The sequence below is a fragment of the Cydia amplana genome, chromosome 27 (assembly GCF_948474715.1).
Source record: "Cydia amplana chromosome 27, ilCydAmpl1.1, whole genome shotgun sequence".
Classification (NCBI taxonomy): domain Eukaryota; kingdom Metazoa; phylum Arthropoda; class Insecta; order Lepidoptera; family Tortricidae; genus Cydia; species Cydia amplana.
In genome coordinates this window covers 295,951-368,039 of record NC_086095.1, presented here as the reverse complement: position 1 = coordinate 368,039, position 72,089 = coordinate 295,951, and the positions used below count along the sequence as shown (strand labels likewise).

The 72,089-nt window shown below is 38.1% G+C and overlaps 2 protein-coding genes across 2 annotated transcripts; both read left to right on the top strand.

The window, feature by feature from the left end:
• Positions 1-13,530: 13,530 nt before the first annotated feature.
• Positions 13,531-15,474, top strand: LOC134660455 (uncharacterized). The gene is made up of 2 exons (XM_063516204.1): positions 13,531-14,155; positions 14,844-15,474. The coding sequence occupies exons 1-2, from the start codon at positions 13,712-13,714 to the stop codon at positions 14,865-14,867; spliced, it is 468 nt and encodes a 155-aa protein (XP_063372274.1). The 5' UTR covers positions 13,531-13,711; the 3' UTR covers positions 14,868-15,474.
• Positions 15,475-26,422: 10,948 nt separating this feature from the next.
• Positions 26,423-64,894, top strand: LOC134660551 (ubiquitin carboxyl-terminal hydrolase 37-like). Its single transcript, XM_063516326.1, has 13 exons — positions 26,423-26,805; positions 29,867-30,520; positions 31,740-32,744; positions 47,297-47,396; positions 48,486-48,644; positions 49,455-49,585; positions 53,087-53,184; positions 55,983-56,135; positions 58,677-58,770; positions 59,698-59,786; positions 60,885-61,024; positions 63,157-63,235; positions 64,746-64,894. Exons 2-13 carry the CDS (start codon positions 29,942-29,944, stop codon positions 64,819-64,821), a joined length of 2,703 nt encoding a protein of 900 aa, XP_063372396.1. The 5' UTR covers positions 26,423-26,805; positions 29,867-29,941; the 3' UTR covers positions 64,822-64,894.
• Positions 64,895-72,089: the final 7,195 nt, after the last annotated feature.

Genomic DNA, 72,089 nt, shown 5'->3' with positions numbered 1-72,089 from the left:
ATTAGTTAGCACTGTTAGCAGTTGTTTTTAGACACAATTTATATTTTAAAACCCGTATAAAACTACAAAGAGGAGGTGATTTGATCGTGACGTCACATGCTAGTGTTTCATAGAAATTCCATAGTAGCAAAATCGTTTTGACAGTTCGAAAAAAGAAACTGATTTGACTAGTAGTCAAATACCCTATTCTAGCCTATAGCACAATCTATTCGAATATTCAACATTACAACCCCGTGGAAAAGCAGCTTTTAAACGCGTGGGCACTTTTTTCACCAACTGTGTAAATACATGTGGTATTACAGGTATTGCAATATAATTCTGCTGTGACGTCACTAAGTCATTGAGAAATTTTTTAGCATGCGTAATTACTAGCCTAACTTCAAGACTTCAACCCCCATTCTAACCCACTAAACTAGGGGATGAATTTTGGGATGAAATTGTATGCCTTATTATATGTACATATAGGATTAATTTCGTCAAAATGTAGGCCAAACAAACATGTCGAATTAGGAATTAATTTTCTGCTCTAGTGTACAGGAGTGGTCAAAAAAGGACAGTACAGAATAACACCTCTAAAGTTGCAGGCGTCCGTGGGCTACGGTGACCGTTTACAATCAGGCGGGCCGTATGCTTGTTTGCTACCGAATAGGTATAAAATAAATGGGGTCCCTTGGATTCCCATAAAGTTTTAAGTCATATTGTATTGTTTGTCATATTATCATTAGTCATAAAACTGAAATCGTTAACTTTTCAGGATTTTCGTAAGGTTATCCTGTAGATAGGTTAGGTTAGGTTAGGTTTGTTTTATGGCAATCCTGAAAAGTGACGCGTTTCTGAACCAAATGAATTATGACATTTATGACTAACGAAAATGTAGGCAAACAATACCTACATTAATTATGACTTAAAACTTTTTGGGAAACAATAGAGGCCCAAAATAAATATACAAGTATAAAAGAAAAAAAAAACGTGACGAACACAATACATGAGCACCTTGGCCGCTCCGATATATCTGATGGCGACTGTAAGTGTACGGCTTCGGCTCTGTTTTAGGATTCTAGCTCTCTTGTTTTAGGTCATTACTCGCCGCGTGGGCGAGCGTGACGTCACACCTGACATCAGACACACACACACATACACATACGCACGTATCTCCTGATGCTAGGCTACACTATCTTATTCCTAATGTACACTCTAGAGCTAAGAAAACGGGTCACTGCATAGACATGTGACCCGTTATGTGTACAGGGTGGCCCAAAAAAAACATACATACTATCGCGGTAACCGAAGACAATATTAACATACATATTGTTCATAATTTTTAACAAATGTTTGCGTATGATTACTTACATATTAGTATTACTTACACTAAATCTAGCTCGCATAGTCGTCAAAAACTTTTAACCCCATTTGTAATTAATTAATTAATTTATAATTTACTTTCGGTATTTATTCAATGAATGTGGATCAGTATGAATATGATGAGTTACATTTTAGTTTTAATATCGACTCTATAGTTGTCTTTCATCTTACCATGCGATGAAAAATCCGAGGTTTGTATATTATTATTCTAGCTTTAGCCCGCGTAGTCGTCATAAACTTTCAACCATATTTGTAACCCCTTAAGGGATGAATTTCAAATAATCCTTTCTTAGTAGAACTTTAAAATATTTGATTTTTTTCGTGGAATATTTGTGGTTTCACATGAAGCAGATATAAGGACCTTCTCTGATGGAAAGCCACATATAATTAAAACTTCAAGGTCATACCTTAAATGGTTTAGGCTGTTCGTTGTCTGTCATCAAAGTGGGAAGTGTGACTGAAAATAATTATTAATTTATTATATGTTAAGTACGAGTAGTATGAAATCAGAAATTATTTATTTGCATACAGGTACATGTATTATAATTTATAAAATTACTTTTGTTCATATAATAACAATATTATTTATAAACTAAATATACCTATGAATAAAACTAAATATGTAAATGAATCTTACTTCTGTTTTTTTACATTTAAATTTTATTCTAGAAACTTTGTATGTATAATATGTTTTCAGTGTTTAACGATCTTTGTATATACATTATAATATAACACTTTAAACTCGGTTTTGGAATTTTAAGGTAAAAACAACGAAAATATATCGCGGTAGACGCGTTTGTGTAATTAAATATGTGATCTTTGTAAGATATGTTATTTGTATCAGATGATTTAAAAGTGCTTGAATGTTGCTAGGCCAACTTGAATAATAAATATTTTCACTTTTATATTTGGGTAAATGACGTCACTATAACCTACAAATACCAACTAGCCTCCACCCATTTCATTCCCTTTGGGTTTAATTTCAAAATTAGTAAGTAAACTTTAAGATAATAAAGGTCATACATTCAGTTTTTCAATTTACAAATATGTATAAATTTTATGTTTTATGTTGCTTTTATGTAGGTTGTATACTTTTTACATCGTATAATATATCATTTTAATGTGACATATGTATATACGTATAAATGTAACAAGTGTAACTGGTGTATAACCGTGAGTATATAAATAAATACCTACATAGTACCTATTTCCGTGATTGTACAAATAGCCTATAAGTTACAGTTTTTACAGTACATATCATACTTTTCCGCACTAGTGCGTAAAATAGCACTTTTCGTGCGTATGTCGAAACTTTAAAGTGCCATATGTACTGTAAAACGTTGTTCGATACACGTGCGAATAGGTAATTCGCAACTCGTGTCGATTTAAAACACTCCCTTCGGTCGTGTTTTAATTTATCGCCACTCGTTTTGAATTTCCTCTTTTTCGCACTTGTATCGAAAATAACTATTAGTTACTGTTGCAAATACTTTTTTATTCTTTATTCAAACAAACACAAGCATAAGTTTATGTTTATTTATTAAGCTTAGCTCCATTAATTATCCGAGTATGTAAGTAGGACGTAGAAATAATTCTTGTAACTTTTATCAGAAATTTGTTAGAACTTTCCCAACTTAGAAAACTTGCCATAACACAATACATATTATAAATTATACGAAAGTAACTCCGTCTATCAGTATTCAGTATTTTACCTTTTAAGTTTTAATGACTGAACAAATATACCAATTTTGATAAATATTTGGCAATTTATTTGCATAATTTACCCCCTGTAAATATATACCTATACCCTATAAAAAAGGGGTTCTCATACATTCTTTTTATCTATATTTATTTTGTAAATTTTCATATTTTTTTTGTGTAACGATGTTGAGAAATTAAAGGCTTTTTTTTATAATCATTTGTACAAAAACTCTAGAAGGCCCTGTCAAAATTACAAAAAAAAATGTTAAAAAAAAATTGTGTCAATATATGATCTGATGATGGTTCTTATTATAATAATTGTATTTTCTCAGGTACGAATGTGACTGAGAGTATGTGCTAATTGGGAAGATTTCATGAAATTCAATAGAGCAATTAGAGTACTTATTAAAAAAAAAAACAGGACAATAGAAAATAAAAACTTGCATATGTTAAAACATTTTTTTATAAAAAATACCCGGCCTGATATTTGTAATTATTACGAGCAAGTAAAATAATGAATCTTCTTCTTCTAAGTAAAATAATGAATAATGATATTAAACAGATAGGTACTTACTTTACTATTTTTAATACTAGGCGTCCCTGATGAAAATAAATATATAATTGTTTTTACTAAATAAAATTAAATAATATAAGTCATTGATTAAAAAAAATGCAGTTCTGTGCCTATGTTTTTTTTTTTCACTTTATATCAAAAAACTAATTTAAATGAAGGTACAAATAATTCCCGTAAATGTAAACTACCTAAATGCGACTTTATAGTTTATAATGTCCAATTTCCATGGCAGTTGTGCTTAATGGGAGAAATATACCTACATTAATTTTTGAAGAAAAAAATCCAGACAGATATTTGGCCTAAGTCGTAGTCGTATTTTTGAAGTGATTTTTATCTATCAGGATATTTAGACCTATTAAATGTAGCTAAACTATTAAAAATTATATTAATAAATCAGGTTAATAGATAAAAACTTAATTATCAATTTTACTTCAAAATTTATATCATATAAAATTAATTAAATTCATGTTTTTATATAGTTCTATTTAAGCCAATGACTAAGGTTTGAATGCCACGTTTTATTATTTACTTTATTGTATTTTGATGCATAATCACAATGTTCTTTGTATTTTAAAAGATCATTTCATATGTTTAAAAAATTGGACGTCATATAAAATACCTATACATATAACTTTTGATTTTAATTTAATTTTAAAACTTACTTATTGCGATGTTACCTACGTTATATTTGATTAATGAATGTCAGTCCTGTTTATTTCAGTAGTATTATGTTTTTTTCTTCGCTGTAACTTTAAATTTAAAATAGAAACTTTTTCTTTCTTAGGGTTTTGTAGAATGACAAAACTCGATAAAAATTATTTATTTATTTTGAAATTCCCAATAATTCAAAATATAAAAAGTGCAAATTATTTATTTTGCACTGTTTCAATATTGTAACTTAAATAATTTTTTTATACGTGTGTGTGCAATACGAGTACATCTTATAAATATGTGGCATAATTCACATTTACCTAATCATTTACGTCCACTAATTAAAGCCCTTGCTACACGGTCGCCAACAAGCCTTCTAACCGTCTGACCTTGGTCTGCCCTTGGTCAGTTTTGGTCTAATTTTGTTGGAAACAACTGTCTACACGGTCCGGGACGGACCAAGGCCACACGGTCTGGGGGCTTGTCGGCGACCGTGTAGCAAGGGCTTAATACTTATTACCTAACCTATAATATACTAGTTTACGGTGAATAAAAAATAGGTAACTAATAATTTATGCTAGCTACTATTTTATTACTTACCTATAATAATTCAGGTAAAATGATATTAGTCATTGGTTTAAATGATATCACCTAATTTCTAGATGAAAATTTCTGCTATTAACTTGTTTAGAAGGTAGTGGTAGTTGTTAGGGTAAAAAATATATATTACAGGTTCCCAAATTTTTTTTATAATAAATTTAACAATTCCCTTTAATATAGGTAAGTAATTAAATTTAATATTTAACATATTTTTTGAACCGTTTAATTTCCTACCATACCTAACCATGCCAGATACGTCTTATATACCTAACGAAAAATTGTAGGTATATTGACGAAAGTAGGCAGACTTCAGGATTTTGTATAAAACATGTTTTTTTAAAATAATATCGTGTAATATGGCAATTTATAGGAATTCTAAGCATTATAGGAAATCTAGAAAGAAGATAGCTTAAAAAGGGAGTTTTTAGATGTCTTAAACACGCAATTATAATTTTAACTATAAATGTATATAAATTCAATTTTTGTATAGTTTTTGTTTTATTTCCAGCTTTTTATTGTAGATAGAATAACATTTTGGCTTTCATTTCGGTCAAAATTGTCTGATAGAGCTGTTAATATACCCACAGTTTTGAGGTCATTTTAAACTCATTTAACATATTATTTTGGACAAAAACTGATTTAAACCTGGTAGAAGAAGCTATTTATTTCTTAAAATAAAATACAAAACAATATTTGTATGAAGATTTTTATACTTTTTGTGTGTTGGTCTGATAGAGAAATGACTCGACAGAGTTCCTTTAAATATGGTCGTAAAACATAATTATATCGCCAAATTTCTTTAAAATAGCTAAAGATAAAGATATATACTTACATATATTTTTGGTATTTTCCGGAAAAATCCATTAAAATCCATCAGCAAGCCACTTTGCTCACGTCATTACAGGTCCTCACAGGCACTTCACAAATTACCAAAAAATACCATATTTCTACCAATGTCCATCCAAAAATCAACTTTAATCGCAAACTGTATTAGAATCCGGTCATTTTGACATACAATACAAAATAGGCCTATAAGAATCTTATTAAGTATTTTCGCGTGGAAGTTTGCGAATTTTTGGCGCGGGTCGCCGCGCGCCGCGTATTTAGGCCTAGCGCGCGCGCCGCTCGCCGCCAGCACTGACTCGTCACGGATAAACGTGTCCCGATAAGGATAAACGCACCATTTACTACACGTGTCCATTTTTTCTGTTTTTTCAGGCACTGTGATTTTTTTCCGTATTTTTTCGCACTCCGGGTGAACTTGGGGGTCGGACTAGGGTGCTCGTACGCGCGAAGTCTGGTCGCGAAATGACGCCGCGCGCGGCTGCCTGCTATGCTCGACCCGCGGCTACGCCTGACATCAATCTAGTCTTGAGTCTTGACTAACAGATTTAAATTGACTAAAAAAATTGGCTTTGTGTGAAGTTTCTATTTACAGTTCACTAATTGTGGTTTATAGGAAACCAATATTAATTACGCTTGAAAAACGTTTTGATAGTGGTTCTTTAAAATCGTATAAGAATCTTATTTGATTTGATAATGGATCTTAAAAGAATCTGATTGATTTGTCCAGCTAAAAATATTATCAGCTTTAATTATATTAAGGTTATATGATTATATTATATTAAAAAGATAGGTATTATAAAAATAAATTATATTTACGAATAGGCATATACCTAATGTCATTCAGTACCTACTCTACATTAGTTATATACAAGTAATTAAAGCCCTAATTCTAGGAAACCGGATCCGGTATTAAAAAATAATTGTTACAGTATAAATAAATAAAATATATTGTAATAAAAAACCTATTACTTAGGAATGTTAAATTAAAAGTGAAAACAGGGTATAAAAAGTTCCTGATATGCTTCTATTTATAGCATTGTGTTTTTTATTTTTATTTTATTGTGTCCCACTGCCAGACAAAGGCCTATGATATCATTTTGAAATGAAATACTTACGGTAAAATTATCTGAAAAGTACCTACAGTCAGCAGCAGAAGTTGCTAAGCGGGCGAGGTGTTCAAAATTACCTTGATACGCTCTTATTCTCTTAACAATAAAGTCGCGTCAATATCATTTTGAACACCTCGCTCGCTTAGCAACTTCTGCTGCTGACTGTACTAAATGATGTAAGCTATTCGGAAGTTTTTTATTTTGAATATTCGAAACGCACACGTGATTCTATACTATAGGTACATTTTAACTATAATAATTATGAAGGTATCATTTCTACATACATTGCAAGGTCCTGATAATTAAATGTATTAAAGTATTTATAATATATTTTTACTAAGTATAAATTAATGTTTTTGTATTAATTATATTTCATTTACAGTTTTTGCAAGCCGATAAAATAAAAATTAATTATAATATCTAAAATTCTGATAGAGCTTTTACAGTATTTTTTTTACAATTTATTATTTGGTTACTTTATTCAGAAATATGGCAAAACTAATCTAATGAAATGACTTTTCACCACACCAGCTGGTAAAGGCTCTTTTTATTCTTCAGGAACGTATGTGAAAGTTTCGTTTTGGTCACAAGAGTGGCAAAGTAATTTTCACCACACCAGCTGGTAAAGGCTCTCTGTATTTTTTAAAAACGTATGAGAAAGTTGCGTTTTGGCCACAAGAGTGGTAAAGTAATTGCAATTTTGGTTGCCTCATGTCATGTTGGCTAGTGCTTTTGACTTTAAAGTGATGATTTTGAATGATAAACATTTAATAAAGTTCTTTTGGTTTGGATTTCTAATGCTTTACATTTATTATTTTCTTCGCGTTGGTGTGGTGAAAAATGTTGTGTTTCACTCGGTAGAAAACTTAGTTTAATCTTCGTGGCTTAAAACTCTCCCAACGCTCAAGACTCCACTTTCAGGGCCACTCGTTATACCTACTCAAGGTTCAATTTTGGACTCTTTCGTTTGCTCGGGTACTTATCAAAATTAGCACGAAGTGTTAAACAATAACTTTGCCCCTGTATAAAACAAATAACAGCTTAGTCTTAGGTTACCTTGAAAATATCGCTTCCTAAAAGTATGCCTTACTACTTACCTCAATATTTTTTATAAATTTACATGATCCTGTTTTTGTACGATAATAAAGTGATTTGTTTTTTGTAACTATTGTTTTGAAGACAAGTATGAAATTCACACATAACCTACACATACCATATTTTAAATAATCGCTAGGTTATATAAAGGTAGGGCGTAATACCTATTGCACTATAAAATAATTAACTAGATTTTGCCCTGTGCGCGGGGCCCGAGGGCCCCGCGGTGTGCGTGTTGTTTGTTGTTGTTATTGTTGTGTAGTTGGTGCTGTTGTTGGTGCTGTAGTAATTTGTTTTCCAAAGGGAAAAAGAAATAAAGTTGTACTTTTGCTAGAAAGAAAAGATCCGCATGCGAGCACTTCATTCCCGCAGCTCGGCCTTCGGCCTCGCGTGCTTGGAAAACCGTAAGGGACGCTCCGGGCCTTCGGCCCTACGCGGATCTCGGCCTTCGGCCTTCGCTGGGTTTCGAAGCTCAGCGTCGGGCCTTCGGCCCGCCGCTTCGCTTATTAAAACACTTGGGGAGGGTTGGTTTTGCTTGGGAGCGTAAGCGGGAAGTTGAAGCTTAAACACGACCCAATAGTAAAAGTGTCTTGACAAGCTCACGTCGGGCCTACGGCCTACGGCCTTCGGCCCGCCGTTTCGCTTGTCTAAGCCACTTTTACTATTGGGTCGTGTTTAAGCTCCAACTTCCCCCTCTCGTGTGACGCTTCGGGCCTTCGGCCCTACGCGGAGCTCGGCCTTCGGCCTTCGCGAGCCTCGACGCTTCGCCGCCGGGCCTTCGGCCCGACGGCTCGCTTATCAAGACAGTTGACTTGGTAGAACGCTTGGAAGCACTGCATTCACGCAGCTCGGCCTTCGGCCTCGCTTTAAATTACTGAGGGTTGCACGCTTGGGAGTCGGGGTGAAGGCTCCGGGCCTTCGGCCCTCCGCCGGGGTCGGCCTTCGGCCTCCCGGCCTGAAGCTCGCCCTTCGGGCTCGCTTAACACACTTTTTTTGTAGGATTTTGCTTTGTTCGTCATTCCCGCGGCGAGGCCTTCGGCCTCGCCTAAAATTACTGGGGGTAGGACACGCTTGGACGACCGGGGTGAAGCTCCGGGCCTGACGGCCCGTCGCGGGGTCGGCCTTCGGCCTCCCAGCCTGATGCTCGCCCTTCGGGCTCGCTTAACCTACTTGGAAATTTGACTTTTGCCCCTGCCCGCGCCGTTTTGGACTTTTCCAAAAAAATTTTTTTACATAGTAATCTTGGGCCCCCAGCCTCGCCGCGTGCCAAATCTCAGCGCGCTCCGACCAACTTGAAAAAAAAAAAAAAAAAAAGTCGGCCATTTTAAATTTTTTTAAATGCAGTTTGTTTTGTCTCGGGGCCCTCTATGACATTTGGTCGAGCACCCCCCACCCATCTCGCACCGTTTTAGAGCTGCCATACAAAAATAAAATTGCTATTTTCTCCGCCATCTTGGGACTTTTCCAAAAATTTTTTTTTTCAAACGAATCTTTAGGCCTCTATCTCCCGCCATGCCAAATCTCAGCGCGCTCGGACCAACTTGAAAAAATTAAAAAAAAAAAGTCGGCCATTTTCAATTTTTTTTAATGCAGTTTGTTTTGTCTCGGGGTCCTCTATGACATTTGGTCGAGCACCCCCCACCTATCTGGCACCGTTTAAAAGTTGCCATACAAAATAAAAGTGACCAGATTTTCCGCAATTGAAACATTTTTCAAAAAAAATTTTCTTCATAGGAATCTAGGGGACCCCGAGTTTCCGGGAGCAAAATTTCAGCGCGCTAGGACAAACTTGAAAAAATTAAAAAAAAAAAGTCGGCCCGTTTGAAAAAAAAATGGCGGCTTGAAAAACTGCCAGGGTCCCTCTATGACATTTGGTCGAGCACCCCCCACCTAGGTCTCACCGTTGGGCCGGGCCGTCAAACATTTTTCTGACCGAGAGCGGTAGACCAAATGTCAGATTTTTCTGGAGGTCACCGAGCCGCCCTCTATACGACCGTACCATAGTCAAATACCCCCCGAACCCCCTTCCGGGAGATCAATTGATCATCAGTCAGTCGTGTTGCAGCTTTATATATATATCAATCATATTATCTCAACTTCTTTATTGATTGATTATCAATCAAAGCGAATCGAGTTATTATCTTATTTGATTTTTACACTTTTAATAAAACATATTTTTACAAGCAATTAAATATACAGAACTATACAGGGTGCTTCCTGTAACAGGAGCAATAAATTAAACTGTAGGCTGTACTCCTCAAACTGACCAACATTTGTTCAGCAACTTTTGAAAATAACTCATGTTTTGAATTTTATTACACTTTAAAGTTTATTCTAAGACGCAATGTCCTTATTGCAAATTTTGTTATGTTTAAAACGTGACAAACAACGTCAAACACACTGATGTCAGCGTACCTACATTGAAGGCAATATTTATTTTGTATGAAAAAGAGGAAGTCTAAAGAATTCATAATTTTTCAAAGTTGCTGAACTAATGTTGGTCAGTTTCAGGAGTACAGCCTTTAGTTTAATTTATTGCTCCTGTTACAGGAAGCATCCTGTATATATAATTTTTTTTTATTTTTTTTTTTTAGTAATTAAAACTTAAATCTATCATTACAGGTAGGTCTATCATTACCTAAAATACATAATGCGATAGATAAGCGACACACCAATAATCCGAGTTATTGACAATACAAACATAACATAGTGGCCTTTGAGAAGTCATTCAGGGAGCACGTAAATATGTCTAACCCCAACGCAACTTTATTATAAATAGAACTAGCATCAATAATTTAGTTTAGGGATCATCCATTAATTACGTCACACGAATTTCTAGGTTTTTTTACCCCTCCCCCTCCTTGTCACACTTGGTCACATTTTGCAAACCCCTACCCCCCTGGTGTGACGTCACATTTTAGGCAATTTTGTTTTCAACGAAATCGACAATATTAACTCAATCAAAAATATTTTTGATATATAAATATTAGTAATTTTATAACACAACGAAAGTTACATCCAAAATCTCATTATTTAACTGTACAGCGAATAAAAAAATATAAATTAATTTTCGGTTACTGATGAAGTTAAAGTGACATCACAATGTTTGTGACTCCCCCCTCCCCCATGTCACAACATGTCACATTTTCTTGACCCCCCTCCCTCCCCCTAAACGTGTGATGTAAAATATTAATGGATGACCCCTTATAGAGACATATAGGAAATCCCTACCTGTCAAGAAAATTTGCCCCACGGATTCCTATCACGGATTCGGTCTGCTTATAATAGTTAAAACCAAGAAAATTCTGCAACGATTTTGATAGCATACGCGAGCAAGATAGTGATTATAGTAACGGCACCAGTCATGGGACATTTAAGAGGAAATTTGGAGTTTTGTGATATTTCCCTGATACATGTAAAAGTCCGCGCTTAGCTTGTTAAAAGATGAATATCCTATTCTTCTTTCATGTTTCAGACGTGTTGTATCAAAGATACTGCAATTAGTTTCCTCATAATTAATAAATTAAAAGTATGTTTTTTTCTCCAGTCATGGACACTAAAGCTCCAGTAATGGAACCCCGGTAATGGACGTGGATCCAGTAATGGGCCCCCTATAATGGACATACCCTATCAGTACCTATAAGATATTGGAATAGGGAACAAGTTTTTGGCAAAAAACTAGTTATTAGTCATTTTTGGTATAAGCTTTTATGTAAGAATGTGTTTTTCTTTCGACAGCCAAATAATACTCATCGAGACAATTCTAACAAACCCAAACGCAATTAGGTTGCGTTTATCACAGAGGTCCTATGGCCACCTCCTGTCTCCATCCTCCATCATGAGATCAGGTCGATGTTATCATAATATTGCATTGTCATCCTATTTGCATACGTATCCAAAATTACAACTCAATCGGAAATTCGAAAGTGGCTTTAATGCCATTTCCATGATTTGAACCACACTTATAACTAGCATACAAATTAACAGGGTAAGTTAAATAAAATTTTGTAAAAACGATATTAATTTATCCGAAGTCCGAGGAGACCTCCTGACATAGTTTATAACTACATTATACTTCTGTATTGTGTAAACAAGAAATTACGCCATGGCAAGCATCATTATGTAAATTGTCCCATCATATGAGGTATGCAGTTTTACAGCTCCTATAATGGGATTGGGAAAAATACCACTATTTTTCAGGGTTCATGTTTATACATCTCTAGAGTCACAACATAGTGTGTTGTATACCTTATCTCATGGTAAATGCAATTAACAAAACACATTCTAGTTTACACCAAGGTCACCAAGTAATAATTAATTACAATTTAATATACCTATGAACTCACCTCTCTTAGCGAAGTTGTTAAGAATTCTTACTGGTTATTTTTTCCAGTAACACGAACGACACGAACTTTTGGGTTGGCGCCAATTTCTTAAAAAGTAACCGAAATTAATTAATTTGTGATTTGTGTTTTGTACAATAAAAATTTTATACATACATACATACATTAATAAAAAGTCGAACTTAAACAGCTCTATGACTGTTATTTATGGTAAAATATAGCCAGTGTTTATAAACTACTTTTGCATACTTATTTTAGAGGATTTGTGGTTTTATGTCCCATTGCCGGTTCCACGTCCATTATAGGGTCCATTACTATACATGAAATTATAACGTATTAAAATCGTTGCAGACTTTTCTTGATCTAATTCTACTGGAAGGTGACGTCATCATAGCTTTTACTTCCATAAATTCTTCAATTCGAAATGTTTATAATAATAATGATAGGGGATTGCATAGGGGTAGAAAACTAATTTTCTAATAGGATCAAATATTCATTTCAGAGTAAAATAAAAGTGACGTCATTATGTATAGTAGTTCTTTACCTACAGATGACAGGAAAACCTATTATAAATGTGCAGTCAAGCGTGAGTCGGACTTAATGTACGGAACCTTTGGAACGCGAGTCCGACTCGCACTTGTCCGGTTTTTTTTAAATGGTCCCTGTTTTTTGAAGGCAGGTATTACAGAACGATTTCAATTTCAAGGACACGAATCTGAGGGGCTACCGCGAAAACCGAATTTCGCAAATTAGTCCCAAAGTAGCCCCTCTGGAAGAGTCAAGAAAACTGTTAAAATATAGGTAGTAAATGTGGCTAATTCCGTCACAGGGTCTGTGACATATGTGTCATAAGTTGATTATCTGTGGCACTACGCAGTTAGAACATGGCGTCAAAGAATACATATTGTTATCATCTTAAACAATCTTTTATTTAATATACACAAAGTCCTGATCATTGTTAAAGCATGTAGTACCTACATGGTGACAGGTGAAAAAAGTGAGAGAAAACCTAAGTGGATCGTAGAATAAAAATGGAGAATGACACGCCCATGACCCTGGGGTTGCACTTGCAGCCTCCTAAAGGCCATAAAATTGAAGACGCGGAAGCTTGGAAAAAGTACAAACAGTTATTCAGTTTGTACATACAGGCCACAGACTTAGAACAGGTTTCAGACGAAAAAAAAATTGCCATTTTCTTAACCTGCGCAGGAGAAGATATTTTAGATATATACAATGGTATGACCACTTCTACATTAGAATGAGCCGAGTTGCTTAAAAAGTTTGATGAGCATTTTAACAACAAAACTAATACCGTCGTGAACAGCTACAGATTTTATAATTTACGACAAGAGCCAGATGAACCGGTGGAACGATTTGTTTTGAGGTTAAAAAATGCTGCCAAAACATGCAACTTTAAAGAGGAAGATAGAATGGTAAGAGACATGCTGGTGATAGGTGTAGGGGAAGCAAGTATTAAAGAGAGATTGCTGCGAGAAAAAGAACTGAGTTTAGACACTGCAATGGAATTGTGCAAGGCTGCTGAATACAGCAAGAAAAATGTAAAAGAGCTAGAAGAAAAAGTAAAGTCGGTAAATATGGTAAAAGAAAGTTCTCGTCATAGAAAAGATGTAAAGAAACCGATTCATTACAATTGCAATTATTGTGGTGGGAAACATGAGCCAAGAAAATGTCCTGCGTATGGGAGAAGATGTGCTGTGTGCAACATTTATAACCATTATGCAGAAATGTGTAGATATAAGAAGAAGGAAGAAAAACCGCAGCAACAACGAAGATACACAAAAAACAAAGTTGATGGCATCAGGGAATCTACCAATGACAGCGACTGCAGTTCAGAAGACTTTGTGGTAGACTCTGTAAGTAGCTCAGATAGGTTACAATGGTATGAGGTAATAAATGTTGAAGGAGTAGATATAAAATTCAAACTGGACTCTGGTGCTGACTGTAGTACTTTATCACTGGAACTGTTTGAAAGCTTAAAATTAGACAAATGTAAACTTGGGGAACCCACAGTGTTAGTTGTTTATAATGAGGAAAAAATGAAAACTGTGGGATGTGTTAATTTACCATGCACTGTTAGGGGAAAAAAGGGCAGTGTAAGATTTACTGTTGTGGATATGCCTGTTAAACCGATCTTAGGCTTGCCTGATTGTGTTAATTTCAATTTGATAAAAAGAGTAGATGCTGTAGTCTCAGGAGACAAGAATAAATTTGTAAAATTAAATAATGATGTGTTTACTGGATTAGGCAACATAGGTACATATTCAATAAAGCTGAAAGAGAATTCAGAGCCAGTAGTTAAGCCCATTAGAAGAGTTCCGCAGACTATAAAGGAAAGACTTAAAGATACTTTAAATAATTATGAAAGTAGAGGAATCATTGAAAAAGTAGAAGGACCTACGGCATGGTGCAACAATCTTGTCATAGTAGAAAAACCAGATAAGTCACTTAGGTTGTGCTTAGACCCCAAAGAGTTGAATAAAGCCATTCTTCGAGAAAATTATCAAATTCCATCACCTGAAGAAATATATAATTCACTTGCAGGTAAAAGTGTCTTCACAGTACTAGACATGAAGGATGGGTTTCTTCAAGTGAGTTTGGAGGACGAACAAAAACTCTGCACCTTCGGTACTCCGTTCGGAAGGTATTTTTTCAAGAGAATGCCATTTGGCATTTCTTCGGCTCCAGAGGTAATGCAAAGAATAAATACAGCCATATTTAGTGATATACAAGGGGTAAATGTGTATTATGATGACATAATTGTTGCGGGGGACAGCTTAGCAGACCATGATAAAATTTTAAGCGAAGTAATAGATAGGGCAAGGAAGTTCAATGTAAAATTTAATCCAAACAAAGTCCAGTATAGAAGTGATTTTGTTAAATATGTAGGGTTGTTAGTGTCACAATCAGGAATTAAACCTGATCCGGAACATGTAAAAGCTATTGTGGACTTGAATGAACCAAAAAATGTTAAAGAACTACAAAAGTTTTTAGGTATGTGTAATTATTTAAGTAAGTTTATACCACAATACTCCAAAACAACTGAAAAACTTAGGGATCTATTAAAAAAAGATGTATTGTGGGATTGGGGTACAGCTCAAAGTCAAGCTTTTGAAGAAATAAAAATGAAAATTAGTAAAGCACCTACCTTGGATATTTTAAAGAAAGACGGGTTGGTGACTCTACAAACTGACAGCTCAAAAAGTGGCATGGGAGCTTGTCTTCTTCAAAATGGTAAACCAATATCGTTTTATTCTAGGTGCTATACAGATTGTCAACAAAGATGGGCTCCCATTGAAAAAGAACTCTTTGCAGTTTGTCTTGCAATGGAAAAATATCACCAATTTGTCTACGGACGCAAAATAGTTGTTGAAACAGACCATAAGCCTTTAGTGGCGATTGTGAATAAAGACATCAATAAAATTTCAGCCAGACTGCAAAGAATGGTTCTTAAACTTTTAAAATATGAATTTGACATTAAGTACATACCAGGTTCTCAAATGTATGTTGCTGACTATTTGTCTAGGCATTATAATTCAACAAATGGGCAAGTAGAGCCAACACTTAAAGAGTTAGTGCATAGTGTGGAAACAGAAAAAGTATATGGACTAGACAAAGACTTACAAATATCAGAAAGTAAATTAAAAGAATTTCAAAATGAAACAAATAAAGATAGTAATTTGCAACAAATAAAGATGTGGTATAGTACAGAATGGCCAAAAAACGATAGAAATATTTATGGTGTGGAATTAAAAAAGTTGTACAAATTAAGACGTGAGTTGATAGTTACAGATAATATTGTATACTTTGGAAATATGGTCCTAGTTCCTAAAGCATTAAGAAACGAAATGTTAAATATAATACACTCAGGGCATGCAGGTGTAGTAAAATGTAAAAAGAGAGCTAGGAAAGTACTGTACTGGCCAGGAATGTCAAGAGATATAGAGGATTATGTGTTAGCATGTAGAGCATGTGAAAAGTACAGGATGTCAAGCTGCAAACAGCCAATTATATCACATGAGATTCCTGATCTTCCTTTTAGTAAAGTAGGTATGGACATTGGCCACTATGCGGGTGAAGATTTTTTAGTGGTTGTAGATTACTTTTCAAAATGGATAGAGGTTGCAAAATTGAAATACAAATCGACCACTAATGTTATAGTTGAGTTAATTAAGATATTTAGTACACTAGGCATCCCTAGGCAAATAGTCAGTGACAATATGCCATTTGGTAGTTTTGAATTCACACAATTTGCAAAGCAACATGGCATAGAATTAGTTAAGTCCAGTCCACATTATGCGCAATCAAATGGGCTGGCAGAGAAAGCTGTGGGGATTGTTAAAAATCTGATGAAAAAGTGTAATGAAAGCGGTTCTAACTTTGATTTAGCAATGTTACATTATAGAACCACTCCAGTAGCAAAGTTGGATTACAGCCCGTCAGAGTTGTTAATGAGCAGATTATTAAGAACAAATTTGCCCTGTTCCAAAGAAGTGTTAAAACCTAAGTTATGTGTAAATGTGAAAGAACAAATGATAATTAATAATGAAAAATCTAGGAACAATTATAATAAAACTTCAAAAGCTAAGAAACCATTTCAAAGAGGGGAAGATGTAATTGTTCAAGATGTAAATAGAAGTAAGTGTTGGTATTCTGGTAAAATAATAGATAAAGCCAGTGGACCTAGATCATTCATTGTTAAAAATGACAAGGGTAATTTAGTTAGGCGCAATGAAAAACATATTAGACATAGTAGAAATAAGTTTATTGTGACAAATCAGTATATGCTGGACTCTTCAGATGTGAGCCAGGCAGTGCGTGAGAGGGGTAGTCAGGAGAAACAGGATGCAACGTTGCTGCCTGCACCGCAGCCTCGTGCACATGTACCTGTTCCACTGGTGCCACATGTACCGGCACCTAACCCAGAGCCATTAGAATTGCCAGTAGTTACAAGAACGGGAAGGTTGGTAAGGAAACCTGCCTACTTGGGTGAATTTGATTTAAGTTAGCTTCTAGTGGCTCCGGAGCTTTTGTAATTAGTATAAGCAATCAATTAACATAAGGGGGGGATGTGACATATGTGTCATAAGTTGATTATCTGTGGCACTACGCAGTTAGAACATGGCGTCAAAGAATACATATTGTTATCATCTTAAACAATCTTTTATTTAATATACACAAAGTCCTGATCATTGTTAAAGCATATAGTACAGGGTCTATTCCGTCCACGAGCGTATATTTCTTTGATTTTCAATCGTAGGAAAAAAACATTTGCTTAATTTTGATTGCTAAAACTAAAAGCAATCGCTGCTTTGTCGATGAATTTATTAATTTTGTTCGTTGTTCGAGAAAAACGCTAGTAGACGGAATAGACCCTATGACGGAATTAACCACATTGATATTTTAGTCATTTTAGCGGTTTAGGTATTTTATATATAGGTATATACATAGTTTGAGACTGCGGCTCACGGCATTTAATGATGGCATTTTAAATAAATATTAGTGACATCTTACTAAGTTAATACATAGTCTGTACCTAAGGTAATACAATCTACGAAGTTATAATATTTTTCTCACCTCAGCAGCTCGAACAAGGGTACTTTGCTACTTAAAAACAGTGAGCAAAATCGCATTTTGCTCACTGAGTGAGACAAAATGCGATTTTGCTCACTGTTTTTAAGTAGCAAAGTACCCTTGTTCTAGCTGCTGAGGTGAAAATTTAATTGTTGGTATATCTTAAGAAAACATGAGTGAATAGGTAAGTGATGAAGAAGGAATACATTTTTCGGGTTCTCTAATATGTTCTCACTGCTGAGGTAAAAAGTTTTGTGAACTACACGAGATCAAAGTTATTTACATCTCGTGCGCTTTTGAGTCCCTTACTACGCTCAAGATTCTAAATTATAAGATAGTATAGAATCTTTCGCTTGCACGGGACTCAAAATAAGCACTCGAAGAAATATCAAACTTTGATCTCTTGTTGTACAAATAACTATATTAAAGATTATATTTTTCTGAGTTATGTATTTCTAATTCTACCATCACGGTACCAGTCACCTGCAATAATATGTTACACAACGAAGGTCGCAAAAATATCTGACACGGTCTTATTTGTAGAGCCATAAGAGGTGTGTTACCTATTTTTGCGGCCTTCGAAAAGTCATATAATTGCAGGTGACTGTATCTATTCACGAGTTACCACATAACTCAATCTACACAGTAAAATTAAGCTAATATTCATTCTTTTCATTGAAAAACAAAATTAATATTGATTACCTATAAGGAATCACTGTTTTTCATTACTCAATTTTTTAAAGTAAAGTCAAAATTTGTTTAACCTTCGTGCCTTGAAACACTCGCATCGCTCAAGATTTCACTTGTCGAACCACTCGCTACGCTCGTGTTACAATTTATGAATCTTTCGCTTGCTCGGGTATATACATACTTGCATATTGGCACGATGAGTTACCTAAACAACAATTTTGCCCCCCTTTTAGAGCATATTACTGTTTTTTATGGGCCAAATAAATCACTAGTACCTATTATTAAATATTTCTTCATTTAGGCGGACTGTAAGTATAGTCGCTAACAGATATATCGGAGCGGCCAAAGTGTTCACAATATCCGAATACGCACTCTAACGCCCTGACAATAGAGGCGTGTTCAGATATTTGTGAGCGCCTCAGCCGCTCGGATGTATCTGATGGCGACTGTACATAGGTACAATAGTATTTTAGCGTAGACAAACTATAATAATTACATAGTTATTTAACAATAGGTTATTCATAATTTTTATTTCATAGGGCGTCACAATAAGGAGTAGGGTGTCACAAAGTTACCCCATTTTATTGTATACAATGTAATAATATAGTACTTTTTATGAATTCGTATGCAAGTCTTCTCAAAAATCAAAAGCAAAATTATTTATTTGGCATGTATAGTTCGTTTTTCTTAGCATTAAAAATAAGGTAAACAATCTTGATGTGTCTTTTAATTGAAAAACACATTTTAAAAATAAGTTACGGTAAATATGTAACAATTATGAATCTAATACGATCTTTTTTTATAGTCTTCTGCTTTCATAAGTAATAGTTATTGATTTTTAAAAAGTGTTTTTCAATTAAAAGACATGTCAAAATCGCATACCTTCTTTCAAGTTCTTTCTAATGCTAAAAAAACGAACTATAGGTGGATTTATACAATAATTTGTGGTGGATACCTCCTGTTAAGTATAGGAATACTTGTGTTAGGAGGTACCGCTCCTTCCAAACGGAGTGTTTCAGGTTTAATCTCAGATACATATTATTTTGTTTGGTACATAGTTGTTATTTTTACAATAACTATAACTATACCTATAGCTAATTCATGTAAGTATTTTTTTTTCTATATCATTATGTGAAGTATTTTGACCAATTTGTAGGTTTTTGTATGTTTTCCCTGTGTAATGCCGGGTAGGTGAATAACCTAACTATGTACGTACTTATATGTGACGTTATCTATGAAAAGGGACCTTATTGTCGATGGCGCTTACGCCATTATTAACGATGCTCCGATATAAATACAATGCCGCGCGACGCTGTGCGGCGTAAGCGCCATCGACAATAAGGTCCCTTTTCATAGATAATGCCCCATATATCTATGTGTGTTATTTGGTAAATTACCATGAATGTGTGTTATTAGGGCATGTACCTACAGCTTAATTTTCATAAATTATATACTCATGGACAAATTAAGAGGAACGCAAAAAAAAGTTAAAGTACCTGTACAGTCACCTGCAATAATATGTTACACAACGAAGGCCGCAAAAATATCTGACACGATCTTATTTGTAGAGCCATAAGAGCGTGTCACATATTTTTGCGGCCTTCGAAGAGTAACATATTATTACAGGTGACTGTACCTACCTACTGATTTTGGAATTACTTTAGGTGCTGTAATCCAGTAATAAAACCTTTTGTTTTGAGTTACGCTGAATTTGTTTATTTTATACATACTAGCACTTACAGATAAACCTTACGTGCTGATAGTGTTGTTAGTATTAAAGTCCGTCAACCAAATCTTGTCAGTAGCAATGTAAAGCAAACTAAAGTAGGGCAACACTCAAAGAGCAGTATTGCGCTAAGAAAAGCAGCAATGTACATCGAACCAACAGTTTTTTTTTCCGCTGAGCGCGCCCTGCGTACGTCAATAGGGATGTTGACAATTTTTTGGAACTGATTTCATTTTGTAGATAGACACGTAATAATTACAGAAACAAATATTAAAAAAATATATTCATTAATTTTTAATAAAAAACATGTATAATAACTTTCGTGTTTAAATTTCGCGCCTAAACGCTCCAAACTGTCACGTGACCTTGATGACGTAACGGCGTTTTAAACAAACTGCTGTCAGTCATTTTTTTAATTTCTTTATATGGCAACTGACAATTTTTTTTAAAGCCTTAATACACTACCGCATCGGACAGCGACTATCTTTCTCGCTCTAACTGCGTCCTTAACGCACCACCTTACACACTATGATCGCGTTTCGATAGTTCGTTCGGTACGATAGTCTGTAGACACTTAGGCAGGTTTTATAACTTGTCTTTGGTGATTCCACTGTGATTACGTCACGCGCTCCGATTGGCGTTTGCAGTCACGTGATACTGGGCATTATTTTAAATACTTTTGATTATTTTTAATTAATTTATTACGCATATTTACACTTGCAAAATATGATTTTCCGCATTCTAATATTCCCTGCTATGGTAAAAACATAACATGTTATATATTCGCGATTCATGTCAACATCCCTATTCAAATTGTCACTCGCGGTTTATTGAAAAAAATTGAAACATGGACGGACAATTTAAAAGCGATGTTAAAACAATGTTAATCAAAATGATGAACAAATTTGAAGATATCAAAAACAACTCCCTATCGTAGTGCTTATATTCTCTTTGTTCCCTATCTATGTCTTCTAAGTTTACTAAAATAAAATCATATCAAAATGCAGATAATTAGATAGTGCATATATTTGTTATTTACAATATAATATGCCACTTGTTAATGTAAATTAGTGTACTGTTCTGGATGAATATGACATACCTGTGTAATTTTTTCGATTGGTATATATTGTACAATACCTATACATATTAAAAATAAAACAACTGATATTTGGGTGTTTATTTAATTTAAAGGTAAATAAGATAAGGGTCACTTTTCGACTTGGTTGCGTTGTACACGTACATAAACCGCCATAGGTAAGTATTGTCTGAAAAGATACTACCTACTACGAACGCCTTATATTGGGCAAGATTTTGTCCTGCAACAAACATGTATGGATTAGGTAGATATTGCGAAAGAACGGCGATATAATCAAGGCTCTTAATACTGTTTAAAAGGTTGACCTTTGTAAATAGTCACAACTGATTGCTGAAAATATTAGACATGTGGGCCTATGGACGGTTTCCAGGACACAATTTATGGTCTTGTTGGATAGATTTAGGCATACGTTTTAATTTTATTTATGCCTTTTAACCCTAAAACAAAAAAACTGAACATAATTTTAAAAGTTCGAAAGAGTTCTTCCAATACTTGTTATAACCTCAATTTTTAGTAATGTTTACCATCAAAGAGCATGATTGTACATTGTAGGCCCCTTAGCTTTGCTTATTCTTATTTAATGTATTGGTATTTAATGGTGACAGCAGAAATATCTCTTGAAACAGAAACGATTCAGAATGAAAACCAAATGAAAACAAATAAGGTGACGGCTTTCATTCACGATCCACATTCCACAGATAAAACACAGATGACACGCGTTTTGGAATTATTTGAACACAGTGTTGCTAACCCGCGATTTTTCAAATTTGCCGCCTTTTACTACTGACAAGATTTGGTTGACGGACTTTATTTATTATAATTATTATATTATTGTATACATTCTAATATTATACAATTCAACATATTAATCTCTGTGATTAAGTACATATCTACTGTTTCATGTCGAACTATATCATAAAATAGGTACATACTCATTTTTAACCCCTCGTCTGCGGCCTGTCATATTTGATCATTTGCAAAAGTGACCTTGACATGTAAAACAATAGATTTAAATTCTCAAAATTCTCACGCACGGATCCGTGTCTTAAACATACGAAGGGTTAACCGACTTCAAAAAAGGAGGTGGTTATATATTATTATGTAATAATGAAATTACACTAAATTATTCTTATTATGGATGTATGTATGTCACAGTATTAACTACCTACTTTTTTATTACCAAATTTGTCCATGAGTATATTTAAAGGGCGGGTCAACATCGCGCCCCAAGAGACTTCACACATTTTTAAGTTTCTTTTCTCAAATCCGACTTCCTCTTGAATGCAGACTTTTTATAGGTTTTCCTGTATCTATAGGTAAGTAAAGATTTTTTTTTAATTTTAGGTTTAGTAGTTTCAGAGATAATGGGCGGGATTGGTCAATTGGCCTTTTTCTCAAATTAGTTCAAAAGTATTTCATTAAAACTATGAAAAACTAAATTCCAGCTTCTCACAAGCCATTTCATAATACCTTTAAACGAGCAATTCTTGTTTATTTATATATATATATATTTCGGGGATCTAGGAAACGGCTCTAACGATTTCGATGAAATTTGCTATATGGGGGTTTTCGGGGGCGAAAAATCTATCTAGCTAGGTCTTATCTCTGGGAAAACGCGCATTTTCGAGTTTTTATATGTTTTCCGAGCGAAGCTCGGTCACCCAGATATTGTAAGTAATACAGCCAAGTGTAAAATATGGGTGCACTCAATATACTCAAAAATATATTATACTTTTTTTTTGTAAGTCAAATTATACTTTCCCATAGTTCTTATGTACCTATGTACATTAAGAACTATGGGAAAGTATAATTTGACTTTGACTTTGGACATAATTTCTGAGTAAGTTGTTTGCATCCATATATTAACACTTGACTGTACATATACATTTATTTATATATCTTACACGTCCTTCACAGGACATAACATACTAAACAAACACCTAGCTAGACAATATGGGGCATTATCTATGAAAAGGGACCTTATTGTCGATGGCGCTTACGCCGCACAGCGTCGCGCGGCCTTGCATTTATATCGGAGCATCGTTAAAATGGCGTAAGCGCCATCTACAATAAGGTCCCTTTTCATAGATAACGTCACATATGGGTAAAACAGACAGCCCCATGTGCAGAGCGTGCATGGAAGAAGAGGAAACAGCAAAACACATTCTCCTAGACTGCAAACAGGAAGAAGTATACTGTATACTGGAGTAAATACCTTATACTCCGTGCACACCGAAAGAGGCATTTAGCAACCTGAAAACAGTGCTAGGCTTCATGGAGGAGCTGGGGGCCGATTTTTGAAATTCGACCGCTCGATTTCGCGTATTTCGTTCAGTAATATCTCCACTACTAGTCATATAAATACTACTAATAGAATTGAAAACGAGTGGTCAATACCACTAGATTCCCAATTTCTATCATTCGTATTTCAAAAATCAGCATTTTTCGCCGTTTTCCACCGATTTTCAGGTGACGAAATCGAGTGATCGAAATTCAAAAATCGGCTCCCTGGGGTGGTTAGAGTAGCGCTACCTCGTTTCACGCAAAATAGGCACAATGGTTGTCGATTTGCGGAAAATGCCCAGAAGCACTAACTAACACGTCCTTCTTTGGGTTCAAAACTTGGACAAAACTTTAAGGTAGTTTTGGAGAAAATGGACTATGAAAGATGGACAGACAGACCGACAGACACACGAGTGATCCTATTAAAGGGTTCCGCTTTTTCCTTTTGATGTAGGTACGGAAACCCAAATCAACTGATGAAGCCAGCCTAACTAAATGTGCATTATTTAACAAATAACCAACTACTTAACTGTAAGTTACTTTGTTGGTACTTCGGAAATTTTGAGTAGGTGTGCTAAATAGGAATCCTATAGGCATAAATCCTGGCTTCTGGCCGAAGGGTGTGGTATTTCGGCGGTTCCGTGGGAATCTGCCAAATCCTACACCTGAACATGCGACACAGCAGAAAACCTCAGTGTCGCCGAAATGATTTTTAGCTTGTAAGGTTATTATTATTGTATGTATGTTAGTTTGTAAGGTATGTATCTATGGGCCTTAGTTGCCTGACAATAAATGATATATTATTATTATATTATTATTATTATTTCCTTTATTCATTTAATTTCTCAGATTAGGTTATTTATAATATGGATATAAAAATAAAATACAAAAACACTTACAAAAACAATACAAAATACTTATAAACAGGCATCGGAGTTTTTATCGCATGGTAAGACTAATAGCAAGCTATGGAGTCGACATTTGCCATAAATGTAAACTCTTATTCATACTCATACTCATGATTAATTTTATTTAATATGTAGTAACTATTTAGTAATCTGTTCTCGATTACTAAATAGTTACTACGTATATGAGTTTAATGATGATATGACACAGATATGTTTTAAAATAAATGTATGTTTTAATTGGGTGAGTTGTACTTCACAACTCAAGCACACTATAGCAGATTTTTCATAGTCATATTGTAAATCGTTGTATGGCTCTATCCATGCCAAAATTGCAGCTATTTCTGGGTTAGGCATATAATAATTAATTATGGAATATTCCACAACGTATTTACCACTTACAGATATAAATAACTACTACGTTTGCAATCACCAGTGATTGACACATGACAAATACTAATCAATTTTATCAGCGGTCAGTACCTACATGACATTAGGTCTTTCGCAGCGATGTAGTTTGTATAAGTAGTTGTATGTTAAAATAATTGAAGTTATGAATTCATAATGTCATAGAAAAATATTTTTATATATAATTCGACTAAGATAATATACACGACCGACCGCTCTAAAGGCATTTTAAGATAAATGAAATATGTAAATGAGTATGAGTATGAATAAGAGTTTACATTTATGGCAAATGTCGACTCCATAGCTTGCTATTAGTCTTACCATGCGATAAAAACTCCGATGCCTGCTTATAAACATATTATAAAAAACCTAACCTAGGGTGCCGCCAGCAGCGGGGCAAGGCGCGCCGTGTCCAAGATCACCGCCTTCTGCATCTGGCCCTTGATCCAACCACCTAGCGAGAGTCTCTCAAGATGTTGGTCGAGACTCTTCGCTATTAGACCGTTCGCTGAAACAACTATCGGGACAATGATCGTCGAATCAACATCCCACATGGCGGTTATCTCGTGAGCCAAGTCTAGGTACTTACTGGACTTGTCCTTCTCGGCTTTCACGAGATTCTCATCATGGGGGATGGTGATGTCAACGAGCACGGCCCGGCGTTGCGATCGATCTATTATCACAATGTCATAATAATTATTATTATTATAAATAATACAGTTTACCTACTTCCTTTTTGAAAGTTACAGCTTTTATCTTACATACTTAACAAAACATTATTAATTATAGAAAAAAGTGTAAAGAACCTATATATACAAAAATCGTGTATAAATGTTAAAAGTTTTAATAGTTGCGTCTTGCACGACAGGTAGGTAGGTAGCAGTAGCAGTAAGAATGAAACTAAATAAACTTTAAAATATGAGACAACTCTACATTATAGTAAACTCTACCGATACATTTACCAGATCCAAATCGTTAGTCTGTCGAGGCGACATCTGTTGACACATAGAAAAGATAACTAACGCGACCTCTAGTGTTGAGTAGCTGTACTACTTGTAGTTGCACGTAGCTCATGTTCTCTTGCTACTATATTTAAAAACATAATTGTGCATGAAATGAATATCGTTAATTGATCGGATTTTTTCTTCAATAAATACTGACAATTACTTTAAAATATTTAATTGATTGGGGTCATTATAAACAGCTGACAGCCGATGAGTCATCTTTCTGACTATAAAAAAAATTGACGCGTGTAATTTTCCTACTTGTCACTTTAGAAATGCAAGATATGTGTACAGAATATGAACTGTAATACAAGTTACGTAGATGCATTTTCGTATGATTAAATCTATAAGTAAACATGATCATTCGTTTCGTTTACTTCAATGCAAATCCGCTGGAAGGGGGACAGCTGTAATATTTGAGGCTTACAACACTGTCGAAAAAACTTGAATTTAATTACCACCAATCACAGCTCTTAATATCGGCTTTATCACAGTCTAATAAAGAATATAATCGCTTAAATTTTCCTATCCTAATAAGACATTTTATCGTTCGAGACGGAAGTGGCATAAAAATAGGATTGCCAACAAAATTCAGTGACGTCACAGGCATGGATGAGGTCTTCTAAAATTACATGAGATCAAAAAAAAAAACAATTTCACGACGTACGAACTGGATTTTGGCGAGAAATTAAATATTTTAGTGTTTGTTTCGGTGAACGGCGCGTGTGAAGTATAAAACGAACGTTAATAGAAGGTTTAACAGTGAATCTCAAGACAGTTGTTCGTTTTGGTTGCTTTGGATACAAAAATTGATATTTATGTGAGTATTACTTAGATTTTCCATACGTTATGCAGTTAATATAATCGATATTAATATAATACGACGTTCCTCACGTGTCACGAAATTAAATTAGTGTTTATTAGACCAGTACTTGTCAAAATCGTGTGTCATGCTTTTACGGTTTCACTAGACCTAAAAATAAATCGGTGAGTATTTTAGGATATATATTTGGCGAATTTGAACGCGCGAGGGCCGGGTGAGTCGCGTGAAAGTGATTTTTATCGATATGCGCGCTAATAACGAAGGAATAACACTTGGCCTTGACTGGCTGAAACCCGCTTTCCATGGTATCATGTTACATGAATGCATTATTAAAAAAAATAAACATGATTTTTTTTCTATTACTACTGAGCGCCAAAACTCGCGTTTTCCTTCGTTTCTTTTGTTAGATTATATTATTCAACTGATCATATTGACCTTGGAATTTGGAATGGAATTCACGAAATTATTTATCACGCGTGTGACTGACGTAATGCCTACATTCCAAGGATGCCATTTAAATACCTAATATGGGTAAATTAATTTGTATGCGGCGTCAAACCCATTGCGAATTTATTTAATTTAATTTTCCTTTCAACTCATGTGGGCTGATAATGTTAAAGAGTATACCTAAGTGACTAAGTGACCCAGTTTTATAGTTATTTGTGTATAAACTGAAATATTTTGAGCAGAGAAAAGTTAGAACTTTGTAGATAATATTTTAATATAGAACTGTTGTCTGATGTTTCACCTTGATAAAAATGTAAACAGCTGACTTGTTTGTATTATTACTTAATTAATTATTTACTATAATTTACAAAAAAGATTTTTTTTTAAACTTTGAACCTTGTAAACTAAAATGGATGTCATAATATGAACCGGTGAAGGCCAGATTTGATTTGTTCCAAAAGTTGTGTTTGAAATGAAATGAAATGAAATTAAATGATATGAGGCTGCTTAGACCAGCTATGCGTAAATAAGTATTAAGGATTAAGGTAACTAAACTATCAAAACCGTAACTCGGGGAGTTAAAGTGGTGGATAAAATTTGTACTCTAACGGAATTAGTACAACTTTTATACTATTTGACAAATCAACTGGCAAAAAGTGTAACCTGTAACTACCAGAAAGTGTAGGAAAAAAATTGATTTGTTAGATATAGGTACTTGTTTGTTTGTATGTAATATGTTGCTACATTATCGCATTGGGTTCAACCTGTAATGATAATTGTATATGTGGAAATAAAATAAATAAATATATAGACTTTGACACCCTATTGAATTTAATTGTTTTGTTAATATTATTATTTCCGGACACGTCCGGGTTTTTTAAAGTCTTTGTCCAGGCGAATTCTTCTCTCTCCATCTCTAAATTTGCCATTTGGCGAATTTAGAGATGGCAATGGCAGCCCTAAATTGAAGTAATAATATATTTACCTTATAATAATAACATATTGTTGTAAGAAAATTCCCTTTTTTAACCCAATATGGTTTTATGGCTGACTTTAAATGTGAATAATTTTTATTCAGCAAATAACATAGTTGGTATATGGTATATACAATCATAAAAAAATAACTTAACAGTATGTTCTAAATCTAAATTAATCTATTGATAGTTTATTAACTACAAAAATTACTGTATTCATAAAACTATTTTTTAAGGTGACCTCATCCTGTTTAGAAAGTTACCTCATAATTTGTTTAGCCTTAAACATGGAGGTGCTAAACAGTCACATTTTACATAATGTTTGTGTAAGCTCTATTACCATTTTTCTGTTTACGATATTAAACATTTGAATTGAACAAAAATGGTAACTATTTTTAATACAATAGTTCGTTTTTTTAGCATTAGAAAAAAAACTACGCGACCTTGACGTGTCTTTTAGTTGAAAAACGCTTTAAAAAAATCAGTAACTATTTATGAAAGCAAAAGAATGTAAATAATCGTACCTATATGATTCATAATTGTTCCATATTTGCCTTGACTTATTTTACAAGTGTTTTTCAATGAAAAGTCACGTCATGATTGCTTACCTTTTTTCTAATGGTAAAAAAGCGAACTAGGTATATAACAAGTTAAAAAAATTCAGCACATATTTAGTTATTTTGGCTGAGAATTTTCCGAAAATCAACATCCATTGTGCCTATTTTGCGTGAAACGAGGTACCGCTACACATAGCACATATTTATAGTGTGTCAAAGGTCTGTTTGATTTCATACATAGACAGAGAGAATCATACTATCTTTGTCTTACACTAGTACTAGCACCCAAAAGAAAAGGATGAGTATAGTTTTTTTTGTTCCTATTTACTGACAAGATTTGGTTGACCCAGTATATCTTCGTAAGTCCCCGTGTAGGTAGGTACTTGTACAAGTACAAATTAAATTCGGGTTTTCAACTCATATAGAAATAAAAGAAAGTTCCAAATTCAAAAGCGCCAAAATTGTCTTAAGGGCATAAGTGTTACGTGGAACTTAAACCCTTTTACACCTGCGCTGCGCGAGACTTGTACCCTTTTTCACTAGGGCCACAGTATTTACAAACCCATATTTGTTTTTTTTTGCTACCTTGCCCATATCTTACTGTCCTTACTGACCTTGGCTACTAATCTTCAAACGAAACAGTCTGTTGCTAGGCGGATGTTATCTGCTAACATCTAGCTGGTAAATTATAGACATGCCTGTACGGTGCTCAACCAGCGAGACGAAATCTTTTGTTTACACGTTAATTATACCTACAACCGAAACCGGTTTTGTTACCGAAACCGAAGGTTTGGTTTTTCTCTAGTTTCGGCCGGAATCGAACCGTCGGCCAAAATAAAACTTGATTTTTATGTCGAAACTGAAACTTAGGTCGGACATTACAAATTATGACATATGACTCAAGAACAAGATACACATTAGGAGCTCGACCTTATCACGTAATAACGCTTATTAATCATCACTTATCCTTGTATAAACATCTGTGCCCGTGGCTGCGCCCTCGTAGTATTCTATTTCAATCTTTATCCCCCCAACTTAATATCGACACCAAATATTAACATACCTCTTTCATTGTTCCAGATTTTCCGAGCCACCATGCAAAAAGCACCCACCTCCAAGTTCAAACTCTAGAATGTGAATACACCCACCGCCAAAATGCCTGTCGTCTCGCCTTATATCAACAGCAGCTCCACTCTGTCCGGATCCTACCGGTCCACCCTCACCTCCTCGTCCAGCCTCGACAAGCCTTACTTCCGGTCTAGCAGCACCTATTCATCTTCAACCTTAAGAAGCTCCTATGGCGACCGAGCCACAGAGTACAGAAGTAGATACTCCGATGTCGATGGCAAAAGGGAGAGGAAAAGTTCCCTAGTGGAGTATTCTAGAAATTCTCGAGCGCCCAGTGTCACAGATTCGGAGAGTGGCGTGTCTACTAGATTCAGAACGGACAGAAGCGAGTCTAGAGGCAGAGATGTTTCCACAACTAGAAGCGAAAGCAGCAAAGTTGAGCGTCCGAAAAGGAACTTCCCAACGTCTGCCGCTTTGGCGATGACCACAGCTGAACTATACAACAAATACTCGCCAGCGAACTATATTCCGTACACGCAAAGGATACAGCAGCAGCAGAATGAGATAGCGAGATCCAAGTCGATATCCAGCGATATCGGGCGGCCGCCGGCGTCTGATGGCTCCAGGTTGAGGAAGCCTAGGAACTCTGCTGCTACGATTATCGAGGTAAGTGTTGAGAATCGTATACGTCTTGAGAGCTAACTGTGAAGCTATATGGATGATTGCTAAATTTAGTTGCTCGGTAATCCCCCTATAGTTTGTCTAAAACTAAAATAATGTACTGGTCGAAAGTGGGACAACTTGTGCAGGAACACAAACTTACGTGAGCTTGAAAATACAGTCAGCAGCAGGTGTAAATATTGTAGTATTGTAGCCAGATCATCGATATACACAATAAGAATAAGAGCGGTCATAATATGCTTCCTAGTGGTACTCCAATAGGTTCATTGGACTTCTTTTTAATTTGAAAGGTTAAGTTAGTTTAAGGTTATTTTAATTTAGAAGAGGTGTTATTTTAAGAGATTTATCATCTTTTTATAGTACTCTCTTTACCAACAATGTTCATATCGTGGATTTTTATTAAATTGTACTTATCAAATGCATTTTAAGGTTCACGTAAGTTTGTGTAGACAGTAGATGTTATAACCGAGAATTTACAGTTTTTTTTCTAGTATTCCTCGGAGGAAGAGATGCTAATAGCTCGTATATCCATCCACATAGCTTCATTGTCTGTTTTGTCAAGATTGTCTTGGTAATGTAGTAGCACAATAAGTATTCTAATTCATCATTCTTGTATAGTTTCGGTTGATGTGTCTGCGAAATTATTTAAATTATTATTTTTAATATTTTTATGTTGTTATTATTCTTTCCTTATGTTTTTGTTCCATATATTTTGAGCCCTGTTTCTATGAATATTGAATTATTTATTTTTAGTTACAATACTTAAATTTAGTCACAAATTAATTGCATTTAGCGATTGTGTATATGTATACGATATTTACTATTGTATTATTTTTTTATCTCCTGTTTTTTAATTTTATATGTGCTGCTGTTTCTTGTATGAAAGCTAGTACTTTGTTCTTGAAAACTATATATCTCAAATCAGCGCTAAATACATACACATATAGGCCTCTTACTATATAATATCTATACTTGTTATCAGCAATATTGACTTGCCAACTTTCGCAGACGCACAAACCATGTGTGCGCGCGTGTGTGTGTGTGTGTGTATGTTCATTAACATTCGCACTAAGAGAGCCATCGCTTAATAGTTGTCACCGTAACTGCTTAACGAGCACACCATGCCACCCAGAAGAGGAACACACACACAGACACGACGCGGCCGAAAAATACCAGTAGATAACCCAGAACATTTCTGACCCAGAGGCCCGAAGGCAGGCGGTTTTACAAAGAAAGCTCACCCACAACCAGCTACGGGAAAAGAAACTCTATGACCAATGGAAATAAGGACAGCAATGGCAATGAGGTACCCTCAGTTTCTGAGATACGAAAGCGTTTCGATCCAAAAATGACAGTGACGAAACTGCCAGCGAACGACTCACGATACTCCAAAACTGTCGATCATTATCTCAATCAGCTTAAAGACGTGGAGAACGGCATAGGGTACACTAAAGTCGTTCCTAAGGACGAAAAGCCAGTGCCTGTCCACTCTTACGAGAAAAACGGCTTTAACAAATGGGATTCGTCCAGCTCACGATCGAACTCAAACTCAGACCTATCATTATCTAAAACCATATCAGAACCGACATCATTAGCCAAGCCTGCAGTCGAGAAAAATGGCATGTCGACATCATTAACAACCAAGCTACCGTACGACAGGATAGCTAGCATCAAATCTCAGTTAGACCCTAACAATCCCATAGGAAAGATTCTAGAAAAATCGACAGTCATACACGTAGAAAACGGTGATGATGACCGCCTGAAGCGGAGCAGTCCCGAAGTCACACCAAAGCTGAAAGAAATTAAGAACGATATAGAGAAACAAGTCAAAACACCGCACACTTCTAACTTTGCTTCGTATATTCAGATCTCACAGCCTATAGCGTCTGGGACAACCAAGAAAGAGGATGAAGAACCTAGACAAACCAAACCCAGTTTGAAATACATAGATTCTGAAGAAGATAGATTAGTGCTCGATAATGATATAGACTCCCCAAGTGGTACAGGTTTTGAGAATAAAACTTTTGAACACGAAAATTTCCTTAAAAAGCGGAGTGAAAATCTCGAAAGTGAAATCGAAGATGGTATCAAATCCATGGAAACCAGTACGGAGAGTACCGTCAGTGAGCCTACAGAAGATTCTAGTCCTGATACTCCTTCTTCTAGAAGAAAGATCTTGGACGCAAAGGATATAGAAGATATCAAAGCGGTAAGTTCTATGTTCGAAGATTCGAGAAATCAGGGGAAAATTCTAGATTGTGTGACGCAAGTCTATTTAAAAACAAAATTACATCGTTGACATTGCAAGTATGACGATTTTACAAATATAGAAACGACACATTTGTGGGTATGAATGAACTCGCATTTTGTTTGTCATGTTTGTTTGCTGAAATAAATTGATCTTTATTCTTTATGCTACAAACATAATATTATTATATCTTTCGACCTAATAAGTGTTACAGAAAAAGAAAATTGTGTAATCTAGATTTTTACTTGATTTCTCGAAACCGCCCTTTTGGCACAGAGTACATAATGCTAGATTAGATACGTCACTCCATTGTCTTTATATATTTATTCCATTTTGACACTAAAAACCGGCAAAAAACTGGAACCGAACCAAGATAACTATGCACAGATTATGCAGTGACTTAATTGCTAATATATAAAATTGCCAATTGAAAATATGACGTATATTGGTACCACCAGACTTTGTCATTGTAAAATCAGCGGTAAGTTAGCTCAGACGAACAGGCCAATTCGAGCTTTAATTATTCGATCTGTTTCCGATATGATCATGATCTGTCAGTGCCAAAAGTGACGTTTTTGGTTGAAGAAATGTCACTTTTGACACTGACAGATCAGTATCATATCGGAAACAGATCGAATTGGCCTGTTACTCCAGTCAAGTAACTTTTGATTTTCAAAACCCCTAGTGTACATTTCATGCAATAGCGTGACGCGCATTCTCGTTTGCATTATGTCTGTTTTTGTATGGGATTTTGAACAGCGCGCCAAGCGGGACGTTTTGTAAACTCAAAATCTCAGACGAAATGACACTTAACGTAAACGCGTACGTCACGTAACGCTATCGAATGAAATTTTCACTAGGGCTACTGATTTTCTAAGTTTCAAAAATTTTTGTTTTTTTTTTCGGAGTGGCGTATATCTGTACATCGTATTATGAACTCTATTCCAACGGCTCCAAGGTCGACACCCGCTTGTTTCTTTGGCTCAGCACAGTTTGTCTAATTTGTTAACCTACTTTTGCGATCAGTTACGCTTTCGACGTTAGTGTGTTCGTGATTTTAGATCTTTTTCCAACATATAGGTTTTCCATGTATTCCTTAAGGCACACTTGCATCATCCCACAAACCTGGGGTTAAGCGATTAAACCATTGACCAAGTGTCAAATTGTACTGGTAACCATGGTAACTCCAGGTTTAACCGGTTAACCCCGGGTTAGTGAAATGGTGCAGTGGGCCTACCTACTGATGATCACTACCGAACGATATCGGCCTGTCAGTTGGACGCAAAAGGTGACAGCTGCGAACAACTGACATGCCGATATAGTCCGGCAGACTTATCATCATTGGAACCCTTTATATCGTAAGATTTTTCTGTGCCTGTGATTTTTTACGACTGAAGACAGGACAAAATATTTTTTGGGTTTTTTAGGTAAAGCGTTATCTTTACATTCAGGCCAAGCGATTTCAACACTGACTTTTATATGACAAAGTGAGGAGGTGTCATCGTAAAAGTCAAATTCCTATAACGTATGGGTTATTGTGGCACTTCCACGCTTTGTTTTATGAGAGTTAATTGACGCTAGTCTAGACTCGAATAGCCGGTATCGATATGGGGCAAGATTGTTAAAAATATCTAAACAAATTCTTAGCCTTGACATTGGCAAGAGAATCTTTGTTGAGATATTTTTGAGCACCTTATTTAATTTAATTTCGTTGTACAGTCTGCATCACATACTCGCAACACATATCTTTGGTTACACACCTTGTGTTACGATATATTTGGATACTTTGGCCGTCACTATATATTTTACAGTACATAATGATGGTGCTAAGCTAAGGGCGGTAAGCCCTAGTGCGGTAACTAGCGCTAAACGTGCGTATGTCAAGAATTTATAGGGTCATATGTACTGTGAAACGTTGTACAATACACGTGCGAAAAGGTAATTCGCAATAGATTGATTTACGGTAGCAAACAATCGGTACATTAATGTAGATATTGAAACTAATGGAATGTATCTCAAATATTCACGAAACAGTTCATCTAATCTAAAATAAGAACGTTTGTGTTAATTAGTTTAAAATTAAAATCCTAGACACGTTATTCGAGACGTCCTTCCTCCATCCTTCACAGCAATCTATTAGTTACGAAAAAAGTGTTTTTTAGACAATGTTTAATAAAATCATCAAAAAATAAGTATTCATTTCTTTCAAAATCCGGTAGACTAAAACGGAGATAAAAGATTGAAGAACCGATAGCCGTTTGTCTTATAAATATATCTGTAGTGCAATATAGGAGATACGATTCTAAACTTATCAAAAATCGATGAAAACCGCAGGGGCCCGTTTCTCAAAAGCTTGTAACTTGTAATACAAGCGGATGTCAATTTTTGACAGCTTTTATTAGAAAGGGACTTCCACTTGTATTACAAGTTACAAGCTTTTGAGAAACGGGCCCCAGCCCAGGTAGCCCTTAACCATAAAGTGAATTTCTGGCACAAAATCTAGCACCTCGATTAGGAACATGGCGTTAAGAATGTGAACTATCATTACTATCATTAGAACTACAATTAGAACTGCACTAGTCTACCAAACGCCTCTTCAAACCAGTATTAGTTGATCTTTATACCCGCGTAGTTGGTACGGAGGTAAAGAGGAAAGTAGAAGACCTCATCTTCATGCAAATATAGTGCCCATTTTCCGCTCTGGATATTGGCAAATTCGCATTATGGAAAATATTTTTATTTTATAGCTTCTTTTGCTTTTTTCGATTTTTAAATTATTATGAGAGTTAGGTTAGATACGAAAACATTTTCGTAAGCTCTTAACTTTTAATCTTACTTCGCATATCTTAGTTAGAGGATGTAACAAAAAAATAAAATAAAAAAATAAAATTTGTTTATTTCAGACTTTTACATCAACCAAACGGAGTAGCCATTAGCGTTCCCCTCTGTCGAAAATAGGCGGGCAATATGGTCACATACACAATGTATGAACTGACGTTTATCTGACATGGATATTTTTACGTTACGTAAACTTTTTTGTACAGAAAATTACAGACAAGACAAGGCGTCTCCGTTTGGTTATATTATATCCTCCAAATCGCATATAGCCACCAGCCTATAAATAAACGCTTTTTTTATCCAACATATTTCTTACGAATCTAAAGGTCTCCTTAAACTGGTCAACCATAGATCTTGATACGTCAGCCAATAGGAACGTCGGAGGTTACGCACACAAATAAACGACCCGAATAGCGAAATGGCAACGAACCTGTTTCTTTTTTTAAACCGTCTTTGTTGGTTGGGGACAACTTGGGGTCTATACACTAGACCTTCAGGTCTACAACCCGTGGGATAGTTTGGGAACTTGATTGGGAAACCTGTGCCCAGCAGTGGGACTAAAATTGATTTTTGGATGTACATACAGTAATCTGCAGAGATAACTGACCCCCCAGCATAGAAACTTGTTTGGAGGGTCAGTTATCTCTGCAGCTTACTGTACAGTCTTTTAGTTTCGACTGAGCATAATATTGCCGAAAATTTCATTTATTCATGTAGAAGTTATATGAAATGGCTAATTATTTTGTGAAATAATTATTCAGGCATGATCATATCTACATGATCAGCTGTAAAAACTTAAGGCTGCCTTTATACTGATGCGGATATGAAAGGAACCAATAGGCTTGATTGTAATCTAGTGGAGCGGCGAAGGGATTGGCCGTTTCGTCTCATCTCGTGGAAAGGCAGTCAAAGGTTCTGAGCCATCTTATCTAACTAGAATAATTTTCAAGATAAGCTTGAACCAAGATTCGAACCTAGGACACCTAGGTCTGGTTACTTCGGAACAAGATTCACATCTTTCCTTCGACCTACTTTCGAAGATTCTAGAACTTAACTGTCTCTGAATCATTAAAAAGGAATTAGCCAATAATATTTACGACAGGTGTGTCATACACAAAAACTATTCAATTATCCACCTTTTTCCCATTCACATAAAGTATAAGAATCGGTTTTTTAACAATAAGCCATACCGTCTCGCGTTGCGTCTCGACCGCTGCTAAAAATATCGCAGTGCGAAATAACGCCTGCTCACTCATTGGCTATGCAAGAAGTTGGACCCACTATATATTGAGCTCTAGATCCTTTAAAAATATACGTAAAATGAGATCTTACTTATACTACTTCTTAACCCTATGACTATTAGTAGCGATGAGAATGAATCTTCTGGATACAAAATTAAAACATTTAAAACCGGCCGAATGTTGGAGCCACGTGCGATTTAAAAAGTTGACCGCCATCTTGGATACCGGGTGACAGTTTGTGAAAAAGTTTTCGTTTTTTGTCTCTGATGTCAAGAAGTCTAGTGTGAATAGTAATTTTAGTTTTCTATTTCAGAAAATTTAATTTTAATAAGTTTGTCGGTGTTTGTGACGTTTTCAACTAAAAGTTACCGCATTGTCGGCTGTCGATAAGGTTGATTCAAATGGGGTTGGCAACTGTGAAAGGTTTGCATAGATGGCGCCATCATAGCTTGCCCCTTTTCCTATGAGATTTGGCTTAAATGGCTGGCATTCAGGGCATTAAAAAACAAAAATTTGACACATTTCTAGGGATTGACAGGGCAAGCTATGATGGCGCCATCTGCTAAATACTTCGACCGGCGAACCCCATTGAAGCATACTAAATACTAAATGGAAATTATAGCCTTATGGACAACCGACAATAAGTACCCTTTTGGCTGAAAATGGCACGATTAATCGATTTTCAATTGTATGTAGATATAAAATATTATTTATTTATCTGGAACAGTTTTTAACTAAGCACAACAGAAAGCGCGGGAAAACTAAGTTGTCTGTATGGAACAAATCTGTAGCCACGTTATGTATAAGTTGTTAAAATATTCTGAATACGAGTGTTAAATCGGGTCAGGAGGGGTAAATATAAGACACGGGTAAAAATAAGACAATTTTTTTTTTGAGTGTTAAAGACGTCTTACTTTTACCCGTGTCGTATATTTATCCCTCCTGACCCTACACTATAATCTGTCATGATTGCCATGAATAAAATCTGTCCCTGTCAAAGTAAAGACAACATTGCCATTGAAAAACTTTGAAAAATTATAGTTTTTACCGGTATAAAATGTTCAGCATCAGACTCTGATTTCCACAGTTTATAAATAACCCTACGTTCAAATCTGGTCTAGTTAACAGGTTTTAGTACCAATAAATAAGAACAAATCATAAAAAAATACCTGTACGACGTTTCGACCGAAGATTTTCACATTAAAAATACATGACCCACTTCACAACTATGTCCACTACGTGCACCCGCGTACCTATATATTAATCTTAATACAGTTTTTAACGAATATTCACTAATACCAGAATATTACATATCACGTATCGCTGGAAAATGTATGACATTTGACAGATGTGAAAGATATGCTTGACAGGACAGATAATATTATAAACTACGATAGCTTTTAAACTACGATAGTTTTTGGATAGTTTTCCTTATACACATTACAACCTGATTACAACTTTATGTGCAGTAAATCGCTTGAAAAAAAAAAGGTTTTGGAATACAAATTATTTTAAATTAAAATTTGGGGCTTCATTGACCTTGCAACAAAACACTTGCGATCGAATTCGTTGTAATATAGTTGGTCAAACCCATTTGTCAGTAAATAAGAACCAAAAAAACTATACTCATCCTTTTTTCCAAGAGCAGCCGATGCAACGGAGCCACGCCGTTTTGTCGACTAAATAACTAGTGTTTAGTTTAAATTTTATAAAATACATATGTATGTTAGTCTGTAAGGTATTTGTAATATGGGCCTGGTCGCCTGAATTAAACTTCGAAATAAAATAAATAAATAAATAAATAAAATTTTCTTTTGTGTGCTAGTACTAGTGTAAGAAAAAAATAGTATGATTCTCTCTGTCTATGATTGAAATGAGACAGTCCTTTGACAAATTGTACCTATTTAATCGGCATTGTATCGAAAAAAAGCATGCGATTAATTGTTGCAAGGTCTGTAGAGCCTTTTAAAAAGTAGTTCCGGACTTTTCAAAAATACTGGCCGATTTCACTGTAAAATTGAACTTGACTGTTAACGTCAGTCAATTTTTTATGTCAAATTATCAATTTTGAACGTTTTCCGTGTTTTCTAACTTATTATTGTGATTTTATACCTATTTGAGCTGAGTGTAAGTTACCGAATACCCAATTTCTGTGATACCTATGTTTGTATATTTGTTTTTATCCATCGAAGGCCTATTGTACCTAAAAACCATGTTCTTATAGAATATCTTTAATATAGAGTCGCGTGTAACGTTATGACGTGGCTTTTGAAAAAACGTGTAGTACACACATAGAAAAGCCATACCAACATACAAGGTAGCATCCTATAGAAGTGATCTACGCGTGCCTCCGTGAGGGACAAAACATACGCAATGCGACGCTATGATTGGTCGAATTTATTTGTTGACCACCATAATCCAGACTAATTTATGGTGGGGAATAAAAAAAGTGAGACTGTGACCAGGTCAAACAATAATAGCGCTTTCGTTGCTACTCCTACTGAAAGATACATAAGCCTATCCCGTTCTGTCAGTTATCCCCACTACTCATGCCCAATTCAACTTCAACTTCAACATTTATTCAGCAAATAGGCCACAAGGGCACTTTTACACGTCAACATTGAATTTACATACAAGCAAAAAAAAATAATAATACATCAACAATTATTAAATACAACTACAACTACCAAATCAAACTAACGTAATACAATTACTTAGAGATGTATAAGGTCTCTTAATGTCGAATTACATAAAAAAACTATAATAATAATATTAAACTAAAAACAAAACAGATACATGGAAAAAAAATCTAATCTTATTTAGAGGTGTAAATGTCTCTAAGTGTCAGAACTAAAAAATAAAATAGTTTATCAAATTATCCTTAGAGATGTATAGGGTCTCCAAGAGTCAGAATCCTGTATGATTACGACGACACATTACGAGAAAAGAAACATACGAGAACCGAATGAGGCGTCTCACTGCAATTAAATTAAAAAATAAAGTTATTAAATATATTCGTGTTAGCTTAAACAGACCCGTCTCCACAAACAGCACCCGTTCACGAGTACGACGCGTATCTCAGCCATCGCCTCCCTCAACCTTCATTCGGGAAAGTGGCGACCCGATCCAATCCAGTTTAATACTAGATTCATGCATACCAAACAATGAAATTGTCGCAATCACAACCTGTGCCACGCGACCAAACGTCGTAAACGCCGTAAAGTTCATGGCGCTTACGCGTTTAGGTCGTGAGATTCACGCTCTGCTTCTATGGTTTGTTGTCAAAACAACATCAACTCATGGTGTAACATAAAAAGATATTTAATAAAAAACAAAAAAATTAAAATTAATTTCTTTCAAAATCCGGTTGTCAAAAATAGAAAAAGATTGAAGAACTGATAGCCGTTTGTCTTATAATTCTATCTGTGGTGCAAAAGTAGGAGATACGATTCAAAACTTGTCAAAAATCTATGAAAACCGCAGGTATAGCCCCAAAAGATGGGTAGGTAGTCTATCTCGCCGCGAGATACTAAAGTGTCATTCAATAGAACTTGCTAACTATGTAAACAAACCGCCATACTAAAATTGACACTGAATGTCAATTTACTAGTAACTTTTGTTTACATAGTTAGCAAGTTCTATTGAATGACACTTTATAAGCCAAGGGCCTAAGGGCCGGTACAGACGGACTGTTACCGGTACAGACGGACTGCAAGGGTAACAGTCCGTCTGTACCGGTCCTTATCTTTGGTCAGCATACCTACCTAGATAATATATCTAGCTTATCTGATAGTATCACACTTTTTACTTTATATATATCTCGAATTATGTAATACGTTATGAAAATATACGTTATTATTATAAAGTGGCTTAGGAGATTCAGTAGAGTAAGTTTTTTACAATTATCTATTCGGTATTGAGACTAAAACTTAACCCCTTCACCGCCAAAGACCGACTTTTAAACTGAGGGTTTGACAGCTGAAGTAAATGGCGCTGCTGTCGTTACTGATATGTAACTCCGTATAAGATGAATAAAGTCTAAGGAAAAAACGTGCCTCGGAAATCATTCTCGGATAGATGGCGCACACACCTTTGACCTATGCTCGACTAGATGGCGTTGACGACACCGTTTCATATTTAACAATTTTAACACATAGGTATCAGTGAACGAACATGGGTTGAAATGATATAAAAATAATAAAATCATTTATCCATATATATAAATTTTTTGATACTTTTATACATTTTCATTTTGGGTTTTAATCGTGTGTCGATAGATGGCAGTAAATTTACTGTGATCACAAAATTTACTATGACAGTAACCCTCTATACTATCTATTCTCTCTGCTGATAGTGAAGGGTAGTCCTCCGCATACAACACATAACGTCGAACATATCGATTGTACAGTCAGCAGCAGAAGTTGCTAAGCGGGCGAGGTGTTCAAAATTACCTTGACACGCTCTTATTCTCTTAACAATAAAGTCGCGTCAAGATCATTTTGAACACCTCGCCCGCTTAGCAACTTCTGCCGCTGACTGTCCAAACAGCAACACTCAACTGTCCATCGGTGGGCCTTATGCCTTTCGTAATAAGGTTTACGGACTGTCAGTTAACAGTGTGGGCGATGGGACTGTCGCCGGTTGCGAAAATTGGCATTCGTTTTTGGCGAGATGCAATTAGGGATGCGACATGCCGAGTCGATATCGATAAAATCACGATGAAATGATAATTCATGGTATCATTGTTCTATGTTGATTTCCGTCTTAATTATCTTGCACTTTTGTGTGTTCTTTTTTTAATTTAATTTTCATAAAAAAGAGAAGTTACAGTTATTAATTATTATTGCTACTTATCTGCCAAACTGCATAGCCTTAGCATTTGCCATTCACTATCTCGTGTTTTGTTACCTATTTACTGCAAAATCTAAGGAAGGATTATAAATTTAGCAGTTCTGTTTATGAATATTTATTGTGTTGTGTGTAATGTCATGTCATGTCGCAATACGTCAAAATTATTGAGGCCATTTTGATAATTATGTGTCCGATTCGTCTTAGCCCGTACATCGCAGCTGGTTGCTTCCGACTGCCCAATCTCACCTTGGTCGGGGCGCAATATAATTTGGTGGTCAACCACCAACTATACGGTTGGAAACTCCAAAGTCCTAGTGGTCGGAGGCCTCATTGCTGACCGCGTACCTACACGTGTGTAAAATGTATATTATTGAGCGTCCATACAAAACAAACTTCGCCTGGTGATAGTTGTAAAATATTTCACTTGTTAAACAGTCAATATGAAACCTAATGTTGATTCAATATAAATTCCTGACAATCTACCATGTGTAATTTTAAGTGACATTGTATATTGTGAGATAAATAAATCATATCATATCATATCATATCATATCATATCATTGAATTTATACCTACACGTGTGTAAAATGTATATTATTGAGCGTCTATACAAAACAAACTTCGCCTGGTGATAGTTGTAGAATATTTCACTCGTTAGACAGTCAATACAAAACTTTAATATTGATTGAATTTATCGATATCGATATTTTAGGTCAATAAATCATCGCGCTGCGCTGACGCCGCAGTGATCGCAGCGCGTGCGCGCGCGACGCGCGATTTTCGATACGAAAGCGAATCAAAGGTTAGGGTCGCGATCTGAACTATTTACCGGTTACCTACCGGTAATGTTTCAACGTAATTACCGGTTCCGTGACGGTAAATATAGGCTGACAAGTCAATTTCGACAGTAGAAAAATTTGAAAGATTATGCGGTGTGTTAATTTTCTCCAAATTTTGAATTTCGACGGTTTTTCTACTGACGAATTGGCTTGCCAGGCTACAAATTATGAAGTGGGTGCGAAACTATGAACCAGTGTTTTGTACAGTTACGTGATGTTGTGACGAATACATAGTTTTAAGTCGGATACTTTTCTACTTCTCCTAGATGATTCCTAAAGGATATAAACTGAAATAGATGTCATATATTAAAGAAAACGTGACGACGAAGCCCACCAGTGGTGCAGGCCGGATTCGAACCGGCGACTTTAGCAATCCGGGCTAACGCCTAAAACCCCTTATAATTTATATATAGTAGTGAAGTGTGACTACTTAAAAAACACAAATCAAAATATTTAATAAAATAATTTGATTTGTTCCCAAAGTTGTGGATTCCTAAAGGAGTTTGGCGTCTCGGCTGTCTTACTTCAAACTAGATTTGAAGAGCCATCTCTACCTACCATCGCACTCTTTTAACTGTCCATCGATGGACCTTATATGCCTTTAAAGTCTATTTTTTTATTCGGTAGACTGAAATGACAGTTAATAGTATGAAATGACATTTCATGTTCATACTATTAACTGTCATTTCAGTCTACGGAATAAAAAAATAGACTTTAGTAATAAGACATGTATGGACAGTCGACAGACAAACAAAAAGCTCTCATTTTAATTGTTCGAATGGTTTGTTCATTCAAATGGTTCAAATACCTGTAAGATAAATTGGATTAGACCCCCATACATTTATTTTAATAGGCCCGTAGCCTCAAGTTATATGCCACGTCATAACGACTCACACTTGACCATTTCGATAACTTTGTTTCTTACGTATAATAACGTATACTAAACGAAAGGTACAATAGATGCCATCGATTTTTTCATAGTTAATTTCTTTCAGTACATATTTTGGATCGCCAAACAGAATTTTATAAGTAACGTTATATATAGACAAAGTGACATAAATTGTGTTGAAACTATTAAATACTAAAGTGAGAAGTGTCAAGACTTGTGAGACTATAATCTAGACTCAGTGCTCAAATTTTAGCAAGTGCAATTTAAAAAAATCCTATACACATCTTTCTAGTGCCTTAAAATTAACTAAGTCCTTCCAAATTCCTGTTACTGGTTCTATCCTGATCCAATCCCTATCACAGAAGTATTTTTACTAAAACAGAAATACCACAGATATTTCATTTGTCTTGCAGCAGACTAACCGATAACTCTAATTAATACGTATCTCACTTGAATAAAATCTCAATCATTGGTACCTGATACCCCCCTCCATTCTTCTTGCCTATAATTTTCTTGACTAAACCCCCGGAAATTTACCCCGAATCCCTTAAAATTCCCAATCAATTTCACGAGTTTCTCTCATTTTGTTCGAAAATCCTTCAAAACGGCTGACTTTTGTTTCAAACTCGGTATTGACTGTATTACTTAACCCCTCCAAAAACCCTTAAAAACATTTCATACGTCCATTCCCTTTGCAAAACTATATTGGTGCTGTGTTTAGACCCAGCGGCGTCCCGTCAATCATAGATCTTAAAAACAAGTGAACTCTGTTTAAGAAACTTATTCCCTACTCGCCTTTGCTACACCTTGAAGTCACTACAGAAGTTCGTAGAAGTATAGAAGAGAAGAGAAGAGAGTTTCCACTTTAGACGTCGCCCGTTCGATGCTCACATATTACGAGGCGTGTGTGGTGCTGCTATGTTTTGTGACGAGTGTGTTGGCGGCTATTGGCAATGAGGTAATTATTTTGAGAGCACATAAAACTGTATTTTAATGCTTTGTCCTACGGCGGTAGTTACGAGTAGATTTATAAATATGACAAGGTAGCTATAATGTATGTTTTGAGATTTACGGCTGATTAAAGTCCTAGTTTTTGTAAATATAAAAAATTGAAGTGATTTGTATTATTACAGCTTTATCTTTTGTCCTGTAAATGACAAAACTACTACTATATATAAGCCCCTGATTTGAATGGATTTGAAAATAAAACAAAACACACCAGAGATGATCTGTAATGCATTTGAACTAAAAATTAAGATGTCGTTTGATATTACATACGACAATTGGATTAATTCCTAAAAATAAATTAATATCATAGTTATTAAACTTGTTGACATTGGTTATCGCCAAAGTCGCCATTAAAAAAATATTTTTTTTCTCGTGGTCACGGTAATGACAAGTTTTATCGCAAGGTGTGGTTGCCGCCGTTGCTTCGAGACTCTGAGTGTGGCGCCCGGGCCGCGGGCCGCGCGCGGGTATGCCGCCTCCTACCAGGTATCGACAAAACTAGACAAATATGGAGACAAGACGAGGGTAAAATTACCCTTTTTTAACTACTTGCCATTAGATTAGTTTAATTAATGTCATACATGGTTTGATGATGTAGATATACGTGAAAGTATAAATATTTGTTAAAAATGGGTTCAGACTACTCTGTAATCTGTTATTATATTTACAGAGTTTCGGAAAAATATTATTCCCTCAATAATATTTTTTTATGTTGCGATAAATATACTCATCCAATGAGTTACATTAGAATAAATCTTTTAGAAATTATCAAAATCATTTGGTTTGAAAGTGACCCCAATTCCCGTGATATGTCACAGGTTTGAATCCATTTTTAAAATAATTATTTACTCTATAAAAAAATCATGATTATCAGTTCTTGTTGATTACAAGAATTTTACATATCCTAGTATACCAAAAAGTAGAGTATGGTAATTATTAATAATTGTTAAGTATTTAGCTATCAAAACATTACGTCTACGCCAAAAATAAAATACTTATTTTACTTTTATTGTCATTTTAAAATATATAACCTAATCGCACATACGTTACCCAACATAGAACCTGCGCGGGTTAGCGTGCGCGTCGTGCGTCACAGGCGCCCGGTAATGACCACCACGGTAATGACGCAGTAACACGTCGCTTTTGTGGCATGCTGATGACACCGAACTAATTTACTTAGACTTATGAACTGTTATATATAACTGCACACACCTGTTGCCCAACATGGAAGCTGCGCGCGTTAGCGTGCGCATCGTGCATCACAGGTGCTCGGTAATGACGCAGTAACACGTTGCTTTTGTTACATGGTGATGACACCGAACCAATTTACTTAGACTTATGAACTGTTATATATAACTGCACACGTTCGCCTCGTGCGTCACAGGCGCCCGGTAATGACAAACGGCGTTATTCATAAACGGCTGCTAAGTTAATCAGCTGATGATCATCGTTTGCCCCTCTCTATGACAACGACAGATAGAGACATACGACGATCATCAACTTATAAAGTTATCAGCCGTTGATGAATAACGCCATAAATGACCACCACGGTAATGACGCAGTAACACGTCGCTTTTGTGGCATGGTGGTGACACCGAACTAATTTACTTAGACTTATGAATTGTTAAATGTATATAACTGCACACACCTGTTGCTCAACATAGAAGCTGCGTGGGTTAGCGTGCGCATCGTGCATCACAGATCACAGGCGCCCGGTAATGACTACATGACAGTAACACGTCGCTTTTGTAGCATGGTGATGACCCCGAACTAATTTACTTCTACTTGTGTATGAACTGTTGTCGTGAATATTTGAGGTGTTAAGTTTAAAAGTTTCACGGTTAATTTCCGCTGTATTATTCCGTTTGTGGGTCATAAATTCACGATATTATATTTGAAGTTGTACGTTACAAAACAATTTTTTTAATTACCTAGATTTTTGTTCTTGTCCGCGTTGGGCTAGCGTGGGGACTATAGCCCAAGCCCTCTCGTGCATGAGAGGAGGCCTGTGCCCAGCAGTGGGACGTATATAGGCTCAAATTATTCTTTTCATTTGTTCCTAGCATGTGAACCCCCGTTTGATTCAGGTGAGCTTGTGTCGTGTGTAGAACATTCTGCTTTTTAGTTCATTTAGGTTTTTGCACGTTGTGAACACATTTTATTTAGTCTTTGATTTATTAGATATTTTTAGGTTAATGAATTGTGTGTCTTTTTCTGGTTTATTTGACTCTGCAGGCAATATTTGACAAGTTTATTAAATATATTAAAAACGGCACGGCAGTCGAAAACGCTCGACATGTTTCCGTCACCGTCAACGCAAGCTCCTGATGATACTCCTCAGTACGGAGTGAAACATGTCGGGCGTTTTCGACTTAAAACTCGTGAGTGATCCGTTCTTAATATATTTAATATGTCTGTGTTATTAAAATTTGACAAGTTCTCAAAAACGTTAATATCTATTTTTCAGATATTTTTGAGCCTTTCCTGTCAAATATTATTTTGTGGACAGTCGACGTGAAATATATGTTTAGAGTTAGACCAAGATAAGTCTGCAACGATTTTGATAGCATCGCAGTGTAAGTGTTATTTTAAACGTCAAACTTCTATCAAATTGACGTAGGTATAAATAACACTACGTACGGTCAGCAGCAGAAGTTGCTAAGCGGGCGAGGTGTTCAAAATTACCTCGACACGCTCTTATTCTCTTAACAATAAAGTCGCGTCAAGATCATTTTGAACACCTCGCCCGCTTAGCAACTTCTGCTGCTGACTGTATACTCCGTATGTTATAGAAATCGTTGCAGACTTATCTTGGTCTAATTCTAATTGTTTTTTTGGATTGGGTAGGAGTTAGCGGGTGGAAAGAGCGGGGGGAGCGGGCTGCGGCGCAGCACCGAGAGGGAGCGAGACACCATCAGCGAGAGCCGAGAAAAGTCGCAGGTTAGCGGTAAGTGCGAAAGAGATAAAACTATTATGTCCCTTTGGATTTTTTATTATTAAATTCTTATCCATACTATAATTATTACATTTTAACGGTCTGGTCTAGTTGGTAGTGATCTTGCCTCGTCGTTCCCACCATACTAAATTTATGCCATGGAAATTTAAACCAAATCATTTGGAAAATAGAGTTCATATTCCTTCGATTCACGTTTTAAGTAAGAACAAAGAAGTTTCAGTGTAAACTAAACCTATCCAGGGTTTTTATTTGCGTTGTCCCGGCATTTTGCCACGGCTCATGGGAGCCTGGGGTCCGCTTGGCAACTAATCCCAGGAATTGGCGTGGGCATTAGTTTTTACGAAAGCGACTGCCACCTGACCTTCCAACCCAGAGGGTAAACTAGGCCCGTATTGGGATTAGTCCGGTTTCCTCACGATGTTTTCCTTCACCGAAAAGCGACTGGTAAATATCAAATGGTATTTCGTACATAAGTTCCGAAAAACTCATCGGTACTAGCCGGGGTTTGAACCCGCGACCTCCGGATTGCAAGTCGCACGCTCTTAACGCTAGGCCACCAGCGCTTCACAACTACAATTTTATATTAAATCCTTATCCAGATGCAGGGATATAATAATACAATTTCAACTGTCAGGGCGCATAGCCAAACGTGCAAATCGTTAACGCTCTGTAGCGTATCGTAGTCATCTCTCTAGATTGCATGTTGGCTACGCACCCTGGTCTAGTCGGCAGTGATCCCGCCTATGTATAAGTTTAGAATGTATTTAATTTGCTGGACTTTTTTTAGCCAGTTAAATATTTACCTACCTAACGGTGCCAATGTGAAGCTGCATGAAATTGTATATATTAGGTGCAAGTCTATCGTCTTCTTAAAATCACAATTTAATTACATACTAGCGACCGGCCCCGGCTTCGCACGGGTTAACAAATTATACATAAACCTTCCTCTTGAATTGCTCTATTTATTAAAAAAAAACCGCATCAAAATCCGTTTTAAAGATCTAAGCATACATAGGGACAAACAGCGGGAAGCGACTTTGTTCTATACTATGTAGTGATTTTAATTTCCTCGTGATCCAGGTCTAAACGGACTCCGCAACATCGGCAACACCTGCTTCATGAACAGCGTCATCCAATGCCTCTCCAACACCAAACCCCTCCTGGAGTACCTGGACCAGGAGCAGTATACATCAGACATCAATACAACTCTCTCCTGCATGAAGGGCGCGCTCATAAAAGGTACCATTACTGGGCTGGATGGACTGTCCAGCGTAATCCAACACTAAACCCCTGCTGGAGTATCTAGATCAGAAGCAGACACCAACACCACTCTCTCCTGCATAAAGGGCGCGCTCATAAAAGGTACCATTACTGGGCTGGATGGACTGTCCAGCGTAATCCAACACTAAACCCCTGCTGGAGTATCTAGATCAGAAGCAGACACCAACACCACTCTCTCCTGCATAAAGGGCGCGCTCATAAAAGGTACCATTACTCGGCTGGATGGACTGTCCAGCGTGATCCAACACTAAACCCCTGCTGGAATATCTAGATCAGAAGCAGACAACAACACCACTCTCCTGTATGAAGGGCGCGCTCATAAAAGGTACCATTACTGGGCTGGATGGACTGTCCAGCGTGATCCAACACTAAATCCCTGCTGGAGTATCTAGATCAGAAGCAGACACCAACACCACACTCTCCTGCATGAAGGGCGCGCTCATAAAAGGTACTATTACTGGGCTAGATGGACTCCAGCGTGCTCTAATGCCTGTCCAACACTGAACCACTCCTGGCGTAGCAGGACCAGGAGCAGTACGCCGCAAACATCAACACCACTCTCTCGAGAGGCTCTCGACGAGTGTGTACAGCCGGCATCGGGTTAGTTCCAGAAGGTGCCAGAAGGTATTGGTGCCTTGGTGCTTAGACCTTGGTCATAACAACTCAACTGCCTTTCAATATATGGCGCTGATTATTGCAACTTTTCAGAGTCTGTTCGGCTACCTAATCCCATGAAATTGTGTATTAAACCAATATTTTCAATTGCAGCATTCGCGTCAGTGATCAAAGAGTTGTGGGAGCCGGGAGAGCGCGACGCAGTGGTGAACACCACCTCGTTCAAGTCGCAGGTGCAGCGCTTCGCGCCCAGGTTCATGGGCTACAGCCAGCAGGACGCCCAGGTCAGTGACCACAGAGTTGGAGCCGGCAGAGCGCGACGCAGTGGTGAACACCTCGTTCAAGTCGCAGGTGCAGCGCTTCGCGCCCAGGTTCATGGGGTACAGCCAGCAGGACGCCCAGGTCAGTGACCACAGAGTTGGAGCCGGCAGAGCGCGACGCAGTGGTGAACACCTCGTTCAAGTCGCAGGTGCAGCGCTTCGCGCCCAGGTTCATGGGCTACAGCCAGCAGGACGCCCAGGTCAGTGACCACAGAGTTGGAGCCGGCAGAGCGCGACGCAGTGGTGAACACCACCTCGTTCAAGTCGCAGGTGCAGCGCTTCGCGCCCAGGTTCATGGGCTACAGCCAGCAGGACGCCCAGGTCAGTGACCACAGAGTTGGAGCCGGCAGAGCGCGACGCAGTTGTGAACACCGCCTCGTTCAAGTCGCAGGTGCAGCGCTTCGCGCCCAGGTTCATGGGGTACAGCCAGCAGGACGCCCAGGTCAGTGACCACAGAGTTGGAGCCGGCAGAGCGCGACGCAGTGGTGAACACCACCTCGTTCAAGTCGCAGGTGCAGCGCTTCGCGCCCAGGTTCATGGGCTACAGCCAGCAGGACGCCCAGGTCAGTGACCACAGAGTTGGAGCCGGCAGAGCGCGACGCAGTTGTGAACACCGCCTCGTTCAAGTCGCAGGTGCAGCGCTTCGCGCCCAGGTTCATGGGGTACAGCCAGCAGGACGCCCAGGTCAGTGACCACAGAGTTGGAGCCGGCAGAGCGCGACGCAGTTGTGAACACCGCCTCGTTCAAGTCGTAGGTGCAGCGCTTCGCGCCCAGGTTCATGGGGTACAGCCAGCAGGACGCCCAGGTCAGTGACCACAGAGTTGGAGCCGGCAGAGCGCGACGCAGTGGTGAACACCACCTCGTTCAAGTCGCAGGTGCAGCGCTTCGCGCCCAGGTTCATGGGCTACAGCCAGCAGGACGCCCAGGTCAGTGACCACAGAGTTGGAGCCGGCAGAGCGCGACGCAGTTGTGAACACCGCCTCGTTCAAGTCGCAGGTGCAGCGCTTCGCGCCCAGGTTCATGGGGTACAGCCAGCAGGACGCCCAGGTCAGTGACCACAGAGTTGGAGCCGGCAGAGCGCGACGCAGTGGTGAACACCACCTCGTTCAAGTCGCAGGTGCAGCGCTTCGCGCCCAGGTTCATGGGCTACAGCCAGCAGGACGCCCAGGTCAGTGACCACAGAGTTGGAGCCGGCAGAGCGCGACGCAGTTGTGAACACCGCCTCGTTCAAGTCGCAGGTGCAGCGCTTCGCGCCCAGGTTCATGGGGTACAGCCAGCAGGACGCCCAGGTCAGTGACCACAGAGTTGGAGCCGGCAGAGCGCGACGCAGTTGTGAACACCGCCTCGTTCAAGTCGCAGGTGCAGCGCTTCGCGCCCAGGTTCATGGGGTACAGCCAGCAGGACGCCCAGGTCAGTGACCACAGAGTTGGAGCCGGCAGAGCGCGACGCAGTGGTGAACACCGCCTCGTTCAAGTCGCAGGTGCAGCGCTTCGCGCCCAGGTTCATGGGGTACAGCCAGCAGGACGCCCAGGTCAGTGACCACAGAGTTGGAGCCGGCAGAGCGCGACGCAGTTGTGAACACCGCCTCGTTCAAGTCGCAGGTGCAGCGCTTCGCGCCCAGGTTCATGGGCTACAGCCAGCAGGACGCCCAGGTCAGTTCCTATAGTCCTGAGAAAAATAAATAGAAACATTTATAATATTTAAAACTTTCGCGTTTTGAACACATATATTAACTCACATTTATAGACGGGTCTAACGCGAAATTTATTCACATACCTTTATTTACCGACGTTAACATAAATAATTAACATTATGTGTAGTTGGTGGTTTGAAAATGTGATGTCTACCCCAAACTTTTTCATACAGTTTTCGTCGGGTAGTTGCACAAATCTCTTTTTTGACATTTTGCTGGGACAAGTTAGCCGCGACCATGACCAGTGAAACCTGTGTCGAAACGTCGGTAAATAAAGGTATGTGAATAAATTTCGCGTTAGACCCGTCTATAAATGTGAGTTTTAATAATAGAAACATTTGTTAGCAAAAAACACGGCCATGATGCAGACACGTGGGTTGTTGGGGATCCCTCGCGATCCCTAACAACGTTTGTCCTAAAATCACTTGCCCTAACTGTTTTGTCCTAATGGGCACTAGCCATGGCATGGGGAATGCAAAAATAGGATTAAAAAAATTAGGGATTCCGATATAGAGCCACGTGGGTCCTGAAGGCCTCTCGCGAAGGTCTGTCGCTCTTCCGTATAGCCTTGTCCTACGCACCATACTCAGTTAAAGCCATTGCAATAACGGCCCGGGGCCGGGTCCGACGTTTTACGAGTTTAGCGGTTTAAGCGTGAAGAGGCAACAGACGGACAGTTTCTTTCTAATTACAAGCTTTTTATTAACTTGCAATGTACCTGTATGTATGTGACTATGTTTGTACGGGTCAAATTTTACAAGTTAAATTTGACCCACTTCCCGACTTACGACCACTTACCGACGACGATGAAACTGAAAATTTGCAAACATATGTATGTAAGTCTGGTGACAATGCAATAGGTATGTATCACGGATGTTGCGAATATCCGCATCCGCATCCGCAACCGCGGAACTTCCGCATTGTTTTCAACATCCGCATCCGCATAAAATCGATGCGGATTTAATGCGGATGCGGATGTGGAACAGGTCGGTACAGGAACGTCTTAGCATCGGCGTAAGTGCTAGACTGCTAGGTAATTTAGTCATTAGCCAAAAAAACCTATTAGAAATGAGCAGTCAAGCGTGAGTGGGACTTAATGTACGAAACCCTTGGAACGCGAGTCCGACTCGCACTTGGCCGGTTTTTTTTAATAAAAATTACTAAAATGTAATATTTGACGTTTGTTATTTACCGATCTTGACATCCGCATCCGCGGATGTCAAAAAATCGGCATCCGCAACATCCCTGGTATGTATTATGATACCATCGAGCTGATCTGATGATGGAGACAGGAGGTGGCCATAGGAACTCTGTGATGAAACCACGAATGATGTCTCGATGAGTATTAGTTGCCTGTGGAAAGAAAAGTACAGTCAGCGATAAAAGCTTATAGGTAGGTACCAAAAATGAATTTTCTGCCAAAAACTTATTTCTGATATGAGTAGGAACATAGAGAAAAAATACATAGATTGCTCACTCCATACATCAGTTTTAGTACCAAAAAGACTATTAGCATCTAGCGTCGAGTAGCGGAACTATCAGTACTGCTACTTGACAATAGATGTAGCACCGACCGGAAAGTCTTATGCTGTTGAGATAAGACTTTCCGGTCGGTGCTACATCTATCGTCAAGTAGCAGTACTGATAGTTCCGCTACTCGATGCTAGATGTAGACACTGAAATTAATAGTCTAACTGATGTACGGAGTGAGCACTCTTGTCTTATTATATTTCTCTATGGTAGGAATTAAAAGCATGTGTGTATGTTTGCAGGAGTTCCTCCGCTACCTGCTTGAGGGTCTGCATGAGGATGTGAACCGTGTCACCGTCAAGCCGAAGCCGATCCTCACCGAAATAGACGACACCCTCAGGTATTTATTATATGGGCGTTTTTTTTTGTTGTCCCCTACACTTTTTTTTTCAAATTTGGGATTTTTAGGGTTCCGTACCCAAAGGGTAAAAATGGGACCCTATTACTAAGACTCCGCTGTCCGTCCGTCCGTCCGTCCGTCCGTCCGTCCGTCTGTCACCAGGCTGTATCTCACGAACCGTGATAGCTAGACAGTTGAAATTTTCACAGATGATGTATTTCTGTTGCCGCTATAACAACAAATGCTAAAAACAGAATAAAATAAAGATTTAAGTGGGGCTCCCATACAACAAACGTGATTTTTGACCGAAGTTAAGCAACGTCGGGCGGGGTCAGAGGGCCTACCGCGAACCACGTTCGACGTGTTGCCTCTCTGTCACACTTGTTAATTCGTACGTAAGTGTGACAGGGAGGCAACACGTCGAACGTGGTTCGCGGTAGGCTCTCAGTACTTGGATGGGTGACCGTTTTTTTGCTTGTTTTGCTTTATTTTTTGTTGATGGTGCGGAACCCTCCGTGCGCGAGTCCGACTCGCACTTGGCCGGTTTTTATTTATGTTATTTCTACTTAGAATCACGAGCTCTTTCTATCCTAATAGGAGAAAAAAAGTGTCCTAAGGTTTTTATTTCCATTCCGTCACCATTTTTCATAGACTTTGTATGGCGGTCGCGGAATGGAAAGATCGAAAAATGTATGGAAATTTTGGGACACTTTTTTTCTCCTATTAGGATAGAAAGAGCTCGTGATTCTGAGTAGAAATAACATAAAAAATCCCAAATTTGAAAAAAAAGTGTAGGGGACAACAAAAAAAACGCCCATATCATTTATATGCTATTTTGTAATTTATCCGCTTCAAATATTTGATGGTTTGGTTGTTTCCCTTTACTAAACCTGTTTGCCGTGTGGTGGCCGGTTTTAGAATAGCGCCAACCCTCATACGGTGTCGAGATAAGGTACAGATAAGGGTGTCGTACGAGGCGACTAAGTCCACAAACGAAGCAAAAAGCTGTTTCGTCACAGGGGAGATGGACCTCTTAGCATTGTATGTATGTATGTATGTATGTATAAACTCTTTATTGTACAAAACACAAAACACAAATTTATGGCACAGGATAGGCGAACTTATCCCTTTAAAGGATTTCTTCCAGTTAACCTTTGAGTAGATGAGAATTGATGGAGAACGGTAGACAAATATAGCACTGAGTACAATAGACTAGAGGAAAGTCAATAAAATTATAAAAGAGGGCGAAAATAAATAATATAAGATAAAAATTAGAAGTAACAATATTTCAAATATAAAGAATACCTACGTTATATATAATAAATAAAAAAATATATATATAAAATATCTATAGTCACGAACAAGTTAATTCCGGTCCGATAGCCACAGCTTTTTTAACTGCCCCTTAAGCGACGCAACGGGCTGCGATTGCCTTAAGGAGGGAGGCAAGCATTGGCTTGCAATCCATCTAGGAGAAGGATACTCCAAAATTGAATCCCGGAATGGAGTTTCCGTAAGGCGCGAGTAGGGTCCAACCTGAAATAAGCGGCAGATTCCTGCAGCTGACCTGTCTCCACAAGTATTGGCTCGCCTTTCCTGTGGGATAAGCAGGGGTCGGACAAAAAGTGCGGATGACCTCAAACCACTTATAGGATGATTTCAAATAGTATTTTTGATTTTCATATACAATTATCACTTATCATTTATCAACCTCTTTATTAAACGATATCGCCACTTGAAATGAGTAAGTACGTTTTTGACTGACACATTGTCAATCAGATGAACAATAAATTGACTTCGTTATTGTTTAGCTATTGTATCTTCACGATTATATTTAGCTAAAATTTATATTTACTAATGTATAAGAAAACGCTCTAAAATGTCATCTTTACTCGAATATTGTGGCAAGTTTCGTGAAATTTATTTTATTCACTACATCACCACTACCACCTGTATTATTAATTCCATGGATTTATTTACGATTATTTTGTTACTTCATTAATACTACTTTGTTACTACATGTCACACGGAAGTTTAAATACAAACTCAAACATCATCCTGTGTGCAAGATTACGTCATTTTTACGTCATCCGCACTTTTTGTCCGACCCCTGGGGATAAGACAGTCAAGCCGAGAGGGTAATGCAGGTGCTGTCATCACTGCGTTCCCTTAAAGTCCGTGTAATGTCCGTGGAGGGGTCACTGTCTCTCCCGTGTTAGAGCGGTTTCGCACTACGTCCGATCCGAATCCGATCCGAACCCGTGAAAATATGTCTAACTCGGACCAAATTCGGATATTCGCTTAAGCACTTGTCCTATCCGAACCCGTGAAAATATGGGTCTAACTCGGACCGAATTCGTATATTCGCTTACGCACTTGTCCTATCCGAACCCGTGAAAATATGTCTAACTCGGACCAAATTCGTATATTGGCTTACGCGCTAGTCCTATCCGAATACCCCGCCCGCCCCGCTGCCTCTCTGCTCGTACGCAGCTCGGCTTTAACTCGAACGCAGTGCGCGAGCGTTCATACAAATAATACTAAGGCTACTTCGGTCCGTCAAACATCTTCTCCGGAATGGAGATTCTAGAATGACGGAAAGAAATCGGACGACGGAGATCGGATGTAGTGCGTAACTTACCATAGAAATAGTTCTACGGCTACAACGGACCATATTTTCACGGGTTCGGATCGGACGTAGTGCGAAACCGCCCTTACACTATAAATCGTCTACAACAGACGCAAAGGCCAATGAATGATGAATTATGTTAAAAACTAATTTTCTTACATTGTTCCAGCGATTCAGCCAAGGCCCAAGAGGCGTGGCAGCGCTACCTGCGTATGGAGGACAGCCGCGTCGGCGACATATTCGTCGGCCAACTCAAGTCCACGCTGCGGTGCACGCACTGCAAAGCTGACTCCGTCACGTTCGACCCATTCTGGGACCTTAGGTGAGTAGACCCAGTTGTGGACATGTGGGACATAATATACAGACATCTTCGTCGGCCAGTTTAAGCTGACTCCGTCACGTTTGACCCATTCTGGGACCTTAGGTGAGTAGACCCAGTTATGGACATAATGTACATACATCTTCGTCGGCCAGCTCAAGTCCACACTGCGCTGCACGCATTGCAAAGCTGACTCCGTCACATTCGACCCATTCTGGGACCTTAGGTGAGTAGACCCAGTTATGGACATAATGTACATACATCTTCGTCGGCCAGCTCAAGTCTACGCTGCGCTGCACGCATTGCAAAGCTGACTCCGTCACGTTCGACCCATTCTGGGACCTTAGGTGAGTAGACCCAGTTATGGACATGATGTACATACATCTTCGTCGGCCAACTCAAGTCCACGCTGCGCTGCACGCACTGCAAAGCCGACTCCGTCACGTTCGACCCATTCTGGGACCTTAGGTGAGTAGACCCAGTTATGGACATGATGTACATACATCTTCGTCGGCCAGCTCAAGTCCACGCTGCGCTGCACGCACTGCAAAGCCGACTCCGTCACGTTCGACCCATTCTGGGACCTTAGGTGAGTAGACCCAGTTATGGACATGATGTACATACATCTTCGTCGGCCAACTCAAGTCCACGCTGCGCTGCACGCACTGCAAAGCCGACTCCGTCACGTTCGACCCATTCTGGGACCTTAGGTGAGTAGACCCAGTTATGGACATGAAGTACATACATCTTCGTCGGCCAACTCAAGTCCACGCTGCGCTGCACGCACTGCAAAGCCGACTCCGTCACGTTCGACCCATTCTGGGACCTTAGGTGAGTAGACCCAGTTATGGACATGATGTACATACATCTTCGTCGGCCAACTCAAGTCCACGCTGCGCTGCACGCACTGCAAAGCCGACTCCGTCACGTTCGACCCATTCTGGGACCTTAGGTGAGTAGACCCAGTTATGGACATGATGTACATACATCTTCGTCGGCCAACTCAAGTCCACGCTGCGCTGCACGCACTGCAAAGCCGACTCCGTCACGTTCGACCCATTCTGGGACCTTAGGTGAGTAGACCCAGTTATGGACATGATGTACATACATCTTCGTCGGCCAACTCAAGTCCACGCTGCGCTGCACGCACTGCAAAGCCGACTCCGTCACGTTCGACCCATTCTGGGACCTTAGGTGAGTAGACCCAGTTATGGACATAATGTACATACATCTTCATCGGCCAGCTCAAGTCCACACTGCGCTGTACGCATTGCAAAGCCGACTCCGTCACTTTCGACCCATTCTGGGACCTTAGGTGAGTAGACCCAGTTATGGACATAATGTACATACATCTTCATCGGCCAGCTCAAGTCCACACTGCGCTGCACGCATTGCAAAGCTGACTCCGTCACGTTCGACCCATTCTGGGACCTTAGGTGAGTAGACCCAGTTATGGACATAATGTACATACATCTTCGTCGGCCAACTCAAGTCCACGCTGCGCTGCACGCACTGCAAAGCAAAGCTGACTCCGTCACGTCTAGAAATAACACAAAAGTGGCAAAAAAGGTCACAATATATAAAAATGGCAAAAAATAAAAGAAACGCTCATACGGGGGTTTTCGGGGGCGAAAAATCGATCTAGCTAGGTCTTAAATTATCTCTGGGAAAACGCGTGTTTTTGAGTTTTATATGTTTTCCGAGCAAAGGGAGCGTTCAAGTATTACGTAACGCAATTTTTGGACATTTTTGACCCCCCGTCCCCCCATGTAACGCGCCGTAACGTTTTTCTGTAGCCTCCCCCCCTCCCCCTAGTAAAACGTCACGTAACCACCAAGTGACCATTTTTTTACCTAAAGGCCACATTCCACAATTATGTGGCGTAAAGTACCGGAAAGTCGCTAAAATACCTGTTACGTAACGCGTAGTTCAAACCCCCCCTCCCGCCCCAGTAACGCATCGTAACGTTTTACAAGACCCCCCCCCCTCCCCCCAAATTCGTTACGTAATACTTGAACGCTCCCAAAGCGCGGTCTCCCAGATATTAAGATTAAAGTGCCACGAAATGGCCTCACCTCGGCATGTTGCTGGTGGCTAGTGTTGAGTCGCTCACTCGTGAGGCACCTCATTTGTACCACTCATTTTGTTAATTTGTCGCAGTACTTCGTACCGCAAAAATGTCTTACTTCACTCCTCTATTCATTTTACTTGATTCTAAAATTATCTTTCTCCTAAAAGTTCTATTCTTAACCTCCAGAATTGCACTCCAATTAAATGTTACTATTTATTTATTTATAAAGGAAGTGATGAATACATAAATATGTATATACATTAAATATTTTTGTCGCCGTTGGAATTAATGGAATAGTCGACGCTGAAAATATGCTAGTACCTCACCTCATTTGAAGTAAGACATTGTAACACCTCATTTTAGAAAATGAGGTACTCATACAAACTCATTTTAAATTGATGTCCTACCCATCACTACTGGTGGCTTCCAGCGCTGGTTTTCCGCTGATGATGATGATGGTTGTCGTGTTCCAGTTTGCCCATTCCGTCTCGGACGGGCAACCTCAAGCTGCAACAGTGTCTGCAGCACTTCACCAAGGAGGAAGAAATGGACGGCGATGAGAAACCGGTCAGTGCTTACACTAAACACACTCGCCATCAGATATATCGGAGCGGCCAAGAACACGCACTCTAACGCCCTGACAGTAGAGGCGTGTTCAGATATTTGTGAGAGCCATAGCCGCTCCGATATACCTGATGGCGACTACATCAACCATATCAATAAATCATCTACCTGGTGCAAAGGTTGTACAGGCTGCTAGTGTGATGGGTACCTTTGCGCCAGGGACAACTCGCAGGGGACTTTTTGACTAGACTAAAGTTGTTATTGATTTTTGTATTGACATAATCTTGAATTTATTAAATAAATCATCTAAAATCTGAAATCATAAACTGTCTTGGCAGCAGAAGTCTGTCTAAGGTTTATGTTTCTTTATAGAATAAGTACATTACTATACAAGTGCAAAAAGTAGGAAATGTCCCTTCGGACGTGTTTTAATTTATCGCCACTCGTTGCGAATTGCCTTTTCGCACGTGTATTGTACAACGTATTACAGTACATATCGCCCTTTAAATTTTCGACATACGCACGTATAGTTCTAGGGTACTGCCCTAGGGCTAAATTAGCGCCATATGTACTGTACAAATACATAATGTATTAATTCCCCTAAAAGTAATGTGTATATGTGTACAGACGTGTGTATGTGCACAGACGTGTATAATGTGTGTATGTTTACAGACGTGTGTATAATGTGCATGTGCACAGACATGTGTATAATGTGTGTATGTGCACAGACATGTGTATAATGTGTGTATGTGCACAGACATGTGTATAATGTGTGTATGTGTACAGACGTGTGTATAATGTGCATGTGCACAGACATGTGTACAGACATGTGTATAATGTGTGTATGTGTACAAACGTGTGTATAATGTGCATGTGCACAGACATGTGTATATGTGTACAGACATGTGTATAATGTGTGTATGTGTACAGACGTGTTCGCGGTGCGGCGTGCGACGCAAGTGTCTGAAGTGGTTCACCGTACACAAGTTCCCGCAAGTGCTGGTGCTGCATCTCAAGCGGTGAGGAAATAAATATATTTACGTCACCCCTAGGCCCGTAAGTGGGATTTTCTCCCCGCGGGGAGAAAATCTCACTTCCTGGCCAAGGCAAGACGTAAAATTTTAGACAAACCACGGGCGGTAATTCGTAAAGCCCCAGATCGCATATTTATGGCCCTCGCCTTCGGTTCGGGCCACAAACACCTGCGATCTGGAGCATTCACGAATTCACCTCCCTAGGTATGTATTGTACTATTTCATTTCTCATGCTCTGAAAGTGGGTCATTGTTGTTTTAAAAGGTGTGCAGAAAATGATACGTTTATGCACTAAAGCATTTTACGTTCCAATAGTACTTTTTTAGGGTTCCGTACCCAAAGGGTAAAAACGGGACCCTATTACTAAGACTCCGCTGTCCGTCCGTCCGTCCGTCCGTCCGTCTGTCACCAGGCTGTATCTCACGAACCGTGATAGCTAGACAGTTGAAATTTTCACAGATGATGTATATCTATTGCCGCTATAACAACAAATACTAAAAACAGAATAAAATAAAGATTTAAGTGGGGCTCCCATACAACAAACGTGATTTTTGAGCGAAGTTAAGCAACGTCGGGCGGGGTCAGTACTTGGATGGGTGACCGTTTTTTTTGCTTGTTTTGCTCTATTTTTTGTTGATGGTGCGGAACCCTCCGTGCGCGAGTCCGACTCGCACTTGGCCGGTTTTTTATTTTTATTTTTACAATTAGCAATTAAAATTTGGTTTTGAATGGATTTGTTGGACTGTCCATTCTGATATTTAACTCCTCATTCCATAAATAACGATACTTTTACCTAATTTTTTAATTGAAACTATACCCTTAAGAATGTAGGTTTATACTTAGTATATTTTTTTTAAACACACATATATTTCACTTTCCTCGTATTCGAAATGAAAACTAGAGTGTTTAACTCGGGTGAAAGGCACCCTTGGTTAACAATCTAGTATTACACGACCTTCTTATAATTTTTAGAGCCGTGTGAATATATTTTTGTAACATTGATTTGTAAAGATGCTTGTGAACTCCCTTCTTGCATTATCCATATCTTGCTTCTCACTCTAACATGATCGTTTATATCGGCAGGTTCTCACCAACGGAGCGTTTCCGCGGCAAACTGAATGTCGTGGTGGAGTTCCCTCTGACAGGTCTGGACATGTCGCCGTACGCCGCCAGCAAGTCGCAACAGGCCGTCTACAACCTGTACGCGGTCAGCAACCACTCAGGTACACACAGACAGACATACAGGCCTGGACATGTCCGTGAGACAAGTCGCAACAGGCCGTCTACAACCTGTACGCGGTCAGCAACCACTCAGGTACACACAGACAGACATACAGGCCTGGACATGTCCGTGAGACAAGTCGCAACAGGCCGTCTACAACCTGTACGCGGTCAGCAACCACTCAGGTACACACAGACAGACAGGCAGGCCTGGACATGTCCGTGAGACAAGTCGCAACAGGCCGTCTACAACCTGTACGCGGTCAGCAACCACTCAGGTACACACAGACAGACAGGCAGGCCTGGACATGTCCGTGAGACAAGTCGCAACAGGCCGTCTACAACCTGTACGCGGTCAGCAACCACTCAGGTACACACAGACAGACAGGCAGGCCTGGACATGTCCGTGAGACAAGTCGCAACAGGCCGTCTACAACCTGTACGCGGTCAGCAACCACTCAGGTACACACAGACAGACAGGCAGGCCTGGACATGTCCGTGAGACAAGTCGCAACAGGCCGTCTACAACCTGTACGCGGTCAGCAACCACTCAGGTACACACAGACAGACATACAGGCCTGGACATGTCCGTGAGACAAGTCGCCACAGGCCGTCTACAACCTGTACGCGGTCAGCAACCACTCAGGTACACACAGACAGACAGGCAGGCCTGGACATGTCCGTGAGACAAGTCGCAACAGGCCGTCTACAACCTGTACGCGGTCAGCAACCACTCAGGTACACACAGACAGACATACAGGCCTGGACATGTCCGTGAGACAAGTCGCAACAGGCCGTCTACAACCTGTACGCGGTCAGCAACCACTCAGGTACACACAGACAGACATACAGGCCTGGACATGTCCGTGAGACAAGTCGCAACAGGCCGTCTACAACCTGTACGCGGTCAGCAACCACTCAGGTACACACAGACAGACATACAGGCCTGGACATGTCCGTGAGACAAGTCGCAACAGGCCGTCTACAACCTGTACGCGGTCAGCAACCACTCAGGTACACACAGACAGACATACAGGCCTGGACATGTCCGTGAGACAAGTCGCAACAGGCCGTCTACAACCTGTACGCGGTCAGCAACCACTCAGGTACACACAGACAGACATACAGGCCTGGACATGTCCGTGAGACAAGTCGCAACAGGCCGTCTACAACCTGTACGCGGTCAGCAACCACTCAGGTACACACAGACAGACATACAGGCCTGGACATGTCCGTGAGACAAGTCGCAACAGGCCGTCTACAACCTGTACGCGGTCAGCAACCACTCAGGTACACACAGACAGACATACAGGCCTGGACATGTCCGTGAGACAAGTCGCAACAGGCCGTCTACAACCTGTACGCGGTCAGCAACCACTCAGGTACACACAGACAGACAGGCAGACTGAATGTCGTGGTAGAGTTCCCTCTGACAGAAATTCGCACGTGTGTCGTACAACGTTTTACAGTACATATGGCCCTATTTTCCCGCACTAGTGCGTAAAATAGCACTTTTCGTGTGTATGTCGAAAGTTTAAAGTGCCATATGTACTGTAAAACATTGTACGATACACGTGCGAATAGGTAATTCGCAACTCGTGTCGACTTAAAACACTCCCTTCGTTCGTGTTTTAATTTATCGCCACTCGTTTAGAATTTCCTCTTTTTCGCACTTGTATCGAAAATAACTATTACAGTACATATGGCCCTATTTTCACGCACTAGTGCGTAAAATAGCACTTTTCGTGTGTATGTCAAAAGTTTAAAGGGCCATATGTACTGTAAAACGTTGCACGATACACGTGCGAATAGGCAATTCGCAACTCGTGTCGAATTTATCGCCACTCGTTTCGAATTTCCTCTTTTTCGCACTTGTATCGAAAATAACTATTACAGTACATCTGGTGCTACTTTCCCGAACTAGCGCGGGAAATAGCACTTTCCGTGCGTATGTCGAAAGTTTAAAGTGCCATATGTACTGTAAAACGTTGCTCGATACACGTGCGAATAGGCAATTCGCAACTCGTGTCGACTTAAAACACTCCCTTCGTTCGTGTTTTAATTTATCGCCACTCGTTTCGAATTACCTCTTTTCCGCACTTGTATCGTAAATAACTATACTTGTTTTTCCCAGGCACGACGTACTCGGGGCACTACACGGCGTACTGCAAGCACCCCTACACCGGCGACTGGCATGAGTACAACGACTCTAGGTAGCTACACACAATAGCATTTTATATAACCGTCATATAATAGAGAGCGGTACCGTGCTGAGTGGCCTAAGTAGGTACGAGACAGCAGCACTACACGGCGTACTGCAAGCACCCCTACACCGGCGACTGGCATGAGTACAACGACTCTAGGTAGCTACACACAATAGCATTTTATATAACCGTCATATAATAGAGAGCGGTACCGTGCTGAGTGGCCTAAGTAGGTACGAGACAGCAGCACTACACGGCGTACTGCAAGCACCCCTACACGGGCGACTGGCACGAGTACAACGACTCTAGGTAGCTACACACAATAGGCTACATGACTAATTTTCATTTATGGTATCAATCGATCGGGTTTGTTTTTAGGATCAAATGTCTATATGGGACCCATTGCATTAAAGTAACACAAAAGTCAGAAATTGTAGTCAAAGTCCGACAGTCGCACTTCACTCGCGAAACGCCCTATACAAAACGGCCGGAGGCCGTGACGTCATCGCCCACGTTGTAGTATGGACAAAACAAGAAAATTGCGTTTTTGTCGGTGAAATATTGCGTTTATGTATATAGTTGCTATACAATATTTTTTTGGGTGAAATGTAAGGAATCGAATGGTACCCTTACATTTATCGTTTTTGGAAGTTAAAAAAAACTTAAATTTTGAAACTTTTATTTATTTTATTTTAATATCCACATTATTGTGATAAATTGCTTGTTTGCTATCTATTTTACTAGATAAAATTCAACATGGTCATCATCCCTATTAGCATTTTATACAACCGTCATATAATAGAGAGCGTTCCAGTACCGTGCTGAGTGGCCTAAGTAGGTACGAGACAGCAGCACTACACGGCGTACTGCAAGCACCCCTACACGGGCGACTGGCATGAGTACAATGACTCTAGGTAGCTACACACAATAGCATTTTATACAACCGTCATATAATAGAGAGCGGTACCGTGCTGAGTGGCCTAAGTAGGTACGAGACAGCACTACACGGCGTACTGCAACCCTACACGGGCGACTGGCATGAGTACAACGACTCTAGGTAGCTACACACAATAGCATTTTATACAACCGTCATATAATAGAGAGCGTTCCATTACCGTGCTGAGTTGCCTAAGTAGGTACGAGGGGGTCCCGTTGTTTCCCATAAAATTTTAAGTCATAATGTATTGTTTGTCATATTATCATTAGTCATAAAACTGAAACCGTTAACATTTCAGGATTTTCGTAAGGTTATCCTATAGATAGGTTAGGTTAGGTTTGTTTTATGGCAATCCTGAAAAGAGACGCGTTTCTGAACCAAATGAATTATGACTAACGAAAATGCGGGCAAACAATACATTATGACAAAACTTTTTGTCATAATGTATTGTTTGAGAGACAGCAGGTCTTAAAAATGTAGACCGATATCGATGCGGTTTTTTTTAAATTTGAAAGCAGTATTTCTAGCATTGTCTTTTTTACATATTTAATGTATATGAGGTTATTTTTCATGTATTTTCAGAGTGACTCCAATCAACCCGCGAAACGTGGTATCTTCGGAGGCCTACGTGCTGTTCTACGAGCTAGCCCGCTCCTAGTGTACGCCAGTCAACACCGGCCACTGATAGCCCAGTCAATGGGGTGCTCCGACTTTGATCACTATTGCTCCGTCCGTTATTCACATGATACAGAGTAAACGTTTATAAATGACGCCATATGGCTTTACTTTACAATTTGTTTCTAAACAAGCCTCGGTTTATATTTAAAAAAAACACTAAATTTGTTCTAAAAAAAACCTTATTGGACCCGAATTTTTATATTTACAGAATTATTTACTATTTCTTTCCTATGTTTACCAGAATCATTATTTACTATTACTGATATTTTTTAAAGTTAAAGTTGTATTATTATATCTAAGCTTGGTATTCCACCTGTCCAATTGCTTTTGTGTATTTGGGCGTTTTTTTTTTGTTGTCCCCTACACTTTTTTTTTTCAAATTTGGGATTTTTTATGTTATTTCTACTCAGAATCACGAGCTCTTTCTATCCTAATAGGAGAAAAAAAGTGTCCCAAAATTTCCATACATTTTTAGATCTTACCATTAAGCGACCGCTATACAAAGCCTATGAAAAATAGTGAATGGAAATAAAAACCTTAGGACACTTTTTTTCTCCTATTAGGATAGAAAGAGCTCGTGATTCTGAGTAGAAATAACATAAAAAATCCCAAATTTGAAAAAAAAAAAGTGTAGGGGACAACAAAAAAAACGCCAATTTGCATCTCACATTTTGCTAAGTTAGAAAGTGAGACGCAATGCACATTGGACGAAGATATTGGACAGTTGAAATACCATCCTACTACAACATGAAACCCAATATTCTACAACTCAAATCGTGTGTTTCCCGGACGGTGTAAATAGTGTCGAAAACACCTCGTTGACTGGAGTAAAACGAAGTTGTTTCAAATTAACTATAACTATATAGAAAAATTGTAAAACCGTAAGTGAAATACCCAACCCGCACTGTTCTAGCGTGCTGGATATTTTTACCAAAATGTTAGAGTCGGAAGGTAACTCTGCATGGCATTTGCAATGACAAAGTGTGGAAATGTCATCATGAATGTCACATTTCTATAAAAAAAACCGGCCAAGTGCGAGTCGTACATTAAGTCCGACTCACGCTTGACTGCACATTTCTAATAGGTTTTCCTGTTATCTATAGGTAAAGAACTATTTTGTGTATTTTATTCAAAATTTTAGACCCAGTAGTTTCGGAGATAAATGGTCGGACAGACAGACAGACAGACGCACGAGTGATCCTATAAGGGTTCCGTTTTTTCCTTTTGAGGTACGGAACCCTTAAAAAAGACGTTTAATATGACACTCTCACACTTTGTTCTGTTAAAACCAATGCCAAGTTAGATTGGACGGACTCTAAAACAGTTTTTTTGAAACGACTTCATAAAGCATATTATTATGATGCAGTTAAAACGTAACGTATGAAACGAGCAATTTTCCTTGTATAAATAACTAAGGCGTTATCAACTTATATTTTCGTACGAAATATATGTAATATTTATAGTTTGGTATCAATTATTTTTAGCATTTAATAACATTATATTAGAGAACATAAAATTTTACATTGATACGATAAATGTGGCTTTCCAGCACAGAAGGGTCCTTATGCTTTCTATTGGAATTTCAGATAAAAATCACTGCACTTGAAGCATAAAGGACCCTTCTGTGTTGGAAAGCCACAAATAAGTAAAAGATACTTATTTTGTTGAGTTTTAATAGGGATGCCTGCAGGCTACGGTGTGCTCTTACCATCAGACGGCCCGTACTCTTATTTGCCACCTAAATACTAATTAAATAATTGCTCGTTTTAGCCATCTTGCCACTAAACTGCAAACTTTAGGTTTAAATAGGAATAAGATAAAATTAAAAGAGTGGAAAAAATACAATAGATTTTTTTTTCATATCAAAGACCAGTTAACAATACAGACTGCTATTCAAGGTTGCGTTATTATTGTTGAAAATGCGATGTCTCAGTTCCATATATTTTGTATGGACCTATGAGCTTCGCAAGTATTATATTTGGGCGTTTTTTTTTGTTGTCCCCTACATTTTTTTTTTTTCAAATTTGGGATTTTTTATGTTATTTCTACTCAGAATCACCAGCTCTTTCTATCCTAATAGGAGAAAAAAAGTGTCCCAAAATTTCCATACATTTTTCGATCTTTCCATTCCGCGACCGCCATACAAAGTCTATGAAAAATGGTGACGTAATGGAAATAAAAACCTTAGGACTCTTTGTTTCTCCTATTAAGATAGAAAGAGCTCGTGATTCTGAGTAGAACAAACATAAAAAATCCCAAATTTGAAAAAAAAGTGTAGGGGACAACAAAAAAAACGCCCAATTATAACGCCATATAAATCGAATTGTGTGTTAGACAGTCTGTTGTTAACTGGTCTCTGTTGATAGTATACAGACGCGTTAACGTTGAAAATTGCGTCCTTATGTACATATGAGTGTATATGCTTATTTAATTATTAATATATTAAATGATAAATATAAAAATAATTTATTAAACTATTTATTGTGAATGTTATTTAGTGTTTCCAGATTATGTGGGGTAAGTTGAGGCGCTGAATCTTGAAAATATTAAGTTTAATGATAAATTACGATATGTGGCTTTCTAACACAGAAGGGTCATTATGCTTCATGTGCTAAAAGCTCCTTTTTATTTAAAATTCCAACAGAAATTCTGATAGAAATGTCCTTATTATACATAAAGCATAGGGACCGTTCTGTAGTGGAAAGCCACATATTTCAGCAAACCGGTAAATTATAAAGACTTAACCTCCACTTTTACGTTTTACTGACTTTTTTTACGTGATTTTTTAGCGTTATACAAAATATATGATACCAAGATATATCTATACCTATACACTATTTAAATTGAAATAATCCAATTTTTTAAATTTAATAGTACACTTTAGAAAACCATATGTAAGCCAAATCTTACCCCACACAATTTGGATTCTCACCTTTATTAGATAACTAATTGTATTATTGCATTACGTTTTTCTAGTATTATTTATAACCGACTATCAGGAAAGTATTTAAAATATACGTAAGTTAACAATTCTGTTGAAATACACTGGAAATAAAAATATACATTAAAACTCTTTATACGACTATATATATAAAAATACAGAAATAAACATAAAGGAAAAAATATTAAAACGTATTAAAGAGTTTTACTGTATTTTATAATTCGCGAATGTGCCCGTATACCTATATGATCTGCGTGTAGAATAAAAGAGGTGCTTTGGGGTCATTCCGAACGTTCATTAATACAAAAATTCTACTTCATTATTTCTAAAATTATGCTCTTCAATCATTTTGATCTTACAGCATAACTTATGAATGCAAAGCAAAGAATTATTATTTGTAGAAATAAGTCTAAGAAAATCAATCGTGACCCCTAATTTGTGAGCTAAAGTAGTTGGTATTATAGTGCACCTTAAATTTTGTAGACCCTGTATTGTCAAATAGACAACCGAAGTTATTGTACGGAGCCATCTACACCAGCTGTCCAATTTGAAGCACGTATTTGTCTTAGACTTTAAATATTTTATACAATCAAATTTTTTTTTTTAAGTGAACCGCGTAAAAGTGGATATTTCGTAATAGCCCCAAAGCACCTCGTACAAAGTTCCCTCCACCATAATGTTATATTCTCACATTTATAATATAAATATTAAAAGCGAAGGCTTTAGCATTGATAGTCAATTCGTTTTAAAATTGTTGAGTTTTTAAAAATCTATTGAGAAATTAGGGTAAGGCCAATGTGGCCAATTCCGTCATAGGGACAATTCCGTACACTAGCGTTTTTTTCCAAACAATAGTAGACAATTGATAATTTCATCGACAAAGCAGCGAGTCATAAGTTTCAGCAGTCATAAGCAGATGGACTTATTTTCCTACGGTTGAAAAAGAAATAACCGGAATAATCCTAACAAGGTCTAGTTTCCCCTCTGGGTTGCAAGGTCAGATGGCAGTCGCTTTCGTAAAAACTAGTGCCTTCGCCAATTCTCGGGATTAGTTGCCAAGCGGACCCCAGGCTCCCATGAGCCGTGGCAAAAGTCGTGACAACGCGAGGAAGATGATGGTTGAAAACTCGTGTACGGAATAGTCCCTATGACGGAATTGGCTCCATCGACCTTAATAAATTATTTAATTGTACTTATTTCACGTGGAGCTTGGTTGGAGTTAGATTACTCATATTTTAAGCTTTTTTAACAAATTATGAACGCTCTTAATATGTGATAAACTTTGATATGGAAATTATAAGGAGTTTTCGGAAAAAAAAAATCTTTTATCTAAATTAGATGCTGAACCGATATTGGTAAGGTTACTGCTATAGTTATTGGCCGCTCTTAACAATAAGGTTTCAATTGGTTTGTTTTTTCTGATCTGGCGGCCTAGCCAAGGTGACAATCGCTTCACTCTTCCATATTAGTGTGACAGTGGCAGTTGCGTTTCGATCGCTACGGAGCGTAAGCGATTGGCATGTTGGCTACGCGGCCTATTAGGAAAGGGCAACTATGTAGTGGCAAAATTAACCTTTTCGACGCCGCCGTGTCAAACACAAAAGCTGTCACTCACTCGCCACGTCACCGAAGTGTCAAAACTGAAATTGAACTTTATGCATATGCACGTAGGTCTATGTTGCTCTGTGGTCTGTGACGGATTAATCCGTCTTCGACGTTGGAACTCCTATACCTTTTTTTTAGCAATAAGACATTCACTGCCACCGACGCACATGTGCGTCCACCGTCATACAAGTTTGTTCCTAGGCCACGCCCCCTGGCAGTGAATGCGTTAATACCAAAGTTTATTTCATAATATTACTTTCAAACGGTACAAATACAAATCAAACTTAAAACTAACTACAACTAATTATAAATCTAATACTTGCTAGGTATATCGATAAACCGAATTTATCGATTCTTACTAAAATTGATATTCGATTTAACAGTTTCTATTATTAACTCGTCTCTGTTAATGAAATTCGATTCTTCACAAATTCACAAATATAATTACTTGTAATTTCTATATCACTGTAAAAAAGTGTCGTTTTCTGAGAAAAGGGATCAGTGACTGGCGTTTACGTATAGGTACCTACCCTAAATTATAACGATATGTTCAAAAATATAAGCACATATGCGTTATGTTTAGTATTAGCTGTTTGAGTTGCAAGCGTCCATATACTACTGTAACATCTTACTATGAATCTGTATGCTTGTTAGCCACCGAGTGAAAAACAAAATAAACATGACGGATCAAGCCTTCACTGGTGCCTTTTTTTTTAAGGTGACACTATACCTCGCGTCAAACGATGGTCCCTATATGACAGTGTGGCTACCACCAGTTTGGCACTGACATAAACGCTATCGAGAACGTAACTTACTTTCTATATATCTCGCTCGCACTAATATGCGATGCGAGTACGAGCGAGAGGCATAGAAAGTAAGTTACGTAGACGTTAGCGTATATGTCAGTTTTGACACTGTCAGTGACTCATGGCTCAGTTCATTTTTATATGAAGCGTGGCTGTCACGAAAAATGTTTTTTTTAACGTTCAGCACATTAATTTATTCAGAATTGTAACAGTTAAAATAATAAAAGACTATTTTAATATTGCTTCAATATTTTTTTAATAATGCTATATCAAAAGAGACGTGCGGAACTGTCACAGGGGACATCATTCGACGCGAGCGGTATAAATTAGTTCCTTCACCCATCACATTATTTATTACTCTAGTGTCGAGAATGTTGCCATCTCTGTCCCCCACTAAAAAGGTTTATTTCTACTTTAAATTTGAAGTTATGCGTGGAACAATACAAATATATCTGAGCCAAATAAGGTTTATTCGGGTAATTCCGGAAATCGGGTAATCCCGAAAATCATTGTAAAATTACTCATATTCCGTTGTAGTAAGAGTCAGCTTTCGGAATTATCCGCCACTATTCGTCATTCGGAAATACCCGAATACACCTTATATAGTTAAGCAGATCTTGACAGTAGACAAAGGCGGCAATTTTGAAAAATGTAGCCGCGATGGGATATCGTCCCATAGGAAATTTGAATTTCGCGCCTTATTTACTGACAAGATTTGCTTGACCAGCTATAGTAGGTATATCTATTAGTGTCGTTTTCAACTAAAAGGTACCGGTTGTCGATAAGGTTGATTTCAAATTGAAGCTATATGGAAATAGCGCGAGTAGGTACCCTTTTGGTCGAGAATGTCACATTTTGAGGTTTTTCCGAGGGCCTACAGTATAGGGTCCTTCAAAAAAGGAGAGTACAGGTTTCTAAAGGGTCGGCAACGCGCATGTACCAAGTCTAGTTGCAGGCGTCCATAGGCTACGGTGACTGCTTACCATCGGGCGGGCCGTATGCTTGTTTGCCACCGACGTGCTGACTTCACATACACCTTAGAAGGAATCACAAGAAGCTAGGTACGATTTTGGTATTGGCTCAGATATGTATGTACCTACAGTCGCCATCAGATATATCGGAGCGGCCAACGCGCTCACAAATATCTGAACACGCACTCTAACGCCCTGGCAATAGAGGCGTGTTCAGATATTTGTGAGCGCCTCGGCCGCTCCGATATATCTGATGGCGAATGTACGTGTGTCTGTAGGGACGCAAAGTTTAAAATCGGTTTATAATGGAAGGGGACATATATTGTAATTAATTAATTATACATATTATATTCAAAATAATACCTACATATATTATTAACTCCAAATGAAGAGATAAAACAGTGATGTTGTCAGTTAAGTTGAATTTTGTTTAAATCTTAAGTGGATGCTAATTAATATTCGGTCCCTACAGAGTTGTATGGAAAAATAAAATATTGCATTTTGTGTGATTGTATTTATTTATGGATAATCCCATTATAAGTTACATAATTAAATTTTCACAAAGATAATTATAAATATTGAAGAATAAAAAATATAATACATTACCTGCATATTATGTTTTCTGACAGATAATAATATACCTACCTATGAAATAACATTGGTAAGTATATATGTAGTTGCAGTTTAGATAGAAGTTGTTAAATAAATCCTTATGCTTCTTGCATAATTATTATTTTTGTAATACATACCTATTTTTGTAAGAAATTAAATACTAATTCAAACATAGTTGTAGCCTACTGCACATAATCTAGTAAAATCAATATTTACATACTTATAATAAGTATACGGGTCTCTATTGTTTCTCAAATAGTTTTAAGCCATAATGTATTTTTTGCCCACATTTTCGTTAGTCATAATTGATTTG

What these genes read in the sequence shown, in the direction of transcription:
- LOC134660551 (XM_063516326.1), top strand. Translation starts at nt 29,942, where the DNA reads ATGCCTGTCGTCTCGCCTTATATCAACAGCAGCTCCACTCTGTCCGGA. An exon ending in GAAGGGCGCGCTCATAAAAG is followed by an intron (nt 48,645 to 49,454) that starts GTACCATTACTG and finishes TTTCAATTGCAG; the next exon opens with CATTCGCGTCAGTGATCAAA. An exon ending in GAAATAGACGACACCCTCAG is followed by an intron (nt 53,185 to 55,982) that starts GTATTTATTATA and finishes ACATTGTTCCAG; the next exon opens with CGATTCAGCCAAGGCCCAAG.
- LOC134660455 (XM_063516204.1), top strand. Translation starts at nt 13,712, where the DNA reads ATGGTAAGAGACATGCTGGTGATAGGTGTAGGGGAAGCAAGTATTAAA. An exon ending in AAGACTTTGTGGTAGACTCT is followed by an intron (nt 14,156 to 14,843) that starts GTAAGTAGCTCA and finishes ATTCACTTGCAG; the next exon opens with GTAAAAGTGTCTTCACAGTA.